Source organism: Lissotriton vulgaris, chromosome 3_2 (genome assembly GCF_964263255.1).
Source record: "Lissotriton vulgaris chromosome 3_2, aLisVul1.2, whole genome shotgun sequence".
In the NCBI taxonomy this organism is placed as follows: domain Eukaryota; kingdom Metazoa; phylum Chordata; class Amphibia; order Caudata; family Salamandridae; genus Lissotriton; species Lissotriton vulgaris.
The window spans coordinates 252,052,431-252,124,519 of NC_141690.1; positions in this window are offsets into that span (position 1 = coordinate 252,052,431).

Sequence of the window (72,089 nt, forward strand, 5' to 3'; positions counted from 1 at the left end):
CTGCTTAGAATTATGTTTACACTGTCCCATTAGAAGAGAAGCAACCCTGCTTAGAATGTACTTTACATCGTCCATTAGAAGAGCAGCAGCCCTGTTTTGAGAAGTGCTTACGTGCGAAAGAGGGAAAGCAAATGCAATGAGAAGTGCGGCTGCTAGTATGCGAGGTCTGCTGAGAAGTGCTCGTGACAGTACACAGATCTGCTGAGAAATGCAGGAGCTAGCATACCAATGAAGCTGAGAAGTGCAGGTACTAGTATGCAAGACCTGCTGAGAAGTGATGGGTCTAGTGCAGCAGATCTGCTTAGAAGTGCAGGTGCGAAGCCTTTGACCGGAAGTGCCGGGCACTGAAAGCTTGGCAGTATCGGCCCTGCCACTCCCCCTCGATGGAATGAAGGGAACTGCGGGGGGGTGAGCTGTAAAAGCTTCGCAACAAAAATTGTTTTTGTTCTTTTTTTCAAGACACAAGTTTGAGCGCAGAGATGGCCAGCAAGGCAACATCTAAAGTTGGAATGGAGAGCAGCTCTCCTTGCAGTTTGCCTTCCTTTGTGGGCTCAGCACAGCTTGCTTTCTGCTGTTCAGCCTGCATCAGGTTGCCCACATCTAGGGGTAAGTTTGGCACTGAGTGATGTCTTCTCCAGAGATGTCTGCGGGTGTAGCTGGGCATCAGTGTTTTAGGTGTGGGCAAGAAAACAGGGAAGACGACAAAGGTCATGTGCATTATTACTAACTGTAAAACAGCCATGACCCGCTACCACAGAAAAGAGGTTCTAGGTGCACCCTACTAGAGCCACTGGGCACATGGAGTGGCAGCTGGATATTCTGGTTGGCACAACGACTGATGGGCACTGGGTGGGTCATTTATCACCTCTAGCACCACTTTCCGTGAATTCTTCATTGATAAACGATGCAATTTCTGCCCAGTCATGCTTCATATGGGTAGACATCAAACAGGTTGGGCAGAGGGAGATCAGTGCCAAATGCCAGGGCAGAGGAACAGGGAACCAGCATGCCCACATAACCAGGGGTCTATGAGGGGCAACCTCTCACCAGTGACTTCATGGGGCACATACGCCATTACACACACACACTCTTCATGTTATCTATCCCCAACACGCCTATCCTATCTCACAACACTTTGTTTTTGGTTTTTGCAGTTTTATATAACGCGAACTCGACACGAAATTATTGGAGCGCTTTACACGAGCACCAGTTAAATTACAGAAGGACACATTCAGCTTTTTGGTAGGCACGAGGAGATTAAGTGATTTGCTCAGAATCACAGAATGTTGAGCCGACGCCAAGACCTGAACCTGATTCCCCTGTCACAAAGTACTACAAACACCGAGTACAGGTTCAACAAATACAAATTCAAACTGAAAGTCAGCAAACTAATGACAATGTATTCTGAAGAGACATTGTCTTATTGGTTGTTGGGGCGGGGGAGGGGGCGGGAAAAGCTGTGCAGCAGAAAATATACAAACAGGGATAGAATCACGCCTGCTTGTGTATGCGATTCCTTATATCGGGGGCTTCAAACAAACGGGCAGAATAGGGGCGCGAGGAGTCTGCTGAGGAGTCGTCGACGCTGTACATGGTGAAAGGAAATGCATACACGTATGTCGGTGTGTGCATAGTTCAGCCCTCCAGGGGCTGGAAATGGGACCCCGGCCTGTCACTCAACATCAATCATTCACCGAGCACTGCACAGGTGTGATGGGACCGCGGCCTCTTTCATACAACATCCGTTAATTCACTGAACACGGTACACGTCTGACGGAGTACAGCCTTTTACCTCCACGCCATCCATGTAGTCACTTAACACCGCAATCCACTCAGACATATACATGTGAGCATGTTCCACCTTTGCAGCGTACTTGAAGTAAACGTTGTGTCAGTGAATACGAATATCTACACTTCCATTAGCCCACACTGCACCATATGCATAAAAACATCTACAGATTACACGCCCTGTGCTGTTTCACACACTACACCTTTATACATTTACACCTAGAATGCTGATACGCACTGCAGCACTTGCACACATAGTACACGCTTAAACACAATGCACCCCCTCTTAGAAGCGCACATACCTCTGTTACTCAACCTGCACCCCTCGCATGTGCAGACCTACAGTGCCCGTGCACACAATATACCCCAGGACAGCTCGATCCCCATTACATAATCGTACCTGCACACTCCTTCACACCTGCACAATCCCTTACACAGTCACACCTATTCCATGCCCACACACCTTCGGACACATAGCAACCCCTTCACAATCACACACACAACTCCCTTAGACCAGGCACACAAATATGACACTTTTGCACACATGCGCTTCTTAAACGTGCATAGCAGCGCCCCACACACACTGGCCTCTCATGGCGCATAGCACGACACAATACACAACACAACCCTCTTACACATTAACATAGTAAACAGTCTACACACATATTTATAAATAACTATACAATACAGTAGAGTACAGTACAACAGGACACAGCGGGAGGACAACGGTGCTGTGTATACAATAAACTGCAAATCAGCCACGACCAGAGATGATGGACATGTTTGGGTACTCTCCACACCACCCGTGCATCACGCCACATAACATGCCGTATAATCGAGACTATAAACGTGTAATGTTACTGGCCGCAAACCCCCGCTCCCCACCACTGTAATGTCCACCGTACCTGGATGTGTGAGGGGACCTGCACACCTCCAGTCCTCTCTGACATGTCTACCATTTTGTCTCAAATACCCCGACCGAGGGGTTCCTAGCTTAACTAGGTGTAGCTGATGTGTCCATAGGAATAAATGTCCCACCGGCCTCAGGTTCCCTCCAAAGCAACCTTTCCCGAGCGGCCGCGCTTCCGAGGCACTGAACTAGCTGCCGCCTGTGTGCACGGGCACTAACGTGGCACGGGGGTGTCTATGAGGGCGGGGGGATTCAGGGGAAGAGCGGGACCAGGGCTCGGGACTCTTAGGATATTAGGTGGGTAGGTGGGTAGCTGGACAAGACGGAAAAGCAGGGTTTGAGAGTGAGTTACAGAGGCAGGGCACGGCAGGTGGGGACGGTGACAGGGGGGCACCGAGGGTCACACCGTGCTTGTGCGCAGAGGAATCCCTCCCGGTGCCTGCCAGTCCCCGCGCTCTTCCTGGTTGCACCGCCAGTGCCACAGCCGCCCCAGAGACTCGTACCTGCTTACCTGGAGGTCACCGCGCAGAGCAGGGGCAGAGCCCGGGGTGGGCGGCAGGGGCGTGGGCTGTCAGCACACACTCGATGCCGTGCGAGGGGAGCTTGCACCTCGGCCTTGAGCTCCTCTGGTCCTCCTCTTTCTCCTCAGCCGTGTGCGGTGCCGGAGCTCCGGGTGCACTCGCCAGGCTGTGGGCAGAGCTCCTCGGGCCCAGCGCAGGCTCTCGGCCGCCACCCAGCAGAGCGAGGGGTGACTGCAAGCCCTCAACCCAAATGCCTCCCACAGCAACAGCGCTAGATATGGAGCGTGTAACAAACAAGGAGAAGGAGGCAACAAAGAGAAAAACCGCACGCAGCAACAAAAAAAAAAAAAAGGGCCGGGAACAGCTACCGAATCCCACAGCGGCCGACCTAATCAGCGGGAGGAGGGTGGGAACAAACACGGACAGTGGGAGGGGGGCGGGAAAAAGACCACGGCAGGGAAAGAATACAACGGACGACCGATTCAGCGGGAGGAGGGCGGAAACAGAGACGGACAGCGGGAGGGGGGGCGGGAAAAAGACAGCGGGAAACGAGGACAGCAGCCTACCTCATCACAAGAAGACTTAAAATGGCGGCCACAAGCTTTTGAAATTTTTTCGGAATTGGGGGCGTATTTTGCTGTTCTGAGTGACGGACGACGTCACTGTCTAAAGAACAGCAAAAATGACGCCCCCAAATCCGAAAAAGACGGGGCTTCTTTGGAGGGATGGCTCTCTCCTCCAATGGCTGGCCTCCATTTAGGAAGCCAGCCAATGGAGAAAGAGCAAAAAGAGGGAGGGATAAATGCAGCACTCTAAGAATCATTAAATCTCCGACTTCCGGTTTCTGCCTTACGGCAGAACCGATAGTCCTCGACCTAAAAATGGACCACTACACCTGTCTGAGTAGGAACAGTTGTCATCAGGGAATAAACTGCAAACATCAGCAAATCCCTAAGGGTTCATGTGTGACATCTATTGGGTCTGCTAGTACTTGTTGATAATTTAGCCATTACAAGTCAAGTCCTTGTATTGTTGTTAATGCACATAGTGTAACCTTTTAACCAAAGATGCTACTGTGTGTTTGCAGGAAGGAACATACCGGGTGCTGCTGCCCTTGAAATCGCCACATCACCATATAGCCGAACTGCCCGTGTTAGCCAGCTGGCCTCCCCGTATCCCAGGAGGGATTGACTGCCCCGCTGCAAGGTAACAACTTGCAGCACCCGCTTCGCGGGTGCCGCTGCGCGGTGTGAGGCGTGGGGTTGAGGCCGGCTGACTGGGAACAGCTGCGGTAGGAGGAGGAGGAAACAGCGGATCTAGCAGAGGGCGCGAGCTGCAGGGACTCCCAAGACCAGGAGTCCCTGCGTTGCACAGGTGTGCATGGCCGCGCCCCCCGGCCGCAACGCTTGGCTTAATTACAACAGGGAGGCGCGTAGCGGGACGCGAGCGGGACGCCGAGCGAAGCCCGGGCAAAGGGCGGGCCCTCTGTGGCCCTCAGAGGCCAGAAGAGGCCGGGCTGGGCCACCCCCCCTAAAGTCGCACACCGCATCTTGTAAATCAGGCTATCATCTGGTCTCACTGGTAAAAGACAAATCCACTCACGCACTTGGCGTTGCAGACCATGAGGAAGACCGCCAAGAAGCCTAAGATGCCTACTCTAGGATCAAGCACAAAAGCCAAAACGGACCCGCCCCCGCCTTTACCTACTTTAACCGCCATCGACAAAATGCTCAAACAAACCACAGGGGCGGTATCTAATGCCATCGCAAATACAGAAAGAAGAATGTCCCTACCACCTGCGACAATCATTCAGGAAACCCAGGAATCTCTTATCAACTTATCTGAAGCTTCCCGAGAGCTGGTAGAGGAGCTGGATACTAGCCTGCCCCTCTCCCCTTCTTCTTTCGTTGACCTACCTTGTGCTCAGGCGCCTGCCGAAACTAGTAACGAGAGATCTGGCGCACAATCAAATAACCATAATAATAACTCTTATAGTACAGAGAAAAACTTGCACAAGGAAGGCCCCAAACGCGGGGGCAAAAAAGGATCATCAAAAACCAGAAACCACAATCTGGTAACGCCCATAAATCCATCTACTCCAGGAATACCCTGTTGGATCACCAATATGGTGGCTGACCTCAAAACGGATCTTGAGCATTCCATCACTGTGCTGCTAAAACCCCTCATAGCCAAAATAGACAGATTAACATCACTCGTAAATAACAGGGGGATTGGCTCAAAAACCCAGCTAGCGCAAGAAGGCGGCCCAACAAAACAGAATGATGTTACATCCAAAAGCTTAACTAAAGATAAGGCCCCTACAATTCCCGTCGCGGTGGCGAAGACCTCCAACAGAGTCACCCAAAAAAGTACAAAAGACACGCACAAGGCTGCTCCCACACCAAACACAGGTAAAAGCAACAAACAAATAACCACTGAAAATAATAAATCACCCCCGGGACCCTCCCAAACATTGGAAGGAAACAATGTTCAAACTCCTAAAGCGAACCTAAAGATCAACCCGACTCCCACTACAACAACTACCAAAGAAAATAAAACAGCTACTCGCTTCAGGACAATTAACCTACCACCTGAAGCACTGCCCTTTGTAGTTGTTTTAACAGGAGTCCCACCTCTAAGGGAGGGCCAACGGGAATCACAAGTAGAATTGAAAAACAAGTGTGCACAGTGGCTACAAATACATAGACCTTTGCCCCCTAATATTTATGGAGAAATTTTATCTGTAAGTAGGGGGGAGTGGATTGGCAAAGGCACCAAGACCATAGCAGGGGACATAATCACGGTAAATTTCAGAGACATGGCAGCAGTCAATTTTATCTGCAATGCCCCCCCGAGCTATACTCGCTCACAAATTCACCTGGTTCATCTATCTTACTTTTACCCCTTTGCATTTCAAAGACCCAGGCAGAGCAATAGACCATTACCAACTAGTATACCCCCCATGGGCCCTCAATATGGACCAACCCAATGGCAAAGACCAAACTTTGTCATGCCAAATTATGACTCCGCCCTAATGCAGTATGCACATTGGAATAGGTTCAGTACACTTGAAGGGGTTGATTGACATGGACGGGATAATCAATCCCCTAAGATCGCAAGGTGGAAGGAGGTAAGCCCACCATCAAAAGGAAGGAGAAAGGGGGTAGGCAACGGACCAGAACTTGTGCCCGGTAAAGGAGGCAGTATCAAACCACCAAACATAAGTCAGGGAAAAGGAGAGTGGACAAATCCCCCAAAACATAGGACAACCAACAAACAGAGTAGACCAGTTGCCCACAGCAGATTAGCTGCTCCCAGTAGTATACATCCCGTCCTTGTCAGCTCAACGGAAGCGGGAAAACACTCAATGCTCCCATTAGGAGACACGAAAGGAACCCCAAAGGAAATGACCCAAGCAAAATTACTAGTTGCATCCTGGAATATTGCAGGACTAGCGGCTAAATTTGAATCGCAGGAATGGCTTAGTTACATAAATAAATTCCACATTATATGCCTGCAAGAAACCTGGGCTACCGAACTAAACGATTACAGCTTGGAAGGTTATAAAAGTTTCTTCGTTCCAGCTAAAAAAGCAACCTCCGGGAGAGCCAGTGGGGGACTCGCCATATACGTCAATTTAGACATTAAGGGGACCTGGTCCGATATCAAATGGGCCTCACACAATCTTCAAGCACTAAGGTTCATCTCACCAAGATTAACCTTTTTCCTAGTTAACTGGTATAATGCTTCTGCAACGACGGAGAAGGGAGTAGCTGTAAATGAACTGGATGAATGTCTAAGAAATTTGAACCTTTTAAATAAGACACCAAACCTCACAAGTTTAATATTAATGGGAGATTTTAACTGCCATCTATGTGATAGATTAAAACCCTTTAACAAACACTGGTCAAGATGCACTTTAATGAAAGGCCCTCATTTTGTACATTCAAAAGAGGGATGGGACTTAGAGAGACTAACGAAAAGGCATAACTTAACTCAAACTTTAGACCTTGTGGCACTGGGAGAAAAAGGAGAACTGACCCCAACTTACAAAGGAAGAGGTTGCCACTCCTATATTGACTTTATTCTTGTCTCCCCCATTCTAAAAAGAAACATCAGTAACACCACAGTCGAGGCCAGCAGCTTTAGTGATCACAACCCGGTCATTATCACTATTGAAGGTTTTGATTTTAACTCTTGCCCAAAAAGATCTGACATCATGGAAAAAGCAGTGGACCAGGGAAGAAGAATCAAATGGGCCAAAATCGATGGGGATAGATTTTACAAAAAATTATTAACAGAGGCCTCAGTTGCAATAGACAACTGTCTGGACCCAAGTGTGTGTGGTGCTCGGGTGGTCAGGGCATTCGAAGAAATCGCGCACCACATAAATAACTCCTTAAAGACCACTGGGTCTAACAAAACGCATTCAAATCCCCGCTGGTTTGATTTAAATTGCACCAGGGCGCTCAAAAAATAGAAGGATAGCCTCCACTCCAAACCAAGGGACAAGATCATGGTGGCTCAGAACAGAGCTGAATATAAAAAAGCTCTTAAGAAACGTAAGCAAAGCCTACAAAATCAGGCCTGGGAAGATTTAAGGGATGCAGCCGAAAGGAAAGACTCCGCAAGCTTCTGGAAAGTGATTAACTCCCCATGTTTCCAGGACCAAGGGGCACCAAAAATCATGAACATCATCTTGCCGGAACAATGGCAGACTCACTTCCAGAGCCTATATAACCACTCAAGTCACCTAACCCTTGAGGATGCTCCTAGGGATCATCAGCCGGCCAAGTTGGACTTCTCCCTGAAAGAAGTCGAAATGGGAATAACTGGGCTCAGTAAAAACAAAGCTCCGGGTCCGGACGGAATTCCACCAGACCTATACCTAAGTAGACCCGACCTGTGGGCACCGTTGCTTACCAGGGTACTAAATGAGGCAGTGGTGGCAGGACTGCCTCAGTCCTGGTCAACGGCGACCATAGTTCCAATCTACAAGAAAGGGAACCGTGATGACCCCCAATGCTACCGACCCATTTCGCTCATAGACGTGACAGCAAAGGTACTAGGGCGAGTCATCCTACAGCGACTGCAAGACTGGGCCGAGGAGCATCAAGTCCTTTCGGAAACGCAATACGGCTTCAGGAAAGGTAGATCTACCACCGATCAATGCTTAAATTTATACCTCCTGATAGCCAAATACACCATCGCCGGGAAGGGGTCCATTCATATGGGGTTCATGGACCTTTCAGCGGCTTTCGACCGTGTAAACAGGAGCAAGCTTTGGGCCATGTTATTAGAATTGGGGGTGGACCAACCGCTAGTAGACACCCTGCAAAATCTCCACCGGAACACCACTGCAAGTGTGAGGTACAACCAAGAGGGTAATAAGACCGACCCCTTCACTTGCTCGAGTGGAGTAAGGCAGGGATGTATCCTCGCGCCCTTCCTTTTTTCCATTTATATCAACTCGTTGGAAAAGGACCTCCTTAAACTCAAGGTGGATTCACCCCAAATCGGTCATCGTGCGGTACCTGTACTACTCTACGCCGATGACGCGGTTTTGCTTGCCAGAACCCCCCTAGGATTGCAAAAACTGATTGATGGGTTTGTCATGTTCATGGACAAACTGGACCTGGCCACCAACCTGGAAACATCTTACATCATGTCATCAGGGCAACCAACAAAAGGGTCTTTTTCCTATCACATTGGGTCACACAAAATAGACCAGGTCAAGACCTTTTCATACCTGGGGGTATTATTTGACCATCATCTCACTTTTAAACCCCTGGTAGAAAAACATTCTTTGAAACTGGCAGCCTCTGTAGGAGCCATCATGGGCTACGGGCAAAGACTAGGAAAATGGTCCCCGGAACAAATATTGAACTTATATAGGTCAATCTGCTGTGCGAAAGTATCCTATGGTGCAGAAGTGTGGGGCTTCTTGGATAACAAAGTACAGCAGATCCAGACTGAAGAAAATAAATTCTTGAGGAGAATTCTGAAAGTCCCGCAGAGTGTATCGGCCCACATTATCCATGAAGAAGTAGGAGAAACCTTTATAGAAGACAGGATTAAAATTAAACCTCTCCTGGCATGGGTAAAAGTATAGACCAACCCAGAGGCGGCCCTGACAAGACAAATAATATGGGACTGCCTCAAAAGAGACAAAGGTGAAACTATCCCCTGGCTGAAATACGTTAAGAAATCTCTAGCAGAAATTGATTGCTCTAACTTATTTACATCCCCAGACTCCATCACACCCAGAGCAAGACCCTGGTGAAAAAACTCTTCTCCGCACAGCTCAAGTCGTCAAGGGCAGAAAAAGAAAACCATAAACCCACTAATCTTTTCTATAATGAACTCACAGTGAAGCATGGCATGGAACCTTATTTACGGGTCATGTTCAACGCCCAGGATCGCTTCGTCATGACCCGCTTCAGACTTAACATGCTCCATCACCTCCTTGCGGTTCCGGCTGGGTTCACTCACACTGTGGAGGAGAAGGGTACCTGCGGCTGCGACCACAGGTCTCCGCAGGATACCCTTCACTTTGTCCTACTGTGCCCATTGTATACTATGCCAAGACGCAAGTTCCTGGTGGGGATCCTGAAAGACCTAAAGTTTAAACATGCAAGATTGGCCCTGAGGTTCTTACAGGAAGCGGAGGACGCTTACACCCTTTTTTGTACCATAAACTTTATTCGAATAGCAATAAGACTGAGGAATACTAGAGAAATTGGCCCCTAACATCACTCGTCCCCTTGAACATTTAAATTTATGATCTCCCTGTCTTTTTAGAGTGTCAGATAATTTTAACATTATACCTTTTTATGGAAATTCATTGACGTTTTTAAACATTTTGTGTGTACTTTGTATTTGTGCTTTTATGGTGTCTTTTTAAGAACCGAATAAAGATTACAAATTGAAATTGATACTGTGTGTTAGCATCGGAACGGAGGACACAATCATGAAAACAAGCACAATATGCCAAAGCACACGTCACCAAGCTATACTTGCAATCAGCCAACCCCAACTTCCCCTTCCATTATCCAGAAGGGAAAATAAATGAGACATCAGGAAGATAGGGACACCTGATGGTTACATCAGCATGATTCGGCAGTGTCAATCGGTCTCGCCTGGGGATAAAGGAAAGGAGTGCTTTGCCCACAACATCTAGCACTGAGGAGTATCTGAGTCCAAACTCCTAATCTGGATAGCAAAACGACAGGTCCCAGAATACAGGCTCCTGTTAGCAGGACATGCAGACCACCTGGTTAAAGCAACAGAAGAAAGAAAGAAAGAAAGAAAGAAAGAAAGAAAGAAAGAAAGGAAGAAAGAAAGGAAGAAAGAAAGAAAGAAAGAAAGAATGAAAGAAAGAAAGAATGAAAGAAAGAAAGAAATAAAGAAAGAATGAAAGAAAGAAAGAATGAAAGAAAGAAAGAAAGAAAGAAAGAATGAAAGAAAGAAAGAAAGAAAGAAAGAAAGAAAGAGAGAAAGAGAGAAAGACAGAAAGAAAGAAAGAAAGAAAGAAAGAAAGAAAGAAAGAAAGAATGAAAGAAAGAAAGAAAGAATGAAAGAAAGAAAGAAAGAAAGAAAGAAAGAAAGAAAGAGAGAAAGAAAGAAAGACAGAAAGAAAGAAAGAAAGAAAGAAAGAATGAAAGAAAGAAAGAAAGAATGAAAGAAAGAAAGAAAGAAAGAGAGAAAGAAAGAAAGAAAGAAAGAAGAAAGAAAGAAAGAATGAAAGAAAGAAAGAAAGAATGAAAGAAAGAAAGAAAGAATGAAAGAAAGAAAGAAAGAAAGAAAGAAAGAAGAAAGAAAGAAAGACAGAAAGAAAGAAAGAAAGAAAGAAAGAAAGAAAGAAAGAAAGAAAGAAAGAATGAAAGAAAGAAAGAAAGAAAGAAAGAAAGAAAGAAAGAGAGAAAGAAAGAAAGACAGAAAGAAAGAAAGAAAGAAAGAAAGAAAGAAAGAAAGAAAGAAAGAAAGAAAGAAAGAAAGAAAGAAAGAAAGAAAGAAAGAAAGAAAGAAAGAAAGAGAAAGAAAGAAAGAGAGAAAGAAAGAAAGACAGAAAGAAAGAAAGAAAGAAAGAAAGAAAGAAAGAAAAGAAAGAAAGAAAGAAAAAGAATGAAAGAAAGAAAGAAAGAAAGAAAGAAAGAAAGAAAGTACATTGATCATTGGACGTCAGTCACATTGATTGAAGTAGTGATCGTATACTCATATTCAAAACCTGAATTTAGGAATTTAAGGAATTGTAAAAAAAATAAATTCAATGGAATTATAACATATTTGAAGTAGCTTAACAGTTTAAAAATCGAGAAATAAATAATGAGTACCATTGAGCTGGGTAACTATAAACATCTGTTATTCAGCACCAAGATGGAGCATTAAAAAAAAACCATGGTAAGTGAAGCTGTTTTTTTTTTTTACTGCTCACTGAAATGGAAAGAGGCACTTGTGTTTTTAAACCAGTCTGCTCTTATTGAGCCCCACAAACAGCCATGTGTGTGTGCCAGGGGGCGGGAATCAGTGACACATGCCACTGTGGAGAGGAGAGCAGACAGGGAAGCATCTCTTTGCGGACAACAAAGGTAACAGCTATCACCAGGGCAATGCCAGTATGCGATTATGGCCGCCATGTTTTTTGGGGTAATTATGCACTTGCCGCATTTGCAACATAATTCATCATCTGCTGCCTGATCTGTCTGTTTGTCCTGAAAAAAATGGTTTCTAGCTCAAACAGAAAAGGTACCAAAACATGGTGCCATGTGTTCCTGTGCATGGGAGGGCCTGGTCACCAGGGAGGGGGTGTGATTCAAAACATCTTTTAACCCTGTATTATGAAAGCAGACTTCTGGAGGTGAAAATGTGTGACGAGTAATTGTGCATATTTGTTGTATGGCATTGTCCTTCGGTGGTGAGGTGCTGTGGTAGTTTTTGTGCTGTTGTGCGTTTGTGTTGAAGTATTGCAACGTGATATTGTTTTTATTGGACTATGGGCCATATTACTAAGAAAGGGCGATACATTATCACCGCTTTTATCGGCAGGAAACTGCCGATAAAGCGGCGATAAGGGGCTTGATAATATGGCCTTGTGAATTCCCATAGAAGCCCAGGGTAACACCAGAACCTGGGCTTCTATGGGAATTCACAAGGGCATATTATCAAGCCCATTATCACCACTATATCAGCATTTTCCTGCCGATAAAAGCGGAGATAATGTATCGCCCTTTCTTGATAATATGGCCCCATATTTGTTCTGTTGTGTTGACTTTTGACTGCCCTATTGCACTTTAACTGTATTGTTACGTTGCTTTGTGTTTGTTAAACATTTACAGATGTTAACAAGTGCTACTACATCACCATCACACACACATTTCACCACCAGAATAAAGCTTCGCAAGACAAAAGTAGACAAACTGTATTAACACACTTTACCTCCTTCAGAATCCTGGGCCTCATTTACGTGGCCCTACTGGCACTTTTACGCCGCAGGAACATCACTTTTTAGGTCGAGCATTCGAGATCTCTTGTATATACTTTAGTATATACTTATATATGTATGTACTTTGTGGACTCTGGAGATCAGCGCTAGACCTTGTCTGCTTTTGCTGAGGGGCTTTTTTTGTGTTCAACTGCCTCTTTTTAACTGTCTTGATAGAAATCGGCCCGTAGAGGTCAGTAGAATACCAGCATTGCTTTCTGCTTGTTCAACTGCCTCTATCTAACTGTCTTGATATAAAACGACCAGTAGAAGTCAGTAAAATACAAGAATTGCTTTCTGCTGAGGGACTTTCTTTTTTTTTCTGGCATCTAACTTTATTTAACTTTCTTGATAGAAAACGACCAGCAGAGGTCAGTAAAATACCAGAATCACTTTAGCATTCTCCAGATTCTAGTCCATAGAAATTGTCTCGTACTCGAGGAGTCGGCGTGTGGACATAGATCGTTTGCAGATTTGCAAAGACGTGACTGAACCCTAATATTGATGACCAAGAGACCAGATCGTTGAAACTCATCCGCTATTCCTTTTCCCACGCCGGAGGATCGTGTGGGTTGGAATTATCACCACGCTAGGAAGCATTTGGAACTGGAGACAGTTAATCCTTGAAAAAGTTGCATGTACATATTAACTGAGGCGACGAAACACGCGTTGGCATAAGATCTGTTCATGAAGAATCCATGAACAGGAATTAAAGAACGAAGAAACAGCTTTGAATTCTGTATATATGTGTTTGTGACTTACAATAGCTACTGCTGTCATCTGTTTTATTGTCAATATTTAACGTCTGCTGGGAACTGGAATAATGTGCTGCATAGCCAAATACATATAATATCTCAAAGGCGAGACCGATTGCATTGCAAATGCTTGTCTGACATTCCGGTAGCGCAATGTGCCATGGCATGTTTATAAGGGCATGTAAAGCCACCTTTATTTGGCTTTTCATGGCCTGATATAAATGTGCCCCTTTTATTGAGAAAACTGCGTAGAAGGGACATTCCATGGGTGTTGCTGGGGGTGTTCTCAGCAAAATCCATGGCATTTTGACATTGCCCCAGATTTACAAGAAATCGCAAGTCCGAGGCAGTGCCAAAAATGTACTCCTCCTCAGGGGACCTGTAAGGGAGGCACAATGAGGAGACATATCTTTATTTCCTCGTTTTTCCTTTTTCTATATGTGCTGCATTCTGCAGCACATATAGAACGAGGAAAAAGCCTCTTGTGATTGTTTTTCACCAGGAAGGTTTTCCTTCCTGCTCAAAAATAATCATCCCCGCAAGGCCGGCACCCTTGCACCGTGGTGCAAAGTTGCCTGCGTTGGCGTACGGCAGCCCATTGTGCTGCGGCGAATGGGAAAAGGGCAAGAATGCGCCATATCTTATAGATACGCCCCATTCCTGCCCTTTTCTTTTGCCATAGGGCAGCGCAGCAGAAAGGCCTGCGGTGCTGCCCTACGAAAAAACCTCATAAATGAAGCCCCCTGTTTCTATAACACTGTGGTAAAAAATGTTTAAGGCAAACACTGCCTCAACTTACCAAGAAGAATCTTTCAATGCCAGAATGTTTTTTAATGCCAGAATTATTTGTTTATTTGTTGAAAATGTGTTTGTGCCACATTTCACCCTAGTCCACCAGGGATCACATACAAAATATAAGCAGTACAATTCATATTGCTGACTTCTAGCCGCTTGCCATCATTGGAAGTCAAAGCCCCCTGCTAGGCTGGCATGCCCTCATCTAGCAAAACACTTGCACTGACCAAGATCCCACCCCTGTCTCTCATAGGCCAATCATTTTAGGGCAATAATGCACCACAGCAAAGAGAGGCATGCTTTCTTTCTGCCCCAAATTGTGGTCAGATGCAGATCTGGGGTGAAGGTAGGACAACACCCCTCAAGTAGAAGAGAGACATAGGAGAGTATGTTGAGTGAGCAAAGAGATGCCCAATGGGGTCAATGCATGTAAAGATGCCCAGGGGCTCCCCACTTGGTGCAGCTAAGATCCTGCAACGCTTACAAGCCAACTAACCAAGATGCAATCTCCCTCTGGTGCCCTGGAACCAGAGCACTGGGCACGCTCCTCTGCCACACTGGGATAGCTCATCCCTGGACCATCAGAGACGTATACTCACCCCCATGCTTTGGATGGAGAATGCACCCTAGTCCCAATTTACAGAAAGGACCAGAGACAAAAAATGTTGCCATTGAACAGCAGCTGCCCTTTGGAAGGGAGAGGATACGACAGGAAGGACAAATCATATCCCCACGTCAGCAACTTAGAACAGACTCACAGAGCCCATAAACATCATCCCTGGTCACCAGGGAGGGGGTGTGGTTCAAAACAATCCAGAAAGGCATTTTAAAAAGGTGCTGAGCTGCACCTAATAAAGAACAAAACAGACTGAATAGCGAAGAAGAGACTTCCACTCAGGTCTGGGGTCCAAATTGTGCTTAATTGAAAATTTTGGAGTCGTTCTTCTATAGGGCATAATTAAAAAATCATGTTTTTATTCGTACTGGAGGATCAGTTATAGGTCACAACAAAAACGGGAGTAAGGCAACATGGCTCACAGAAGTTATAGGCCACAACAAAGCCAGGAGTAAGGCAATATGGCTCACACAAGTTATAGACCCCAACAAAGCCAGGAGTAAAGCAACATGGCTCACACAAGTTATAGGCCTCAACAAAGCCAGGAGTAAGTCAACATGGCTCACACAAGTTATAGGCCACAACAAAAATGGGAGTAAGGCAACATGGCTCTCACAAGTTGTAGGTCCCAACAAAGCCAGGAGTAAAGCAACATGGCTCTCACTAGTTATAGGTCCCAACAAAGCCAGGAGTAAAGCAACATGGCTCTCACAAGTTATAGGCCCCAACAAAGCCAGGAGTAAGGCAACATGGCTCTCACAAGTTATAGGTCCCAAAAAAAGCCAGGAGTAAAGCAACAAGGCTCTCACAAGTTATAGGTCCCAACAAAGCCAGGAGTAGGGCAACATGGCTCACACAAGTTATAGGCCCCCACAAAGCCAGGAGTAAGGCAACATGGCTCACACAAGTTATAGGCCACAACAAAAACGGGAGTAAGGCAACATGGCTCTCACAAGTTATAGGTCCCAACAAAGCTAGGAGTAAAGCAACATGGCTCACACAAGGTATAGGTCCCAACAAAGCCAGGAGTACAGCAACATGTCTCACACAAGTTATAGACCCCCAATAAAGCCAGGAGTAAGGCAACATGGCTCACACAAGTTATAGGCCTCAACAAAGCCAGGAGTAAGACAACATGACTCACACAAGTTAAAGGCCACAAGAAAAACGGGAGGAAGGCAACATGGCTCTCACAAGTTATAGGTCCTAACAAAGTCAGGAGTAAAGCAACATGGCTCTCACAAGCTATAGGTCCCAACAAAGCCAGGAGTAAAGCAACATGGCTCTCACAAGTTATAGGTCCCAACAAAGCCAGGAGTAAAGCAACATGGATTTCACAAGTTATAGGCCCCAACAAAGCCAAGAGTAAGGCAACATGGCTCTCACAAGTTATAGGTCCCAACAAAGCCAGGAGTAAAGCAACATGGCTCTCACAAGGTATAGGTCCCAAAAAAGCCAGGAGTAAGGCAACATGGCTCACACAAGTTATAGACCCCAACAAAGCCAGGAGTAAAGCAACATGGCTCACACAAGTTATAGACCCAACAAACCCAGGAGTAAAGCAGCATGGCTCTCACAAGTAATAGGTCCCAACAAAGCCAGGAGTAAAGCAACATGGCTCTCACAAGTTATAGGCCACTAAAAAAACGGGAGTAAGGCAACATGGCTCACACAAGTTATAGGCCACAACAAAAACGGGAGTAAGGCAACATGGCTCTCACAAGTTATAGGTCCCAACAAAGCCAGGAGTAAAGCAACATGGCTCCCACAAGGTATAGGTCCCAACAAAGCCAGGAGTAAGGCAACATGGCTCACACAAGTTATAGACCCCAACAAAGCCAGGAGTAAAACAACATGGCTCACACAAGTTATAGACCCCAAAAAAGCCAGGAGTAAAGCAACATGGCTCTGACAAGTAATAGGTCCCAACAAAGCCAGGAGTAAAGCAACATGGCTCTCACAAGTTATAGGCCACTACAAAAACGGGAGTAAGGCAACATGGCTCACACAAGTTATAGGCCCTAACAAAGCCAGGAGTAAAGCAACATGGCCCCCACAAGTTATAGGCCACAACAAATCCAGGAGTAAGACAACATGGCTCACACAATTTATAGTCCCCAACAAAACCATGAGTAGGGCAACATGGCTCACACAAAATATAGGACCCAACAAAGCCAGGAGTAATGCAACATGGCCCCCACAAGATGTAGGCCACAACAAATCCAGGAGTAAGACAACATGTCTCACACAATTTATAGTCCCCAACAAATCCAGGAGTAAGGCAACATGGCTCACACAAGTTATAGTCCCCAACAAATCCAGGAGTAAAGCAACATTGCTAACAAGTTATAGTCCCCAACAAAGCCAGGAGTAAGACAGCATGGCTCACACAATTTATAGTCCCCAACAAAGCCATGAGTAAGGTGACATGGCTCACACAAGTTATAGTCCCCAACAAAGCGAGGAGTAAGGCAACATGGCGCACATAAGTAATAGGCCCCAACAAAGCCAGGAGTAAAGCAACATGGCTCTCACAAGTTATAGGCCACTACAAAAACGGGAGTAAGGCAACATGGCTCACACAAGTTATAGGCCCCAACAAAGCTAGGAGTAAAGCAACATGGCCCCCACAAGTTATAGGCCACAACAAATCCAGGAGTAAGACAACATGGCTCACACAATTTATAGTCCCCAACAAATCCAGGAGTAGGGCAACATGGCTCACACAAGTTATAGGCCACAACAAAAATGGGAGTAAGGCAAGATGGCTCTCACAAGTTGTAGGTCCCAACAAAGCCAGGAGTAAAGCAACATGGCTCTCACTAGTTATAGGTCCCAACAAAGCCAGGAGTAAAGCAACATGGCTCTCACAAGTTATAGGCCCCAACAAAGCCAGGAGTAAGGCAACAAGGCTCTCACAAGTTATAGGTCCCAAAAAAGCCAGGAGTAAAGCAACAAGGCTCTCACAAGTTATAGGTCCCAACAAAGCCAGGAGTAGGGCAACATGGCTCACACAAGTTATAGGCCCCCACAAAGCCAGGAGTAAGGCAACATGGCTCACACAAGTTATAGGCCACAACATAAACGGGAGTAAGGCAACATGGCTCTCACAAGTTATAGGTCCCAACAAAGCTAGGAGTAAAGCAACATGGCTCACACAAGGTATAGGTCCCAACAAAGCCAGGAGTACAGCAACATGTCTCACACAAGTTATAGACCCCCAATAAAGCCAGGAGTAAGGCAACATGGCTCACACAAGTTATAGGCCTCAACAAAGCCAGGAGTAAGACAACATGGCTCACACAAGTTAAAGGCCACAAGAAAAACGGGAGGAAGGCAACATGGCTCTCACAAGTTATAGGTCCTAACAAAGTCAGGAGTAAAGCAACATGGCTCTCACAAGCTATAGGTCCCAACAAAGCCAGGAGTAAAGCAACATGGCTCTCACAAGTTATAGGGCCCAACAAACCAAGGAGTAAGGCAACATAGCTCTCACAAGTTATAGGTCGCCGACAAAGCCAGGAGTAAAGCAACATGGCTCTCACAAGTTATAGGTCCCAACAAAGCCAGGAGTAAAGCAACATGGATTTCACAAGTTATAGGCCCCAACAAAGCCAAGAGTAAGGCAACATGGCTCTCACAAGTTATAGGTCCCAACAAAGCCAGGAGTAAAGCAACATGGCTCTCACAAGGTATAGGTCCCAAAAAAGCCAGGAGTAAGGCAACATGGCTCACACAAGTTATAGACCCCAACAAAGCCAGGAGTAAAGCAACATGGCTCACACAAGTTATAGACCCAACAAACCCAGGAGTAAAGCAGCATGGCTCTCACAAGTAATAGGTCCCAAAAAAGCCAGAAGTAAAGCAACATGGCTCTCACAAGTTATAGGCCACTAAAAAAACGGGAGTAAGGCAACATGGCTCACACAAGTTATAGGCCACAACAAAAACGGGAGTAAGGCAACATGGCTCTCACAAGTTATAGGTCCCAACAAAGCCAGGCGTAAAGCAACATGGCTCCCACAAGGTATAGGTCCCAACAAAGCCAGGAGTAAGGCAACATGGCTCACACAAGTTATAGGCCCTAACAAAGCCAGGAGTAAAGCAACATGGCCCCCACAAGTTATAGGCCACAACAAATCCAGGAGTAAGACAACATGGCTCACACAATTTATAGTCCCCAACAAAACCATGAGTAGGGCAACATGGCTCACACAAAATATAGGACCCAACAAAGCCAGGAGTAATGCAACATGGCCCCCACAAGTTGTAGGCCACAACAAATCCAGGAGTAAGACAACATGTCTCACACAATTTATAGTCCCCAACAAATCCAGGAGTAAGGCAACATGGCTCACACAAGTTATAGTCCCCAACAAATCCAGGAGTAAAGCAACATTGCTAACACAAGTTATAGTCCCCAACAAAGCCAGGAGTAAGACAGCATGGCTCACACAATTTATAGTCCCCAACAAAGCCATGAGTAAGGTGACATGGCTCACACAAGTTGTAGTCCCCAACAAAGCGAGGAGTAAGGCAACATGGCGCACATAAGTAATAGGCCCCAAAAAAGCCAGGAGTAAAGCAACATGGCTCTCACAAGTTATAGGCCACTACAAAAACGGGAGTAAGGCAACATGACTCACACAAGTTATAGGCCCCAACAAAGCTAGGAGTAAAGCAACATGGCCCCCACAAGTTATAGGCCACAACAAATCCAGGAGTAAGACAACATGGCTCACACAATTTATAGTCCCCAACAAATCCAGGAGTAGGGCAACATGGCTCACACAAGTTATAGGCCCCAACAAAGCCAGGAGTAAAACAACATGGCCCCCACAAGTTATAGGCCACAACAAATCCAGGGGTAAGACAACATGGCTCACACAAGTTATAGGCCACAACAAAAACGGGAGTAAGGCAACATGGCTCACAGAAGTTATAGGCCACAACAAAGCCAGGAGTAGGGCAATATGGCTCACACAAGTTATAGACCCCAACAAAGCCAGGAGTAAAGCAACATGGCTCACACAAGTTATAGGCCTCAACAAAGCCAGGAGTAAGTCAACATGGCTCACACAAGTTATAGGCCACAACAAAAATGGGAGTAAGGCAAGATGGCTCTCACAAGTTGTAGGTCCCAACAAAGCCAGGAGTAAAGCAACATGGCTCTCACTAGTTATAGGTCCCAACAAAGCCAGGAGTAAAGCAACATGGCTCTCACAAGTTATAGGCCCCAACAAAGCCAGGAGTAAGGCAACATGGCTCTCACAAGTTATAGGTCCCAAAAAAGCCAGGAGTAAAGCAACAAGGCTCTCACAAGTTATAGGTCCCAACAAAGCCAGGAGTAGGGCAACATGGCTCACACAAGTTATAGGCCCCCACAAAGCCAGGAGTAAGGCAACATGGCTCACACAAGTTATAGGCCACAACAAAAACGGGAGTAAGGCAACATGGCTCTCACAAGTTATAGGTCCCAACAAAGCTAGGAGTAAAGCAACATGGCTCACACAAGGTATAGGTCCCAACAAAGCCAGGAGTACAGCAACATGTCTCACACAAGTTATAGACCCCCAATAAAGCCAGGAGTAAGGCAACATGGCTCACACAAGTTATAGGCCTCAACAAAGCCAGGAGTAAGACAACATGGCTCACACAAGTTAAAGGCCACAAGAAAAACGGGAGGAAGGCAACATGGCTCTCACAAGTTATAGGTCCTAACAAAGTCAGGAGTAAAGCAACATGGCTCTCACAAGCTATAGGTCCCAACAAAGCCAGGAGTAAAGCAACATGGCTCTCACAAGTTATAGGCCCCAACAAACCAAGGAGTAAGGCAACATAGCTCTCACAAGTTATAGGTCGCCGACAAAGCCAGGAGTAAAGCAACATGGCTCTCACAAGTTATAGGTCCCAACAAAGCCAGGAGTAAAGCAACATGGATTTCACAAGTTATAGGCCCCAACAAAGCCAAGAGTAAGGCAACATGGCTCTCACAAGTTATAGGTCCCAACAAAGCCAGGAGTAAAGCAACATGGCTCTCACAAGGTATAGGTCCCAAAAAAGCCAGGAGTAAGGCAACATGGCTCACACAAGTTATAGACCCCAACAAAGCCAGGAGTAAAGCAACATGGCTCACACAAGTTATAGACCCAACAAACCCAGGAGTAAAGCAGCATGGCTCTCACAAGTAATAGGTCCCAACAAAGCCAGGAGTAAAGCAACATGGCTCTCACAAGTTATAGGCCACTAAAAAAACGGGAGTAAGGCAACATGGCTCACACAAGTTATAGGCCACAACAAAAACGGGAGTAAGGCAACATGGCTCTCACAAGTTAGAGGTCCCAACAAAGCCAGGCGTAAAGCAACATGGCTCCCACAAGGTATAGGTCCCAACAAAGCCAGGAGTAAGGCAACATGGCTCACACAAGTTATAGACCCCAACAAAGCCCGGAGTAAAACAACATGGCTCACACAAGTTATAGACCCCAACAAAGCCAGGAGTAAAGCAACATGGCTCTGACAAGTAATAGGTCCCAACAAAGCCAGGAGTAAAGCAACATGGCTCTCACAAGTTATAGGCCACTACAAAAACGGGAGTAAGGCAACATGGCTCACACAAGTTATAGGCCCTAACAAAGCCAGGAGTAAAGCAACATGGCCCCCACAAGTTATAGGCCACAACAAATCCAGGAGTAAGACAACATGGCTCACACAATTTATAGTCCCCAACAAAACCATGAGTAGGGCAACATGGCTCACACAAAATATAGGACCCAACAAAGCCAGGAGTAATGCAACATGGCCCCCACAAGTTGTAGGCCACAACAAATCCAGGAGTAAGACAACATGTCTCACACAATTTATAGTCCCCAACAAATCCAGGAGTAAGGCAACATGGCTCACACAAGTTATAGTCCCCAACAAATCCAGGAGTAAAGCAACATTGCTAACACAAGTTATAGTCCCCAACAAAGCCAGGAGTAAGACAGCATGGCTCACACAATTTATAGTCCCCAACAAAGCCATGAGTAAGGTGACATGGCTCACACAAGTTATAGTCCCCAACAAAGCGAGGAGTAAGGCAACATGGCGCACATAAGTAATAGGCCCCAACAAAGCCAGGAGTAAAGCAACATGGCTCTCACAAGTTATAGGCCACTACAAAAACGGGAGTAAGGCAACATGGCTCACACAAGTTATAGGCCCCAACAAAGCTAGGAGTAAAGCAACATGGCCCCCACAAGTTATAGGCCACAACAAATCCAGGAGTAAGACAACATGGCTCACACAATTTATAGTCCCCAACAAATCCAGGAGTAGGGCAACATGGCTCACACAAGTTATAGGCCCCAACAAAACCAGGAGTAAAACAACATGGCCCCCACAAGTTATAGGCCACAACAAATCCAGGGGTAAGACAACATGGCTCACACAATGTATAGTCCCCAACAAATCCAGGAGTAAGGCAACATGGCTCACACAAGTTATAGTCCCCAACAAAGCCAGGAGTAAGGCAACATGGCGCACATAAGTAATAGGCCCCAACAAAGTCAGGAGTAAAGCAACATGACTCACACAAGTTATAGGCCACAACAAAGCCAGGTGCTAGACAACATGGCCCACACAGGTTGTAGGCCCCAACAAAGCCAGAAGTTAGACAACACGGCTCACACAATCTATAGGCCCAACAAAGCCAGGAGTAAGACAACATGGCTCACACAAGTTATAGTCCCCAACAAAGCGAGGAGTAAGGCAACATGGCGCACATATGTAATAGGCCCCAACAAAGCCAGGAGTAAAGCAACATGGCTCTCACAAGTTATAGGCCACTACAAAAACGGGAGTAAGGCAACATGGCTCACACAAGTTATAGGCCCCAACAAAGCCAGGAATAAAGCAACATGGCCCCCACAAGTTATAGGCCACAACAAATCCAGGAGTAAGACAACATGGCTCACACAATTTATAGTCCCCAACAAATCCAGGAGTAGGGCAACATGGCTCACACAAGTTATAGGCCCCAACAAAGCCAGGAGTAAAACAACATGCCCCCCACAAGTTATAGGCCACAACAAATCCAGGGGTAAGACAACATGGCTCACACAATGTATAGTCCCCAACAAATCCAGGAGTAAGGCAACATGGCTCACACAAGTTATAGTCCCCAACAAAGCCAGGAGTAAGGCAACATGGCTCACATAAGTAATAGGCCCCAACAAAGTCAGGAGTAAAGCAACATGACTCACACAAGTTATAGGCCACAACAAAGCCAGGTGGTAGACAACATGGCCCACACAGGTTTTAGGCCCCAACAAAGCCAGAAGTTAGACAACATGGCTCACAAAACAAAACTACGAGTAAGATAACATGGCTCACACAACAAAGCCAGAAGTAAGAGAACATGGCTTCCATAAAAAAACATTTAAGAATATCATAATTAGTTTGTGAATAACAACTAGGGCAAGCAGTTGTTGACACCTGCTACTCCTGGCTTTCCCTTTGTTTCCCCTGTCACTGTCCTTGTTACGCCTGCTTTAAAGGATTAAAAATAAAGAGGGCTCTAAAACCCTGTTTATCTTCTGTAGTTGCCATTATGTAACCTTTGCCTCAAAAGCAAATAGGAGGGGCGGCAGGTGGGCAAGGGGTGCATAATATAATCCTTGTTAGACATTTTTTGTTACTTGATGTCAGTGAACAAGGGCCTTTTGTTAACTTGACTGGACTAAGAAGGCGGACGATGCCATTTAATGGCAAGCGTCCCCTGTAAGTCGCAGAGCAGCCGCATTAGCCTTGCGTCAGGTGGAAAGTGGAACCAGAGAGTAGGGGGTACTTGGGGTGTCTTCGCACTCGGTTTCCGACTCTCTTGGGAAGGGTCACTTCTGGCTGGAAGGGTGTAGCACAGAGGGGTAGGGTAAAGGGTGTAAAGTCTTAGCTCTACTTTCTGTAAGTCGCAGAGCAGCCACATTAGCCGTACGTCAGGTGGAAAGTGGAACCAGAGAGTAGGGGGTACTTGGGGTGTCTTCACACTCGGTTTCCGACTCTCTTGGGAAGGGTCACTTCTGACTGGAAGGGTGTAGCACAGAGGGGCAGGGTAAAGGGTGTAAAGTCTTAGCTCTACTTTGCGTCCATCAAGGGCGAGTTCCGTGGGCGGTACTTTGGCATTCCCATGCTAGTACCCACAGGTTTTGATGCAAATCCCTATCTACTAACATTGATTGACAAGGATTTGTGCCAAAAACATATGCCTCCTCGAGGCAGGCGCGACTGTGGAGCAAGTTTTAAAACTCTCCAAATGTTTTAACTTTGCATGTGTGGTGCACTGAGCAGCACACTTCAAAGCTGCAAAAGTATGCAAGCAATCTTCTGCAAGGAACCCCTTTCAGTACAAAACCCATGCTTCCTAAAACGCACGCACCCTTGCACCTTAGGATGTGTGTGTTGGCGCATGACAGACTAAAGTGCACCAACAGAGGGAAGAGGAAAACACTGCAGGGCATATTTACGAGAGCCTTGCATCACGTTTGCACCATGCGTAGTGGTACATGCATGATGCAAGGCTCCATGTCAGATTTATGAAGCTACACAAAACCACTTTGCATGGCTTTGAGTGACCTCTTAAATCTGGAGTAGCGCAACGCAGTGCAAGTCGCTGCATTGCGCTACTCTGCCCTGGGTAGGAATTCCATGTGCGTTGCGGTGGGTGTTCCCACGCAACTCCTATGGATTTTGAAGCATTCTTGGATTTACAAGACTTTGTAAACTTGGGGATGCGCAAAAATCCTATGCCTCCCCAGAGGAGGGGCAACGAGGAGAAATATCTTTATTGCGCCTCGTTTTTTCCTCTTTACATGTGTTCTGCATTCTGCAGAAAGTTGCTCCTTCCTGCACAAAAACAATCTTAAGTACAACACAGGCCCCCTTGCACCATGGTGCAAGGCTGACAAAACGGTGCCAGCACAGGGGCAAAGGACACGAATGCCCAGTATTGGATAAATCTGGTGCATATATGCCCTTATTCCTATGGCACAGCGTGGCACAGCAAGATGATGTGCGCTGAGCCATAATTTCAAAAATTAATTAAAGTTAATAGATCTTCCCCAAAGGTTCTAACACCCAAATTGACAGAAGATCTGCTATTTTACCTTTCTTCCTGCTTCAGCATTTGACTTCTTCCTTACAACCCTCTTCAAAGCCCTCTCTGAATAGGCCAGCCACAAAAGCTGTGAACCTGAATACACTCCACACTTGATAAAAAATTAACATTGCAGCAGCAGGCCTGTATTGCTTTGTGAATGTCAGGGGAATGTTATCTACACTAGTGCAGGAAGATGCGGTGTTCAAGGCCTGTAATGTGTAATAACTGTACAGCTAATGTAAAAGCATTTGCTTGTGGCATTTAATAAAATATGCAAATGCCGCAAATGGCTTGAAATTGTCATACGAAGAGAGAGCGTTGTCGGAATTTTTATTCAATTTATTCCCACAGCATTCCGGCTTTAATTATAGAAGAGTAGACCGGGTTTCTTGCTTCCAGTGTGAGTGGTGTGTGTATGTGTGTGTGCGTGTGTGTGCATATATCTATGTATGTATGTATGTTATGTATAATACACAATATAGTGGCAATAGCCACTATGTAGTTATGGTTGAGATGATGTTTCCATTGAAAAGGCATTGGGGCATATTACCAACAACTAGAGATATTTATCGCTAAGTAGGCTTTGCAGCAATTTTTCTATCGCCGCGCATCGCCGGATATTATCGCTGAGATAACGTGCTATTAGCAACTTTTATCTCAAAAGCGATAATATTTCCGACGATAGCGGTGAAATCCGTAAATATCGCTGAGAATACAGCGATATTCATGCATTATCGCTAACAAGGTCTTAGCCATTATATCCACCTCCCATTGGATATAAAGGCTAAGAACTGGTCTGAGCAGGCGTTAGTTTTTGTTGATATTCGCGCTTAGCGCTAATATTTCCATCGCTACGCCTGCCTTGCTAATAGGCGATAGCGACATTAGCAACTGCTTTCAGTCGCTAACAGGTTGGGTACGCCCACTTTGCATGTCATTAGCGATAGATATCGCTGACATGCAAAGCGGGCCCCAAAACGCTCGCTATCGCCTACAAGCTGTCGCTAACTTCTGTTAGCCACAGCTTGCTAATAGGGCGATAGAATTATCGCCTCTTAGCGGCCGAAAACGGCCGCTAAAGCAGCGATAATCACATATCGCCCGCCTTGGTAATATGCCCCATTATTTGTTTGCCTTTAGCTTTTCACCTCATGGATGAATTTGTACAAAACGTGGCACTCTACGTAGTCAATTAAGTTTCGGCATGTGACGTTTTTTGAAGATCTGTCCACTGCAAAAAAAAAAAAGTAAAGGGGGAGGTGTGAAAACGTATACTATTTCATATTGTAACTTTCATTGGACATTTTGCTGAAAGAGTTAAAAGCACTGAATGGCTTCCCACCAAAATTGGCATGAATGTACAACTTTACTCAGAAAGCGTATTCTTTTTTAATTTGTTGTAAATCTGTTGGATAATTTTTGAGATATCATATTTAAAACAGGTGCTGTGTGGGATTGGAAGTCTTAACCCTTTAGTATATCTTGTGTAAAAGCATTTGCTAATTTGCCTAAAAGCTGGCACCCTTGGACATAAATGTCTGAAATTTAGCAGACGTTTAGTACGTTCAGATTACTATCAGTGTTTGCCAGTGTCTGCATATCCATAAATAGGGGGTGGGGGGACAATTAAAAAGGACAAGGGCAACAAAGTGTTCATTTGCTACTATGTTTGGCACTGTGTGCAGTGGCAACTGGTGAAATGTATAAATGGTGGGGTGTAAACGCCTGTCTGACTTTACAAGGAGCAGGCGAGCAAGGCAAGCGAGTCCAAGTGATTGAATGAATAGATACATGTAGAAAATATTGATGCTTTTGAAAGACACCATGTTAGCTCCAAAGACGCCAATAGGAAAATGCGTTGGTTTCCCCATTTTCCTGCATTCCTGAGGCCTGTCCAAGGGGGGAAACATCCTTTACAATGCAACTTTTACTCCGCACTACCATTGCGACGCAGCTATTACAACGCAAGTTGTTACAACATAGGGAATAGTTTAATTTTCTATCCAACACCTTCCCTACTATCCACGGGGACTGGAGTTGGAATAGAAAATTGAACTATTCCACTATCTAGCGCCGCCCAAATGCAAGTCGCATTGTAAAAACTGCGTTGTAATGGCATGCGGAGTAAAAGCATGCGTTGTGATGACATACATCCGTCAAAGGGATAGGATCTTCATATTGGCATCAATACTCTGGTTGTTTTCACTATGCTCCTGATTACGACTCTGGTAGACAGCTATCCCGTCCGCCACGTTACGAGTTCCATTATATCCAATGGTACCCGTAATACGGCGGCCGGGATATCGATCATGTTTGTGATGGAGTATCCCATCCACCAAACTCGTAATCAGGCCCTTTATGTTGTACATGTGTGCCATTTTTCTCTATATATCTCTCTGATAGACATATCTCATGCCTCATCCTTTTACTTTCCATCGCTTTTATTGCACTCTCTCCTGCAATGCACTCCTTCCCACCTCCTTCACTTTACCCACACCACACAACGCACTCACTCACTCACTCATCACTCACTCACTCCCCTGTAAGCCCTGCATTTTCTTTTACTTTCATCTTGCACATTTTTCGACAGCTTTATATCTTTTTCACACACATTTGCACAGAATCACAATTGCTACTGGAATGCCTGACCCTTGCTCTGTGCTGTCTGCAGAGAGGATGACAATGCACTCTGAACAGCGTTTTGACACACCACGGCACTGTGCGAAACTCCAGCAGCCTCCACCACCAAGTCCAGTGCTCCCAATAGGGGTCAGCTACAAACAACTGGAGGGGACTCACCTCAAAGTATGCACGATATAAGTGCAATAGGTTACGTAAAAAACAATAAAGAAACGCAACATTCTAGAAATAGCTAAGGGCCATATGTATCAAGCTATTTAGCATTTGCAAAGGCCGAAATTCTGCGAATTTCGGCCTTTGCGAATGCTAAATACCTAAATGGTATGTATCAAACATTTTTGCATCAAAATAAGGAATCGCAAATTTTGCTATTCCTTATTTTGCGATTGCACTTAAGGAATCGCAAATATTGCTATTCCTTAAATGCAATGTATCAAAGAAAAAAAATGCAAAAAATGCCATTAAGGATTCGCAAATTACCACCAACTTCTAGTTGGTGGTAAGTTGCGAATTCTTTTAATTATGCATTTTTGAAACAAACCAAAGGTGCCATATGACGCCCATACATGCCCTTAGGGCATGTATGTGCGCCATATGCCCCCAAATGTCTTTTCAGGGGTGCAGCAGGGTGTTCTTGAGACACCCCTGCACCCTTGCAAAAATTCCTAATTTGCGATTAGCTAATTGCTAATCGCAAATTGCCCCTTCATTCCTATGGGCCTCCTGGCCCATAGAAATGAATGGGTAATTTGCGATTAGCAATGTGCTAATCGCAAATTAGGAATGTTAAGGAATCGCTATAAAAAAGCGATTTTGCACATACATACCGTTTTGCGAATTCCAAATAGCGATTCCTTAAAATTCGCTATTTGGAATTCGCTAAACGGTACTATGATACATATGCGAATGCTAAATAGCTTGATACATATGGCCCTTAGAGAATGAAATATTAAGTAAAACATGTGAACTATAAATAGAAACTAAATAGCTGATATAAATTAACAAACATTTTTTGTGCATTCATTATTCATTAATCGATCAGTATGTTTTTGCCATTACAATTAAGGACATTAATAAAGGGCCCTATAAGTACCTGTTTCAATGTCCGTTTTAAAGCATTACCGAATATAACCAGCCCCCTTAAAGTCTGACCTCCCCTTAACCGGATCATATATGTCAAATTTGTGTTTTCACGTGTTAAGGCACTTTAGCTCCGTGATGCTTAAGAACAAAAGTGCCAAATTGAGCCTGAGCCATTTGAACAAATCTCCTGGCCTAATAAACATGATAATTGAAACAGGATGGCTCACTGCAAACCTTGGAATGATCGAACCTGTGCCCTGTAGAGGCCGTGAATGCATTGACAATGTTTGAGAAAAACAAAGGAGACATACTTGAAACTTCTCTCACTAAGGGCCATATGTATCATTGAAATTCGCATTCGCAAAGGTCGAAATTTGCAGAATTTCGGCCTTTGCGAATGCGAATTCTCAATATGGTATGTATTAAGTAAATGTGGTTCAAAATAAGGAATCGTACAATTTGCGATTCCTTATTTTGCGATTGCATTTAAAGAATCGCACAATTTGCGATTCCTTAAATGCAATGTATCATGCAATAAAATATTGCTAATTGTCCCTAAGGAATCGCAAATTACCACCAACTTCAAGTTGGTGGCAAGTTGCGAATTCCTTTCAAAAAACATTTTTTTTAAAACAAAAGGTGCCATGTGACGCTCATACATGCCCTTAGGACATGTATGTGCGCCATATGCGCACACATGTCATTTTCAGGGGTGCAGCTGGGTGTCCTTTGGACACCCCTGCACCCTTGAAAATATTCTCAATTTACGATTAGCTAATTGCTAATCGCACATTTCCCCTTCATTCCTATGGGCCTCCTGGCCCATAGAAATGAATGGGAAATTATTCCTTAATTGCGATTAGCAATTTGCTAATCGCAATTAAGGAATTTTAAGAAATCGCTAAAAAGAAGCAGATTTCTACATACATACCATTTTGCGATTTTTAAATAGCGATTCCTTAAAAATCGCTATTTAGAAATCGCAAAACGGAACTATGATACATATGGCCCCATGAGCAAGTGTTTTTCGTAGCCCAGATGCATTTGACTATCTTTGTAAGAAGGACTCAGTGATCAAAGAATTTGACAAGAATGGCAGATGACCAGTATTCCATCCTGCAGTCGGGCTGAGTCCTCCAAGAAACTTTTAAACAGCTTTATTCTCTCCTTTTCCCCTCTTTGGCACAATAACTTTACCAGAAGCAGGAGGCATAGACATATATACAACTCTATTTTTAATACCTCTGTTCGAGGTATCTTTTTAAAAAGATTTTGGACCTTGGAATTAATGACTTTACTATTTATAAAAAATGATTTGGTGAAATTTTTAATCTCGTTTACTGTGTTACATTGTATATTCCATGGTGGTATGTTCCACCCTTTTATGGTTTTATAAAATCAAATAAAACCATTTTTATACTTGTAAGATTTCAAAATCTTTTCAAATCTTGCACTATTTTATGAATATTAAGTTCTGATACATACATTAGTCTGTTCCAAAGCAGCACTTCAAAGATGGTCAACCTTTTGCGGTCAAACCATCAAATCATGATTCTAACCTTTAAGAAGCACAACGTTAGTGTTGAAGCACAAAAACCCAATAACTGTAAAGGGGGAAGGCAGTGAGTTCTTGGAGAGCGGCGCGCACTGCTGAGGCTAACTGTGATGACTCAATGCAAATATCGAATCCCTCTCTCGAACCCTGCCCTTCCACATTTCCTCACAGGGACAGATGGGATCTGTGAGTCCGATTCACAGAACTAACTTAAGACAAAATCCTAAACTTACAACTTTTGGTATTCCGGGAAGTTAGGATTTTGTCTTAAGTTTGTCTTAAGACAGCCTTAAGACAGACTTAAGACAGACTTAAGTTAGGATTTTGTCTTAAGTTAGTTCTGTGAATCGGGCCCTGTAAGTCTCGCTGATATCACCCTGCCCTGTGATGAGATGGGAAGTACTCACAAACAAAAGAGGATCCCTGAAGTAATGTAGAGAAGAATCCAGGGAAGGATACTAGCAGCAAAACCAAACATAAACTTCTCTAGGTATATCCATATAAAGGCATTTAATTGACACTATTTAGGAACCATATATCAGACCAGTTCGTTTATTTTTTTATTTTTTATTGTGATGAGATGGGAACAGGTGGTGTGCATCTTCGCTGTTTGACACACAGTCTTACGCATAACAAGCAGGCTTTAGAGGGCCAGGGCTCAAGCAAGGTAAACCCAGCCAAAAATGCACTAGCGCATGCGTCTGAAAAAAAGGGCCTGATCTCTTCAATGAGTGACAATGCTGCTAGCATTTCAGGGGAGAATAGAAAGGATTCAAAAAAGACGTCAGGAAATGAGAAGGGGCAAAACCCGTAGCCCATTTAAAGGAACCGCCACTGATTGTGTGATTACATTTGCCGGAAGCTAGGAACGATTAGTTTTCCACTGGTATGCCAAGCTTTGTGCAGATGGAGGTCGGTAACATTTTCATTGCTTATAACTTGGGTGCAGTTTAATTAGTATGTGTTAAGTTTGGCTAGTTGTTTACCAAGATACCCTGTGTTGGTATGTGTTATAATCCATGGTATTTATTTACATGTTACAGGTTGCTATATAAGTTCTATCCACAATGTATTCAGATGCTTATTATAGATTGCTAAATTCCTACTATTAAGATTGGGCTATTAGCTGACCCTACTCTGGTTCAGGTATGTGGTTTATACCTGAAGGTTATAGTGTACTTGGTATCTTCCTCCACCCCTCCCTGTCCTACCCCTTGGAACGTTCTTACCCCTGGAGGCTGCTGTAGAATGTTGACAGCGATGAGACTGTTCTTGAGGAGAGAAGGAACTGAAGTGTCCTGTTATTCTGCTGGCGCTGTGGAGGCCGTGAATAAAGAAGAAGTTTAATCAGCCTTATCTGGTTCACTTTTTAACGGTATACTAAGTTTTATAAATCCATAGGGAGAGACACAATTAAAGGGGTGATCAGAAATATTTTCGATTTACTAATAACTTTGTCACCATTTGATGGATCTGCATGAAATTTGGCTGAATTTAGCGTGTTCACCCGTGTAGTATTTTTAGGTTCGCACAGATCCACAAAGGCGGAGTTTGAGTTAAATAAAAGAGTGGAGGGGGGGTGTCAAAATCATGCACAAAATTTGGTAGAAGTTTGAAAGGTTTGGTTTTTGATTAGTACGTCAGGTTATGTGCCAATCCATTGAGATGGGGGTGAGGGGGGCAAAGTAAAGGCATTAACATTCTCAATGGCTTCTTCTACCTTTAGCAGGGTTTTGTGAAATTGTCTCAAATGTGACAGGCAGTTAGCAAGTAACACCCAGTGCAGGCATTCCAGTTATTCTGCAGAACCATTGGGGGACGGTTAAGGAGGGGGTCAATATTATTTTCATTTAATAAATTAGTTGGCACTGATTAATGGATTGAAACAGAATTTGCCTGGGACTTGACATGTTTAGCCCACACTGGGTTTTCTTAATTTCATGTAGATCCATCTAGAGGCAGGATTTTAAGGGTGGGGTGAAAGAAGTGTTTATCTGCTAATAAATTAGGTACTGTTCGGTGAACCCACACTAGATTTGGCGGACTGCTGGTCATGTCAAGTTTTGAGCATATCTGTTTCAGGGAGCAGCAAACATAAATGAGAGTGTCGTTAGAGTTTTATACACCCACAATTTTGAGACTGTTCAATTAATCTGAAGGAATTTGACAGCTAGCAAATTTGGTCTGGTGCAAGGCCAAGAAAGCCCTGTAGCAAACCTGTTAATTTCAGTTGAATGTGGTTGGACACAGAGGGGCAGCTTTACAAGCCCCCTGCGCCACCAGTATGTCACTCTTTGTGACGTACTGGTGGCACATGTTACTGCTCCATATTTACAAGGACAGGAAAAGCCACCCTGCGTGGCTTTTCCTGTCTTTGTAATATGTCCCCTTTAAGTGCAGCACTTTGCGTGAAAGGGGCGTTCCATGCGTGTTGCTGTGGGTGTTCCCAGGCAACACCCATGGACCCAGACACATTTCCAGATTTATGAGGAATGGTAAATCTGGAAATGCGTCTGAATGCTACCCCACGCCAGGGATGGCATAGCGAGGTGCAACGAGGAACATTTTTTTCATTTCTTCTTGTTTTTTCCTCTTTCAATGCGTGCTGTATTCTTCCGCACACATAGGAAGAGGAAAATGCCTGCAGTGATTGTTTTTGTCCAGGAAGGTGTCCCTTCCGGCACAAAAATAATCTTCCCATGACGCAGGCATCCTTGCACCATGGTGCAATGGTGCCCGCGACAGCGCATGGCAGCAGTTTGTGCGCCAACACTGGGGGGATCACAGGAATGCGACATAATAGTGTAAATATCTCGCATTCCTGTGCTTTGGAAGTGCCGCAACCTGGAACAGCCAAAGGGCTTGCATTGCCGCGCTGCTGCACTTCCTTTAAATCTGCCCCGGAGTCTGGGTAAAAACTACACAGCGCAGAATTGGTACGTAACAGGCCTTGCTCAGTGGGAGTTGGTAGAGCATAGTGGGTTGGACAGAGGGCCTGGCCCTGGAGGAAAACTCGCAGGGCACTGTCAAAGGTTATTCACAGCATTCGTTGGTCGACCATGTTTGGTTGGTTGGTAGTAGGGCCTGGCTGCATGCCAGGGTTGAAATTAAGTAAACTAGAAAAACCTCTATAAGTTAAATCGAAAGCTCTAACAACTAAAACCTTTGAAATTCACCAGTTATGTTTAAGACTCCACACAATACTTGACAATTCAAAGTCATCCGGCATTTGGTTCTCCAGGTAGGTTTTTTGTTCATGGTGTTCAGCCCTGACTTATGTCATGTGTTTAACTGTGTCTTTTTTCAGTGACGGAAGCTACTATGTAGTTATATTTGAGACAGAGTTTCCATTGAAAAGGCCTTTTTGATTTTCCTGTAACCTTTGAAGCCATTACAAGATTTCTACAAAACATGGTAGTCAATCATCCATGTTGGGCCATGCCTAGTTTTGGGAATATCTATTCCCAGGAAAAAAGTTAGAGGGAGGGACAAAGTGCATCATTTTCCATTTTAGCTGTCATAGGAAATTTTGCAAAAAGAGCAAAAACTACTGAATAGATTTTCACCAAGCTTGGCTTGATAGGAGAACTTTACTCAGAAAGTGTATGTGTCTCCCTCCCCCCTTTTAGTAGTAATCATTTTGTATGTTTGATATTTAATGTTTATCATTATTCGGCATATGTGTTCTCTGCTATCTCTTTTAATAAACTTTAAACTTAAAAAAAGAAAGTGTATGTGCCTTTTTTTTTATTTGGAGTGGATCTGTCCAGTAGATATTTTGATATTCATATTTTAAAAAAGTGGCTGCCTGGATTTAAAGGGTTAATACTTTTGTACATCTCTTCCGTTAAACTCGTTAGTCAATCACAATTTTATTTATTTACACAATGTGATCAGTAGTCTTAGAGCTGATATTTATTCTCTCTGCCACCTTGAAACTGGGGCTGTGTGAAATGCACATACGTTGCTTTTGCATGACTAGATTTCTGAAAAATTATGCGTACTTACATGCAATGCAGTTTGTAATGTATTGCTACATGTTGGCATGAAATGTGTCCTAATGCCAATTAATGACTAGACCTCGGCAGAATTTCATTTACACCAGAGTAATTGGAGTAATTTCGGTAATTCGATGTTACTGTTTGACTCGGAATTACAGATAATTGCGCGATTACTCCTCCTCGCGTAATTAAGAGTAATTTGAGGGAGAAAATCTTTTGCAAGAGCACATTTCATGAGCAGTCACCTACTCTTCGTGTTCTGCTGCATTTAGCGCCGTTTCTTAGTGCAAAATGCATCCTCATGTCCGTTTTAGAAGCGAGCTTGAATTTTGCAAAAATAGCACAAATGTCAGTAAGCGGCACTGCACGACCTTGCTACCCCCGTCACTGGGAGTGGGTGACGGTGCAGCACTCCAAGGTACCAGCCCTCCCCGGGAGCATTTAGTCTGAGAGCATGTCAACTCTCCCATTGTCTATGGTGGTCCCCGGTATAGTTGGGCTCCCCGGGGACAATGGAGTTTACAAAAGCAGTCTCACTCATCTTTTAATCCATTCTGAGCTGATGACGGAACCGCTCCGTCATCAACCTCGGTAGCGCTGTGCTGATGACGGAACCGTTCCGTCATGGCCCGCTCGACGCGCCTGCGCGGCGCAGATTCCGCGCTTGCGCTGGGCATTCTATTGAGCGGGCGGGGCCATGACGGACCCGCTCCGTCATAAGCACAGCACTACTGAGGCTGATGACGGAGCGGTTCCGTCTCCAGCAGGAGAGCACCACGCGTCCCCCCCTACTCCCTAGCAAAGGGGTTAATATTTGTTTGCATTGTCCCCAGGGGTGGCTGGACTCCATGGAGATAATTTAAAACTGTAAATGGAAGGTGATTTGCCCTTGCGTTAACTCCCAGGCACCTGACCCTCCGGGCAGCGGTATTGGGACCAACAGAAAGTGGGAGACCCATGCGTCGGTGCTGGGAGGACACAAGGATCCCAGAAAATATACCTAAGCACCTTTTTTTAAGAGATAAAAAAAGGAGAAAAAGAATACTTTAAGTTGCCTCGGGCAGGAGATCACACGATAAGCCACTCTGAGGCCAAGGATGAGATGCCACATAAGACCTGACGGGGTAGGCAAACAGGGCCAGACTGGCCATAGTGGGCACCGGGCAATCCCCCGGTACGCTGCACGGGCGGGGGCCGGTTCTGGGCCCTGGGTTCCGATTTTGTTACAGGGCCGTTTTTGTAGCATAGCTGCAAAATCGGCCCTGTAACAAAATTGGTCGAAAACCGGCCCCGGCAAAGAGCTCGGTGGCACCTCCATCCCCCCCCCAATCCCCCCCCCCCCGTCCCCCTGCGCCGGAACGCCTCCTTATGGTGCAGGGCTTTACAACGTAACGTATGTCGGAGATGCGTCATGTTGTAAATACCCCGCACAATGGTGCATCTTTTGCGCCACCGCTGCATCACAAAAGTGATGCAACGGCGGCATAAAAGAGGCACAAGGGGCTTGTAAATCTGCCCCCAGTGCTTAGTTGTGTGTATGTGTGTGTGTGTAATAAAGTACTTTTTGTTTTTATAAATAAACGCATTGATTGGGCAATGACTTATTGAGGTTTGTTCATTGTATTCCTAGGGATTGCAAACATCTTTTTCTTGTTTACAAATAGTCTGATACAAGACAAACACTTTTCATTTTGCTCCCAATGTTGGGCATTCTTCTTCTAAGATGAAAGGAATGTAATCGGAAGCGTTTTGCCTTGTTTCGTGAATTAAGATTGGTGTACACTAACTTTTTTTTGTTTGGTTTCACATTTATGTGTAATGTATATGCATGTTGTTGTTTGTATTTGTATTGTGTATTCACCCTTAAATGAATATGTGTTTGTCTTGTGTCAGACTATTTGAAAAAAAACTGATTTGTAAAGGAAGATATTAAAAGGTTAAATAAATAACCAGATCTATTTGGACTGACTCCAAGTGATCACTGCTTTAACTGGCAAGCAGTTAAATCAAGGGGTAGCCGGTTACTGTAGTCCAGGCCACTGGGGATAAGAACCTAGGAGAGCGATGTACAGGTGACGATAGGGAGCCAGGGAAGAATTTCAAGTGTATCCTGCAGATGCCAAAACAGGAAGCAGTGATGGCAGCCATTTGCTTGGCCATGGAAGAATTGGACTCACGAATAATTCCTGGGTTTTGGCAATGCTGGTAAACTGAGTAGTGTCACCCAGTTTAGCGGGCCACCATCTGTCTGTCCATCAGTTGGTTTTATCGGCAAGTACCATCAGCTCAGTCTTATCACTGTTGAGTTTTAGGCAGTGGGAGTGCATCCAACCGGCACCTGAAGCATACAGGAGGAAAAATTGGGTCTCAAAGGACGAGATTTCAGATAACAACAAAACTAGATAGATAGACTGTGTGTTGTCAGTGTGGGAAACAATTCCAAAGCTTTAGGATCTGATGATGCAAATCAGAAGGGTATGTACATGTTGAAAAGGGTAGGGCTTAGAGTAGCCCTATGGTACCCAACAAATAGTTTGGGATGAGTTGAAAACAAAAGGGGGCAGTAAGACGGATTGGAATCTGTCAGCAAGGGAGGGTTTGAGCCAATTGAAAACCTTAAAGCGGAAGCCGCAGCCATGCAGACAAGGATGGTGTGAGAGACTGTGTCGAAAACTGATGAGAGATTGATTGTGAAGGATCAAGATAGCAGGACTGCCCTGATCCACAGAGCAACAGATGTCATCAGGAGGGTGGTCTCCATACTATGCAAAGCTCTAAAGTCAGATTAGGAATGGCCAAGGAGCACATTTTTTCTAGGTAGGACAAGGCTTGTATGTTGACTCATTTTTCTAGTCTATTTATAGGATAAGGCAAGAGAGTGAGATAGGTCCATAGTTAAAGAGGACCTTTGAATTATCCAGTATTTGGGTGTCTTTCATAGATTCACATGCCTGAATCATTCCCCGTCGCCGAGACGGGAGCCTCCGGTACATAAAAAAGTAATGTCCTAGGGACATACATAGAGAATATCGGCCGAAGGGCCTCCCCTTTGGGGCCTTTCCACGTCCTTATGTAAAAAGGACCGAACTCTCATCGTTAGCCAATCAGCTCCGACCTCCCTCTAGAACCTTCCCGGGAGGAGCCTCAGTCCCTCAGATTTTCTACCGCACGTTGTGCTAGGGAGTCTCCAACCTGAGCTCTTCAGGGTTTCCAACATTCGAAGTCTCAAACTTCGCCGAAGTTCACTTTGTACGGAAAGGATTTTTATCCTACCATCGACTATCTTTATCCTATCATCGACTCTTCGTCCATGGCGGACTCACAGAAGAAAGCCCTTCTAAGGGCCTGTTCCTCCTGCGGCAAGCAGCGGATTCAAGCGGAGGACAAGCACGACCTGTGCTTATATTGCCTGTACCCTGACCACGTCACTGACAAGTGTAGGGTGTGTAGAGCCTTCCCAAAGAAGACTGTTAAGGAAAGGGAAACTCGCCTGCGCGAATGGCTCGACAGGCTTAAGGTCCGAGACACTCTGGAATCTTCCGAGGGTAGTGTCTCCGCGACCTCCAAAGTCTCCAAGAAGAGACCCAGGGTGCAGTCCCCTGGAGAGACAGACACTCCTCCTAAGAAGGCGCACAGGAAGCCTTCGGAGGCGCGCTCCACCACCTCCTCCGTGTCTGTTAAGGATGGCCAGAGGTTCAAGAAGCCCGCTCCATCTACTAAGCGGACCACCTCAGCCACGACCACTGTGTCGACCACTACGGCCTCATCGCCCTCCGCGACGGCCACGACGACCACCACTGCGTCCTCAGGCGCACCGGTCTCCTCGACCATTCCTCTGAAACCTTCATCCAGTACGAAGACGGCCTCTTCGTCACCTAAGAGGTCTAAATCTACAGGTACGCCTTCGCCGAAAACACCTCTTACCGAAGGCTCGTCACCTAAAACGTCGAAGTCAAGTTCGTCACCTAAAACGTCGAAGTCAAGTTCAAAGAGCACACATTCGACAAAGATATCTCAAGTCCAAGGCACTACCATCAGTGAGGCGGCGAAACTCTTATCCCCGCAAAACTTGATGCCATTGACCCTGACGGAGGTGCCCAAATCACCACCACACACGGCGGGGGCGCCATCTTCACGCACGTCGTCGGAAGAGACCCCGGCGCCATCTTGGAAAGAATCGAGATTGGTCGAAGTCTCTATTCACTCGATTCCAACGCCCTCGGATCGCCCAACGGTGGAGTTGGCACCTGAACAAGAACAGGAGACACTCCAAAGTGAGGAGTCAGACGAAGAACAGGAGGTTCACGAGGAACACCAGGACGTCCACGAGGTCCGGGACGAAGTTATGTATCAGGGCCGCTCCCTGAACGTCGACACGGTGAACACCCCGATGATCTGTTTGCCACTGTCTCTGGTCAACGATTTGAAATCCCTGGTGCAGGACTATAAACAACGGTTCCCGGACGCCGACAGCGGTACCCAGGTACCGGTCACCCAAGCGCAACCATCGGCCTCGCACCCTTCCGCTCCCCAGGCCCGTCCTCGGAGCCAACTCCGACCGCAAACCCAGGCGGAGGACTCATCGGAAAGCGAGGAGGATGAGACGGACTTAGAGGAAGGCGAGGTGCAAGACGTCGCCTCGGACCACAGAGACGGGATGCCGATGCTGCGTCATCACACCATTCGTCTACCCCGGCATCCCCGCGACCGCGCCACTCTGAAGCGGCGGACGTGGGAGGTTTCCACAAACTGGTGGACAGAGCTGCAAGGAGATTTCACATGGCAGTGGAATCCGCGGAAACGGAATGCTTCCTCCATGATTTCAAGGAGCACAGCCAGAAAACGACCAAGTCTATTCCTCTTATAGACTTTCTATGGGAACAGGGCAAGAAGCTGATGCTCACGCCTGCTTCGGTGCCTGCGGTGGTTCCGCGCCTTGACAAAAAATATAAGGCCCCGAACTCCGCACCTGCCTGCCTGACCGGCCACCCCAAACCGGACTCGGTTGTCACTCAGGCGGCCCAAAAACAATCCCGCAACCCCTCCTCGCCGCTGTCCGCGCCCCCGGACAAGGAAGGAAGGAAGCTGGACACCATAGGCAAGAGGTTCTCTACCACGTCAGCCATGTCCATCAAGGTGGCAAATTCCATCGCCCTCCTTGGCCGCTACAACCGCCAGCTCTGGGAAGACATAGCTCCCTATCTGCAAAGTCTGCCAGCCGCGGTCCAGGACGAGGTGAAAGCACTTCTAGCGGAAGGACAAAACTCTGCGGCAGAAATTATCGACTGCGCCATCGACGCAGCCATGACGGGATTCCGCCAGTTGGCCGGGGCTGCCGTGCTACGCCGCCAAGGCTGGCTCAAAGCGACGTCTTTTCGGCAGGAGGTCCAATCTAAGGTGCTAGATATGCCGTTCGATGGCCAATTCCTCTTTGGGGAGAAGATAGACGAGGCACTCCAGGCCATCAAAAAAGACACCGACACGGCGAGGGCTCTGGGCTCCCTCCAGTCCCGGAACCAATCCTTTCGGGGGGGCCGCTCCAGAGGTCAGTACTCCTACAGAGGTTCCTACCAAAATCGGTCGTCCTATTCCTACAGCAACAGGAACCAGCCCCAGCACAAACAACAGTCCCGTCAGTCATCCTATGGGAGGTCATCCTTCAGAGGCAAATCCGCCAAGAAGGGCACTGGCGGCCGCCAGTGACCATTTACTCCGGCCAGTCCCACCACCGTCTCAATCCTTTCTAATTGGGGGAAAACTGACCCACTTCTTCCACAATTGGCAAAAAATCACTACGGATCGGTGGGTACTACAAATAATTCAATTTGGACATTCCCTGGAACTGGTCAACACCCCTCCCAACACCCCTCCGCTAAAGCGTGCTCACAAACACCTGCACCTCCTTCTCAAAGAGGTCTCCGCCATGTTGGTCAAAGGAGCCATCGAAAGAGTCCCAAAGTCCCAGAAGGGGAAGGGTTTTTATTCCCACTTCTTCCTAGTCCAACAGAAAGGGGACAAGTGGAGGCCGATCCTAGACCTCCGGGCGCTCAACGCCTTCCTGCGGAGTCAATCCTTCCGGATGGTCACAATCCAGGAGATCCTGGGAGCACTGGAAAGAGGAGACTCGATGGTCTCCCTGGACTTACAGGACGCCTACTACCATATCCCCATCCTCGTAAGGCACAGGAAGTACCTACGGTTCGAAATAGCGGGCAGACATTACCAGTTCAAGGTCTTGCCATTCGGCCTCAAATCTGCGCCACGTATCTTCACGAAGTGCTTAGCGCCTGTGGCAGCCTTCCTGCGACAAAGGGGTCACCAGGTGTTCCCCTACCTGGACGACTGGCTGGTGAAGGCGCCTTCCCCGGAAGGCGCGACGGCTTCATCCAACGCCTGCAGCGCTCTTTTTCAACAGCTGGGTCTGACGATCAACCTCAAAAAATCCTGCATTACTCCATCAACGAGGATCACCTTCCTAGGGGCTACCCTGGACACGAAGCGCGCGAAGGCTTTCCCCTCAGAGGACAGGACCAACAAAATACTGTCCCTGGCCGCGGCGGTGGCCAAGAAGCCTCGCATCAAGGTACGGACATTCACCTCCTGGCTAGGGATGATGTCTTCATGCATTCTCCTCATACCTCACTGCAGGCTCCGCATGCGTCCCCTACAGGAGGCGCTGGCGAGACAATGGACACAGAGTTCCGGCTCCTTCGAGGACATTATCACGATCACACCGGCCATCACAAAGGCCCTTCTCTGGTGGAGAAACCGGACGCACCTGACGGCCGGCTTGCAGTTCCTCCTGCCACCGGCACCACTGGTCATCACGACAGACGCCTCACTGGAAGGCTGGGGCGCAGTACTGTTGGACCTTCGAGTCAGCGGAAAATGGGACGCCCAGGAGACACGACTACACATCAACCTACTGGAACTGAGAGCAGTGTATCTGGCTCTACAGGCCTTCCTGCCACGGATCGGCTCTTCCCCCGTGCTCGTCAAAACGGACAACACCACGACGATGCACTACCTGAACAAACAAGGGGGAACGCGATCTCTCTCTCTCTCACGAGAATCGCAAAAAATCTGGAACTGGTTGGTGGCGCACGGGCTCTCCCTCAAAGCGGAGTACGTTCCCGGGAAGGACAACACTATCGCGGACGCCCTCAGCAGACGGACCTCTCTCTCCCACGAATGGGAGCTGAACGGCGACACGGTGGCACACGTCTTCTCGCAATGGGGGACCCCGAGGATCGACCTCTTCGCGACGGCAGGGAACGCCAAATGCCAAAGCTACGCAAGCTGGCATCCCCAACGGGGGTCGCTGGGAAATGCTTTTTCCATCGGCTGGTTCAGCGTGTTTGCGTACGCTTTTCCTCCGTTCCCGATGATACCGAGGCTCCTCCGGAAGATGAAGTCGGAGCCGTGCACCCTGATACTGATTGCTCCGTACTGGCCGAGACAACATTGGTTCTCGGACCTGCTTCGCCTGTCCATCAGGCCCCCGATTCACCTACGACAACACCCGAACCTCTTAACGATGTCCGGAGGCCAGGTACACCACCCGAACCTCAGTTCGCTCAAATTATCGGCCTGGCTCCTGAGCACCGAGAGTTCGGAGACCTAGAGATCACGCAGGACTGCAGGGCAGTACTAGCCAAAGCGAGGGCGGGCAGCACGAACAAAACCTACTCGCTGAAGTGGAAAAGGTTCTGCCTGTGGTGTTCGGAACACGACTTACACCCCCTCCGGATCACCCCGGTACAGCTGCTACCGTACCTCCTCCACCTGGCTCAGTCGGGGCTGGCTCACGCCTCCATTAAGGTTCATCTGGCTGCGATTTCGAGATTCACCAGGACCCCATCGGGGCCCTCCCTCTGGTCCAATCGACTGATAAAACAATTTCTAAAAGGACTCTACAGATCCTTTCCGAGGCCTCGGAAAGTACCTCCAACCTGGCAGTTGAACTTGGTGCTCAACCAACTCATGAAACACCCATTCGAGCCCATACACCGGGCCTCACTCAAACATCTTTCCTGGAAAACGGCACTCCTGCTGGCCCTGACGTCAGCCAGACGGGTCAGCGAACTTCAGGCGCTGTCTATTCAGGAACCGTATCTCCAATTCAGGCACGACCGAGTGGTACTCAGGCCAAACCCTAAATTCATTCCTAAGGTGCCGTCGGACTTTCATCTGAACGAACCGATTGTCCTTAAGTCGTTCTTTGCGAACCCTTCCACGGCAGCGGAAAGGACGCTGCATTCCCTGGACCTTCAAAGGTGTCTCAAATTCTACTTGGATAGGACCAAAGACGTCAGAAAGTCTTCTCAACTTTTTGTAGCCTACAGCAACCCGCGCATGGGGTTGCCCTTGACGAAACAGAGCATCTCCCGCTGGATTTCTTCAGCGATTGCTTTCTGCCATGATCAGGCCGGACGGCCTTTGACAGACCGAGTGGCTGCCCACTCTACCAGAGCGATGTCAACGTCAGCGGCGCTCTTCGCTGGAGTGACGATCCTGGACATCTGCCGAGCGGCGACCTGGAAGTCCCCGCACACCTTTTCCAGACACTACTGCCTGGACATCGAACTGCAGAAGGACGCTGCAGTGGGGCAAGCGGTGCTACGCCATCTTTTCCAATAAGGTGAGCCTTACCTCGTCCCGCCATCCAGGTATGCACATTCTTCATGGTCTTTGTTTATCTCTGCTATATGCATGACTGTATATTACCATGTTTCTCTCACATTGTCTGTGATTTATGCAGGCCTGCCGGTTGTGGGAATGTGCTTTGCCACTATGCATGTGTAACTGCTCACTACTCTGATTCAGGCATGTGAATCTATGAAAGACACCCAAATACTGGATAAGAAATGCGTTACTTACCTGTAACAGCAGTTATCCAGTATTGGTGTCTTTCATAGATTCACATGCACCCTCCCGCCTCCCCGGTAAGGACTCACGTACCTCTATGACTACAGTGCCGACACCCTAGCTGGGTGCGTACGAAAATCTGAGGGACTGAGGCTCCTCCCGGGAAGGTTCTAGAGGGAGGTCGGAGTTGATTGGCTAACGATGAGAGTTCGGTCCTTTTTACATAAGGACGTGGAAAGGCCCCAAAGGGGAGGCCCTTCGGCCGATATTCTCTATGTATGTCCCTAGGACATTACTTTTTTATGTACCGGAGGCTCCCGTCTCGGCGACGGGGAATGATTCAGGCATGTGAATCTATGAAAGACACCAATACTGGATAACTGCTGTTACAGGTAAGTAACGCATTTCTTAGCAAGGAGCTTTTGTAGTAGGAGGGCGACGTCAGTGTGCTTCTAATTGTAGAGGACTTCAGTCAGGTCGAGAGATGGGTTGAAGATTGTGGTGAATGCTAGGCAAATAGTACTGGCACAAAGATTAAAAATGTGACGGAGGCAGGGTTCGTCAGGGGACCAGATTTAACTGCACACATGAGGCTAGTGACTGATTCGAGATCTACGTGGGCAAGGATTGGGAGAGAACACTGGCAATTGCTTTAGGCCACATTCATTTTTCACCCACCGTACCATTCTAGACAGAGGCCTGCTTTAAGCAAATCAGTAATGGTCATGCCCCAAAAGGAATAGTCCATCCTAAACTTCCAGGTCAGGTACCCTCCAAACAACAAGCAACCCAGACCAGTTTCAACCTATTTAGGTTTTGTGAGTGAGGGGTAGTTCGAGTTCCATGACCCACATCTGGTAATTCCTTTCCCATTTAGGGCCCCTACTGCAAAAGCAACAAAATTATGGAATGATATTTTGAATTAACTACCAGTGGCTGAGATTAATTCAAGCATTCCATTTATCACTGTCTAGGATCAGTCTGGCTGCGAAGTTCTGGATGGTCTGGAGCTTGCAAAGGAGATTTTTGTTGATTCCAGCATAGAGGGCATTGCCGTAGTCCAGTCTGCTAGTGATGAGGGCATGCATGATGTTTTCCTGGATTCAGTGCGGATCCATCTGACTGTTTTTCGAAGTATGCGGAGGGTGTTGAAGCAGGCCGAAGATACAGCGTTGATGTGGCAGTTCATAATGAGTGATGAGTCTAGTATGATGCTGAGGTTTCCTGACTGGTCTGTCGGGTGGGGGAGTTTCCATGGTCAGGGGCTACCAGGTGTTGTCCCATGCTGAGTGGGTGGAGCCAAGGATGAGGACTACTGTTTTCTCAGTGTTGAGTTTCAGGGAGTGGAGGAGTGTGGCTCAATGGTTAGAGTGGCAGACCCTGATGCAGAGGTCTGGCCCGGGACCAGGGTTCCATTCCCGACGCGGCAGGGTCTTGGGCTCATTTGTCTGCGGACTCGATAATTCTCGCCTCGGCACCTACTCTAATCATGGGGTCCCACGCTGCAACTCTGGGCAATAGCTTGCTTAATCTCCACAACGGCCCCTACAATACTGGGATGCCTGGCTTCACCTTGGGGATGCCCAGGAGGGGCATCTCACAGGGAGAGCCAGGAAGGGTTCCACAGCGTTATACAGCGTTATACAGCGCCGGGATGCCCCAGTGATGGGAAGCTGTGCGCTTTACAAGTATCCTACAGGCAGCTCTTCTTCATTCAGGTGGCAACGGTTTCCTCCCTTCTTGGAAGTTGAGCCTGGTGATGTTGGGTATCTTGGTGACGGAGAGGCTGAGCTGGGTGTCTTCCGTGAACGAAACAATGTTGAGTCTGTGGTTTCTGATGATGGTTGCAAGGGGGGCCAAGTAGATGTTGAAGAGGGTGGGGGGAAGGGAGGATCCCTGGGTTATTCCAAATCTACTCTCTGTTGATTCTGAGAGGCAGGGCAAGAGTCTGACTCGCTGAGTTCTGCCTGTAAGAAATGAGTGTATCCAGTCGAGAGCCTTTCCTCGGATGCCAGTGTCGTGGAGTCTGGTGGCTAATGTGCAGTGGGAGACAGTGTTGAAGGCAGCTGAGAGGTCCAGGAGGATGAAGGCTGTCATTTGGCCCTGATCGAGGAGGGCACGGTTGTCATCAGAGGTGGCTAGTAGGGCAGTCTCAGTGCTGCGTTGTTGCGGAATCCGGATTGGGAGATGTCCAGCAAGATGTTGGCTTCGATGACGTTTGCTAACTGCGTGTTGACGGCCTTTTCAATTACCTTGGGTGCAAAAGGGAGCAGTGAGATGTGCCTGAAATTCTTGAGGTCCGTCGGGTGTGCGCAGGGTATCTTCAGGAGGGGGGGGTGACTTCATTGTGTTCCTAGTCTTCAGGGAATGTGGCAGTCTCGAGGGAGTTGTTGATCGTCCGGCATAGTTCACTTGCGATGACCATGGCGGCTCTGTGGAAGATGTATGTGGGGACAGGGGTCTGAGTGTGCTCTGGAGTGGATGCCTTTCATGCTCTTTAAGGTGTCTTCTGTCATGAGCAGGGTCCAAGAGAGTAGGGTCTATTGGGTGGCGTCACTGGGGGTGGGCCTGAAGCAATCCTGAGGTCTTGGTTGTCGAAGTCGTCGTAGAGCGTCTTAATCTTGAGGTGAAAAAAGGTGCTGAGTCTATTGCAGAGGTCTTGGGAGGGTGGCAGGTGTGTTGTTTCGCTGTTGGGTTTGGCAAATTCCTGGATGATGGAGAATAGTTCTTTGGAGTTGTGGGCTTTGGTGAGGATTCTGTCTTGGAAGAAGTTCTTCTTTGTGGCTTTGAAGAGCTGGTCGTGTGCTGTGGTGGCTGTTCTGTAGGCGGTGCGTGTTTCAGGGGTTTTGCTGTTCCTCTATGTCTTTTTGAGTCATCGGCAGGAGCACTTGGATTCTTGTAGTGCAGGGGTGAACCAGCTATCTATCTTGTTGTATCGTCCTGTAACTTTCTTGAGGGGGGGCGAGTGTGTTGGCGCAGTTAGTGATCCAGGGGTGGAGGTTTCATGCTGCTGTGTTAGCGTCTGGCTTCATTGAAGGTGGAGTGCTGGTGAGGTCAGAGGTGAGCTGTTCTTTAGTGACTAGCTTCTGAGGGGAGGCGGTGCACACGCTTGTGTATGGTGGGTTTTCCGAAGGAGGAGACCTGGCCTAGCAAGTCCTTTCTTGGTTGCTTCGATTGAAGCAGGACCACGGCTGAGTCTAATTTGAGGTTGGATGGTGGGAAAAAAGACAATGGACTAGGATGCCATCCTGAGTAAATACAGGTGGCTAAGATTAATTGAAGCATTCAATCCATCACTTTTTTGTACGTTTCATAGATTATGACGGCACCAGAACCCCTTGATTGCGAAATAGTACTGTATTACACTGTTATACATTATGGATTCTCTGAATCACAGATGTACAACCTATTGCTCCGGAGCCAACTGGTGGACAACAATATATTAATGGGATTTGAAACATCTGTGTTTATTCGAAGGGCCTTGTTATAGATCAGTCAGGCAGGTGGCATGTGTTGCACTTCAAGAGCGAGTCTGTCAAGTGGAGGAAAAATGCATTATCATTTTACTCCAAGATGGGCTGGCAAGGAGCACATGCAAACTGCCTGTCTGATCACCAATACAACTTCGCCTATTTTTTATAAGAGTAACATATGGTATTTAAAGTGCTTAGAAACCACATGTAGAATTCTGTACTATACACAAGTTCTTAATTATTATTGTTACTGGCGCTAAAAATTATTGCAATTTAGAAAAGGGGGTGGTGATGAACAGAGTGTCTGAATTAAGCAGACCACTCTTACCCAGTCCAAAGATCAGGGCTTGATCCATCACCGTTATTTATCTCACTGCCCCATCCCAGCTCAGAACCTGGCTATATGCAAATCAGTCTGTCCCTGGCCCAGTGCATCATGGGAACAGGGCAGACTAAACTACCAAGCCAATTCTTCACCAGAAAGGAGACAAGCTACCGGGGACCGGTTTCTGGCATTTCAGCCGTCTTCGGCCCGGCTTGCTTGAATCCTGATGGAGCAGTGAGAAAGGGTCTCATGTCTGAGTATACCCTGCCACACCTATAGTGGCCAAAAACGATTTAGAAAAGGGGGTGGTGATGAACAGAGTGTCTGAATTAAGCAGACCACTCTTACCCAGTCCAAAGATCAGGGCTTGATCCATCACCGTTATTTATCTCACTGCCGCATCCCAGCTCAGAACCTGGCTATATGCAAATCAGTCTGTCCCTGGCCCAGTGCATCATGGGAACAGGGCAGACTAAACTACCAAGCCAATTCTTCACCAGAAAGGAGACAAGCTACCGGGGACCGGTTTCTGGCATTTCAGCCGTCTTCGGCCCGGCTTGCTTGAATCCTGATGGAGCAGTGAGAAAGGGACTCATGTCTGAGTATACCCTGCCACACCTATAGTGGCCAAAAACGATTTAGAGAAGGGGGTGGTGATGAACAGAGTGTCTGAATTAAGCAGACCACTCTTACCCAGTCCAAAGATCAGGGCTTGATCCATCACCGTTATTTATCTCACTGCCCCATCCCAGCTCAGAACCTGGCTATATGCAAATCAGTCTGTCCCTGGCCCAGTGCATCATGGGAACAGGGCAGACTAAACTACCAAGCCAATTCTTCACCAGAAAGGAGACAAGCTACCGGGGACCGGTTTCTGGCATGTCAGCCGTCTTCGGCCCGGCTTGCTTGAATCCTGATGGAGCAGTGAGAAAGGGACTCATGTCTGAGTATACCCTGCCACACCTATAGGGGCCAAAAACGATTTAGAAAAGGGGGTGGTGATGAACAGAGTGTCTGAATTAAGCAGACCACTCTTACCCAGTCCAAAGATCAGGGCTTGATCCATCACCATGCATCATGGGAACAGGGCAGACTAAACTACCAAGCCAATTCTTCACCAGAAAGGAGACAAGCTACCGATGACCCGGTAGCTTGTTTCCTTCCCAGTATAAGAATTGGCTTGGTAGTTTGGTCTGCCCTGTTCCCATGATGCACTGGGCCAGGGACAGACTAATTTGCATATAGCCAAGTTCTGAGCTGGGATGGTGCAGTGAGCTAAAAACGGTGATGGATCAAGCCCTGATCTTTGGACTGGGTAAGAGTGGTCTGCTTAATTCAGACACTCTGTTCATCACCACCCCCTTTTCTGAATCAAAAATTATTGCAGCCACACAAATGTATGCCATTTTTGGCAGATGTCTCTCACCTCCTTTCTAGCAGGTTATGCTCTGCAAGGCAGGGAGTGTAATGAGCCGCGGACACCTGACAAAGAATCTCTTATCTGCAGTTGATGATAAAGTGGGGTCCTGCGCTTGTACCCACAAATCAGTACGCACGTGAAACAAATGATATTTTATACTGTGTGGTTATTTATTATACAGTATTTGTGTACAAATCATGTGCGTCAGAATGATCACAATTATTACAAACAACTCAGCTTATATTCTGAAGATAACAGTCAATGTTAGGCAAACCCTGACCAAACTGCATCCCAAATGTGTATGATATTAAAATAGTGCGTACTTAGGGGCAAATTTATGATAGACTTGTGTCACCTTTGCACCACCAAAGTGGTACCTGCGTGACGCAAGACTAAGTCAGATTTATGAGCCACGCAAAGCCACATTGCGTGGCTTTGAATAGATTAATAAATCTGGAGTTAGGTAGCATACATTGCTGCGTTGACTTACTCTGCACCAGGGAGGCGTTCAATGGGCGTTGTGGTGGGTGTTCCAACGCAAATCCCATGATTTACGTATTCCTAGATTTACGAAACCTGGTAAACCTTGGAATGTGCCCAAAAGATACGCCTCTCCAGGTGATGTGTAACGAGGAGAAATATATTTATTTCTCCTCGTCTTTTTCTATGTATTGTTTTTGTGCAGGATGGCACCCTTATAAGATGATGAATGGTGTCTTTGTTGGCATTAGGTTTCCAAAATGGCACAAGCACAGGGGGAAAGGACAGGAATGTTCATTATTGCTTAATTCGGCACATTCATGCCCTTTCCCTGTGACACAGGGCAGCACAGCATGGTGACTTGCTGATCTGCACCACTAATCACATGAATATGCCCCTAAGTTTGAAAAAACATGGTCAGCCATCTCGCATATGTGGCTGCATTAGGTGACTAAGATGTGGATATTCTCTTTACATATCGACACCGTCATCTGGTCAGTGGTCAGAATTCAACTCTTCAGCATCTCCCCTCAGCAACTGGTGGGCGTGTCTAACCTCGCTCCTGCGCCGCTACCCTACATACCTTTATCACTAATGATGTCTTACGGGGGGAGGAGGAGTCACTTGTGCTCGGCTCATGCTTTGCTACAAAAATGTGCAAACAATTCCCCTCTACAGAAGCTGAGGCTACTTCTCTCTTCCTCCTTCCAAGACGGATCCTCACAAGGTCATCTCTTTCCTTCTCTGTACTGTTAGTTCAAACAGTGTCGAAAAACAGAGGGGCATATATATGGGAATTGTCGCTCAAGCTATCTTAGCAAGTTACCTTGCTGCCCTGCATCACTAGGAAAGGGTAGGCATGCGCTGTATTTATCCAATACTCTGCAATCCTGTCATTTCCTTCCTCTCTGGCGTCATGTCTGCAGCCTTGCTCCATGCCTTGCACCACGCACAAAAACAATCCATCGAGGCGTTTTCCTCTTTCTGAGTGTGCTGCAGAATGCACTGCAGTGTCCATGGAAGGCCTCCCTTGCACAGAGTGATGCAACACAGCGATTCGTGCTACGTCCATTACTCCCTATTTATGAAGCCTTTCAGAGCTGACAAAGTGGCTTTGCGTGACGTCATGAATATGACTTGAAACGTAGCATCATGCATGTACCACGTCGCGTGGTGCAAGCATGACGCAAGGCCCTCATAAATATGCTCCAGAGTTTCTCAACAGAAAAAAATTAAGGCTTTAAAACACACTCCATTAGCATTACCATTCAAATGATCCGTTCACTGTTCTAGGCTCTGTGCCTGTTACACACACCCCTTAATGTTACCAATAGTCAAGTTTATATACATTCAAGCCTGTCTTGCACGTAACATGCATTATTATCATATGAAAGCCTTGTCATTTGGCACTCCTACTCTGGCAGTCTGTCTCTGGGTCCATTCTGACACAAGTAGCTACAGCACAGTGACCTGTGCCTCAGGGATGCCCATTCAGGGGAGCAGTAGTAGGGACACCCACAATATTTTGCACTGTGGGGATTATGGCCAATTGTGGATTTGCAAGGCTACACTGGCTTCACTCGTGGGACATGAACTGTTGCCGACTGGATGAAGACCAGCCGTCTGAAGCTGAACTTGGACAAGATGGAGGTCCTCATCCTCGACTCCAACCCTTCAGCCTGGGACAACTCCTGGTGGCCGACGGCACTGGGGGCAGCCCGACACCCACCGACCACGCACACAAGCGCCAGGACGCCCCTTTGCTGGGGCAGCTGTGCGCTCAATAAATCAGGATAACATAACATAACATAACATAACAACCTGGGAATAATCCTCAACTCAACGCTCTCAATGACCAAGCACGTCAACGCCGTCTCCTCCTCCTGCTTCAACACCCTCTGCATGCTCCGCAAGATCTACAGATGGATCCCGACAGATACAAGAAAGACAGTCACCCAGGCCCTCGTCAGCAGCAAACTCGACTACGGAAACGCCCTCTACGCTGGAGCCCTGACCACGCTCATCAAACAACTACAACGCATCCAAAATGCCTCGGGACGACTGATCCTAGACGTACCACGCCATGGCCACAACACCCCCCACCTGAGAAACGTGCACTGGCTCCCCGTCAACAAGAGGATATCCTTGAAGCTCCTCACCCACGCACACACTGCACTTCACGAGACCGGCCCGGCCTACCTCAACAAACGGCTCTCCTTCTACATCCCCAACCGCCAGCTATGCTACGCCGACCTTTCACTTGCCACCGTCCCTGGCGCATCCGAAGAACAGCCACTGGTGGGAGATCCTTCTCCCACCTCGCCGCCAAGACATGGAACACCCTCTCACTGAGCCAACGACAGACCCAAGACCTGCTGACCTTCAGGAGGATACTCAAGACCTGGCTGTTCGATCAGTAGCGCCGCCCCACCCCCCACCGCCTTGAGACCCTCACGGGTATGTAGTGCGCTTTACAAATGATTGATTGATTGATTGACGGTAGACACCTCACCTGATGCATCATGGTGAAGCCTGGTAACTGTAGCACCTCATATAAATGAACAGAAACACTGCAGATCTGCCTACAGTGCAAGCTCAAGTTACTGGCTATTGATACTTCTACTACTTGAGCACCATTAAAAGTGGTTGCATGATGGAACCACACCCGCTATTGTATCGTATGCCTTAACAACGTGGTCTTTACCATGACCGTGTTGCAACCACGCATGCCTTTACCACACATACTTTTACAACAAATTTAGTTATAAAGGCATGATTGGTACAGGCATATGCATGGTAAAGATTACACCCAGCACACCCCCCTGCCCTAAGCACTAAAATCTGGCCCCCAGCCCCAAAAACACCCAGCCCTGAGCCCTGAAACAGAACTCCAGCCCTAAAAACAACCTCAACCCAGCCCTAAAAACACCTAAGTCCCCCATCCTGAGACCTAATACTTTCCATCAGCCGTAAAAGCGACCAGATCCCAGGCCTAAAAAACATCCCAGTCCCCTGTCCTGAGCCCTAAAACCTGTCCCCAGCCCTACAAACTACCCCGACCACCCGCCCTGAGCCCTAAATCCTGCCCCCAGCCAAAAACTACTCTAACCTCAGTCCTACTCACTAAGCTGCAGCCCGATCATTCCTGTTCCTTCCATTCTCCCCCCCCATCCATCTGCTCTGAATCTAGAGCAATGACTGCCCTTGCATATGTGTGGTAAAGGCATATGCGTGGTAAAGGCAAGCATGGTAATGCTTACGTGGTTCAATCCGCGTTGTTAATGCAGTTTTGCACCAAAAGTATTACCACTGAGTTTAAATGTGAGCCTTACATTGTGGCCTGTGATTGGCTAGCCTGATGGGAAGATATGGGCTGCAATGCACCCTGGGGCTAAGGCCGGGCAGCTTGTTTTAAAGGATGTGATTTGATTTGATTTGCCATTTATTAAAGCACAAACAAATGCCCGAAGGCGTCTTGGCTCTATGCGACAAAAGTTAGTGAACGGCTACAGCTTCTATTGAGTATGAAGCCACTTTATTCAGTTCTGTTTTCAGTTCTAAAGGGAAGAGATTCCAGTTCCGGGCAGTACAGAGAACAAAGCTTTCTACCCCCTCAAGAGGAAAGATTTTAGGAGGGAAGCGCCGCATTATTAGCTGCGCTTGAGTGAAATGTCCTACCTCGAGCATACCATCTGAACTTTTCCCTCAAGTAATCTAGGCCTGAACCATGAAGATCACTCTACGCAGTGCAAAAGGCCTTTGAAGATAGTGCGTTTCAGCACTGATGCAATACGTTTAATGGTAGAGTACCTGCATGTCTCAGCCTTGATGCAATACATTTCATGGTAAAGTACCTGCACGTCTCAGCATGGATGCAATACATTTAATGGTAGAGTACCTGCACGTCTAAGCATGGATGCAATACATTTAATGGTAGAGTACCTGCACGTCTCAGCATGGATGCAATACATTTGATGGTAGAGTACCTGCACGTCTCAGCATTGCTGCAATACATTTAATGGTAAAGTACCTGCACTTCTCAGCGCTGCTGCTGTACATTTAATGGTAAAGTACCTGCACGTCTCAGCACTGCTGCAATACATTTAATAGTAAAGTACCTGCGCGTCTCAGCATTGCTGCAATACATTTAATGGTAAAGTACCTGCATGTCTCAGCACTGCTGCAATACATTTAATGGTAAAGTACCTGCACGTCTCAGCATGGATGCAATGCATTTAATGGTAGAGTAACTGCACGTCTCAGCATGGATGCAATACATTTAATGGTGGAGTACCTGCACGTCCCAGCATGGATGCAATACATTTAATGGTAGAGTACCTGCACGTCTCAGCATTGCTGCAATACATTTAATGGTAAAGTGCCTGCACGTCTCAGCATTGCTGCAATACATTTAATGGTAAAGTGCCTGCACGTCTCAGCACTGCTGCAATACATTTAATGGTAAAGTACCTGCACGTCTCAGCATGGATGCAATACATTTAATGGCAGAATACCTGCACGTCTCAGCACTGCTGTAATACATTTAATGGTAAAGTACCTGCACGTCTCAGCACTGGTTAAATACATTTAATGGTAGAGTACCTGCACGTCTCAGCACTGGTTCAATACATTTAATGGTAAAGTACTTGCACGTCTCAGCACTGGTTCAATACATTTAATAGTAAAGTAACTGCACTTCTCAGCACTGGTTCATTACATTTAATGGTAGAGTACCTGCACGTCTCAGCACTGCTGCAACACATTTAATGGTAGAGTACCTGCACGTCTCAGCACTGCTGCAATACATTTAATGGTAAAGTACCTGCACTTCTCAGCATGGATGCAATACATTTAATGGTAGAGTACCTGCACGTCTCAGCATGGATGCAATACATTTAATGGTAGAGTACCTGCACGTCTCAGCACTGATGCAATACATTTATTGGAAGAGTACCTGCATGTCTCAGCCTTGCTGCAATACATTTCATGGTAAAGTACCTGCATGTCGCAGCATGGATGCAATACATTTAATGGTAGAGTACCTGCACGTCTCAGCATGGATGCAATACATTTAATGGTAGAGTACCTGTATGTCTCAGCATTGTGCAATACATTTATTGGTAAAGTACCTGCACTTCTCAGCGCTGCTGCAGTACATTTAATGGTAAAGTACCTGCACGTCTCAGCACTGCTGCAATACATTTAATGGTAAAGTACCTGCACGTCTCAGCATTGCTGCAATACATTTAATGGTAAAGTACCTGCACGTCTCAGCACTGCTGCAATACATTTAATGGTAAAGTACCTGCACGTCTCAGCATGGATGCAATACATTTAATGGTAGAATACCTGCACGTCTCAGCACTGCTGCAATACATTTAATGGTAAAGTACCTGCACGTCTCAGCACTGCTGCAATACATTTAATGGTAAAGTGCCTGCACGTCTCAGCATTGCTGCAATACATTTAATGGTAAAGTACCTGCACGTCTCAGCACTGCTGCAATACATTTAATGGTAAAGTACCTTCACATCTCAGCATGGATGCAATACATTTAATGTTAGAGTACCTGCACGTCTCAGCATTGCTGCAATACATTTAATGGTAAAGTACCTGCACGTCTCAGCATGGATGTAATACATTTAATGGTAGAGTACCTGCACGTCTCAGCATGGATGCAATACATTTGATGGTAGAGTACCTGCACGTCTCAGCATTGCTGCAATACATTTAATGGTAAAGTACCTGCACTTCTCAGCGCTGCTGCAGTACATTTAATGGTAAAGTACCTGCACGTCTCAGCACTGCTGCAATACATTTAATAGTAAAGTACCTGCACGTCTCAGCATTGCTGCAATACAGTTAATGGTAAAGTACCTGCACGTCTCAGCATGGATGCAATACATTTAATGGTAGAGTAACTGCATGTCTCAGCATGGATGCAATACATTTAATGGTAGAGTACCTGCACGTCCCAGCATGGATGCAATACATTTAATGGTAGAGTACCTGCACGTCTCAGCACTGCTGCAATACATTTAATGGTAAAGTAACTGCACTTCTCAGCGCTGCTGCAGTACATTTAATGGTAAAGTAACTGCACTTCTCAGCACTGGTTCATTACATTTAATGGTAAAGTACCTGCACGTCTCAGCACTGCTGCAATACATTTAATGGTAGAGTACCTGCACGTCTCAGCATGGATGCAATACATTTAATGGTAGAGTACCTGCACGTCTCAGCACTGCTGCAACACATTTAATGGTAGAGTACCTGCACGTCTCAGCATGGATGCAATACATTTAATGGTAGAGTAACTGCACGTCTCAGCATGGATGCAATACATTTAATGGTAGAGTACCTGCACGTCCCAGCATGGATGCAATACATTTAATGGTAGAGTACCTGCACGTCTCAGCATTGCTGCAATACATTTAATGGTAAAGTGCCTGCACGTCTCAGCATTGCTGCAATACATTTAATGGTAAAGTGCCTGCACGTCTCAGCACTGCTGCAATACATTTAATGGTAAAGTACCTGCACGTCTCAGCATGGATGCAATACATTTAATGGCAGAATACCTGCATGTCTCAGCACTGCTGCAATACATTTAATGGTAAAGTACCTGCACGTCTCAGCACTGGTTAAATACATTTAATGGTAGAGTACCTGCACGTCTCAGCACTGGTTCAATACATTTAATGGTAAAGTACTTGCACGTCTCAGCACTGGTTCAATACATTTAATAGTAAAGTAACTGCACTTCTCAGCACTGGTTCATTACATTTAATGGTAGAGTACCTGCACGTCTCAGCACTGCTGCAACACATTTAATGGTAGAGTACCTGCACGTCTCAGCACTGCTGCCATACATTTAATGGTAAAGTACCTACACGTCTCAGCATGGATGCAATACATTTAATGGTAGAGTACCTGCACGTCTCAGCATGGATGCAATACATTTAATGGTAGAGTACCTGCACGTCTCAGCACTGATGCAATACATTTAATGGAAGAGTACCTGCATGTCTCAGCCTTGCTGCAATACATTTCATGGTAAAGTACCTGCACGTCTCAGCATGGATGCAATACATTTAATGGTAGAGTACCTGCACGTCTCAGCATGGATGCAATACATTTAATGGTAGAGTACCTGCATGTCTCAGCATTGTGCAATACATTTATTGGTAAAGTACCTGCACTTCTCAGCGCTGCTGCAGTACATTTAATGGTAAAGTACCTGCACGTCTCAGCACTGCTGCAATACATTTAATGGTAAAGTACCTGCACGTCTCAGCATTGCTGCAATACATTTAATGGTAAAGTACCTGCACGTCTCAGCATGGATGTAATACATTTAATGGTAGAGTACCTGCACGTCTCAGCATGGATGCAATACATTTGATGGTAGAGTACCTGCACGTCTCAGCATTGCTGCAATACATTTAATGGTAAAGTACCTGCACTTCTCAGCGCTGCTGCAGTACATTTAATGGTAAAGTACCTGCACGTCTCAGCACTGCTGCAATACATTTAATAGTAAAGTACCTGCACGTCTCAGCATTGCTGCAATACATTTGATGGTAAAGTACCTGCACGTCTCAGCACTGCTGCAATACATTTAATGGTAAAGTACCTGCACGTCTCAGCATGGATGCAATACATTTAATGGTAGAGTAACTGCACGTCTCAGCATGGATGCAATACATTTAATGGTAGAGTACCTGCACGTCCCAGCATGGATGCAATACATTTAATGGTAGAGTACCTGCACGTCTCAGCATTGCTGCAATACATTTAAAGGTAGAGTACCTGCACGTCTCAGCACTGGTTCAATACATTTAATGGTAAAGTACCTGCACGTCTCAGCACTGCTGCAACACATTTAATGGTAAAGTACCTGCACGTCTCAGCACTGCTGCAATACATTTAATGGTAAAGTACCTGCACGTCTCAGCACTGCTGCAACACATTTAATGGTAGAGTACCTGCACGTCTCAGCATTGCTGCAATACATTTAATGGTAGAGTACCTGCACGTCTCAGCACTGGTTCAATACATTTAATGGTAGAGTACCTGCACATCTCAGCACTGGTTCAATACATTTAATGGTAAAGTACTTGCACGTCTCAGCACTGGTTCAATACATTTAATAGTAAAGTAACTGCATTTCTCAGCACTGGTTCATTACATTTAATGGTAGAGTACCTGCACGTCTCAGCATTGCTGCAATACATTTAATGGTAAAGTAACTGCACTTCTCAGCGCTGCTGCAGTACATTTAATGGTAAAGTAACTGCAAGTCTCAGCACTGCTGCAATACATTTAATGGTAAAGTACCTGCACGTCTCAGCATTGCTGCAATACATTTAATTGTAAAGTACCTGCACGTCTCAGCATGGATGCAATACATTTAATGGTAGAGTACCTGCATGTCTCAGCATTGTGCAATACATTTATTGGTAAAGTACCTGCACTTCTCAGCGCTGCTGCAGTACATTTAATGGTAAAGTACCTGCACGTCTCAGCACTGCTGCAATACATTTAATGGTAAAGTACCTGCACGTCTCAGCATTGCTGCAATACATTTAATGGTAAAGTACCTGCACGTCTCAGCATGGATGTAATACATTTAATGGTAGAGTACCTGCACGTCTCAGCATGGATGCAATACATTTGATGGTAGAGTACCTGCACGTCTCAGCATTGCTGCAATACATTTAATGGTAAAGTACCTGCACTTCTCAGCGCTGCTGCAGTACATTTAATGGTAAAGTACCTGCACGTCTCAGCACTGCTGCAATACATTTAATAGTAAAGTACCTGCACGTCTCAGCATTGCTGCAATACATTTGATGGTAAAGTACCTGCACGTCTCAGCACTGCTGCAATACATTTAATGGTAAAGTACCTGCACGTCTCAGCATGGATGCAATACATTTAATGGTAGAGTAACTGCACGTCTCAGCATGGATGCAATACATTTAATGGTAGAGTACCTGCACGTCCCAGCATGGATGCAATACATTTAATGGTAGAGTACCTGCACGTCTCAGCATTGCTGCAATACATTTAAAGGTAGAGTACCTGCACGTCTCAGCACTGGTTCAATACATTTAATGGTAAAGTACCTGCACGTCTCAGCACTGCTGCAACACATTTAATGGTAAAGTACCTGCACGTCTCAGCACTGCTGCAATACATTTAATGGTAAAGTACCTGCACGTCTCAGCACTGCTGCAACACATTTAATGGTAGAGTACCTGCACGTCTCAGCATTGCTGCAATACATTTAATGGTAGAGTACCTGCACGTCTCAGCACTGGTTCAATACATTTAATGGTCGAGTACCTGCACATCTCAGCACTGGTTCAATACATTTAATGGTAAAGTACTTGCACGTCTCAGCACTGGTTCAATACATTTAATAGTAAAGTAACTGCACTTCTCAGCACTGGTTCATTACATTTAATGGTAGAGTACCTGCACGTCTCAGCATTGCTGCAATACATTTAATGGTAAAGTAACTGCACTTCTCAGCGCTGCTGCAGTACATTTAATGGTAAAGTAACTGCACGTCTCAGCACTGCTGCAATACATTTAATGGTAAAGTACCTGCACGTCTCAGCATTGCTGCAATACATTTAATTGTAAAGTACCTGCACGTCTCAGCACCGCTGCAATACATTTAATGGTAAAGTACCTGCACGTCTCAGCATGGATGCAATACATTTAATGGTAGAATACCTGCACGTCTCAGCACTGCTGCAATACATTTAATGGTAAAGTTACTGCACTTCTCAGCGCTGCTGCAGTACATTTTAATGGTAAAGTAACTGCACTTCTCAGCACTGGTTCATTACATTTAATGGTAGAGTACCTGCACATCTCAGCATTGCTGCAATACATTTAATGGTAAAGTAACTGCACTTTTCAGCGCTGCTGCAGTACATTTAATGGTAAAGTAACTGCACTTCTCAGCACTGGTTCATTACATTTAATGGTAGAGTACCTGCATGTCTCAGCATTGCTGCAATACATTTAATGGTAAAGTACCTGCCCTTCTCAGCACTGGTTCAATGCATTTAATGGTAAAGTACCTGCACTTTTCAGCGCTGCTGCAATACATTTAATGGTAAAGTACCTGCACTTCTCAGCACTGGTTCAATACATTTAATGGTAAAGTACCTGCACTTCTCAGCGCTGCTGCAATACATTTAATGGTAAAGTACCTGCATGTCTCAGCATGGATGCAATACATTTAATGGCAGAATACCTGCACGTCTCAGCACTGCTGCAATACATTTAATGGTAAAGTACCTGCACTTCTCAGCACTGGTTCAATACATTTAATGGTAAAGTACCTGCACTTTTCAGCGCTGCTGCAATACATTTAATGGTAAAGTACCTGCACTTCTCAGCACAGGTTCAATACATTTAATGGTAAAGTACCTGCACTTCTCAGCACTGGTTCATTACATTTAATGGTAGAGTACCTGCACTTCTCAGCACTAGTTCAATACATTTAATGGTAAAGTACCTGCACTTCTCAGCATTGCTGCAATACATTTAATGGTAAAGTACCTGCACTTCTCAGCATTGGTTCATTACATTTAATGTTAGAGTACCTGCACTTTTCAGCGCTGCTGCAATACATTTAATGGTAAAGTACCTGCACTTCTCAGCACTGGTTCATTACATTTAATGGTAGAGTACCTGCACGTCTCAGCATTGCTGCAATACATTTAATGGTAAAGTACCTGCACTTCTCAGCACTGGTTCAATACATTTAATGGTAAAGTACCTGCACTTCTCAGCGCTGCTGCAATACATTTAATGGTAAAGTACCTGCACGTCTCAGCATGGATGCAATACATTTAATGGCAGAATACCTGCACGTCTCAGCACTGCTGCAATACATTTAATGGTAAAGTACCTGCACTTCTCAGCACTGGTTCAATACCTTTAATGGTAAAGTACCTGCACTTTTCAGCGCTGCTGCAATACATTTAATGGTAAAGTACCTGCACGTCTCAGCATTGCTGCAATACATTTAATTGTAAAGTACCTGCACGTCTCAGCACCGCTGCAATACATTTAATGGTAAAGTACCTGCACGTCTCAGCATGGATGCAATACATTTAATGGTAGAATACCTGCACGTCTCAGCACTGCTGCAATACATTTAATGGTAAAGTTACTGCACTTCTCAGCGCTGCTGCAGTACATTTTAATGGTAAAGTAACTGCACTTCTCAGCACTGGTTCATTACATTTAATGGTAGAGTACCTGCACATCTCAGCATTGCTGCAATACATTTAATGGTAAAGTAACTGCACTTTTCAGCGCTGCTGCAGTACATTTAATGGTAAAGTAACTGCACTTCTCAGCACTGGTTCATTACATTTAATGGTAGAGTACCTGCATGTCTCAGCATTGCTGCAATACATTTAATGGTAAAGTACCTGCCCTTCTCAGCACTGGTTCAATGCATTTAATGGTAAAGTACCTGCACTTTTCAGCGCTGCTGCAATACATTTAATGGTAAAGTACCTGCACTTCTCAGCACTGGTTCAATACATTTAATGGTAAAGTACCTGCACTTCTCAGCGCTGCTGCAATACATTTAATGGTAAAGTACCTGCATGTCTCAGCATGGATGCAATACATTTAATGGCAGAATACCTGCACGTCTCAGCACTGCTGCAATACATTTAATGGTAAAGTACCTGCACTTCTCAGCACTGGTTCAATACATTTAATGGTAAAGTACCTGCACTTTTCAGCGCTGCTGCAATACATTTAATGGTAAAGTACCTGCACTTCTCAGCACAGGTTCAATACATTTAATGGTAAAGTACCTGCACTTCTCAGCACTGGTTCATTACATTTAATGGTAGAGTACCTGCACTTCTCAGCACTAGTTCAATACATTTAATGGTAAAGTACCTGCACTTCTCAGCATTGCTGCAATACATTTAATGGTAAAGTACCTGCACTTCTCAGCATTGGTTCATTACATTTAATGTTAGAGTACCTGCACTTTTCAGCGCTGCTGCAATACATTTAATGGTAAAGTACCTGCACTTCTCAGCACTGGTTCATTACATTTAATGGTAGAGTACCTGCACGTCTCAGCATTGCTGCAATACATTTAATGGTAAAGTACCTGCACTTCTCAGCACTGGTTCAATACATTTAATGGTAAAGTACCTGCACTTCTCAGCGCTGCTGCAATACATTTAATGGTAAAGTACCTGCACGTCTCAGCATGGATGCAATACATTTAATGGCAGAATACCTGCACGTCTCAGCACTGCTGCAATACATTTAATGGTAAAGTACCTGCACTTCTCAGCACTGGTTCAATACCTTTAATGGTAAAGTACCTGCACTTTTCAGCGCTGCTGCAATACATTTAATGGTAAAGTACCTGCACTTCTCAGCACAGGTTCAATACATGTAATGGTAAAGTACCTGCACTTCTCAGCACTGGTTCATTACATTTAATGGTAGAGTACCTGCACTTCTCAGCACTAGTTCAATACATTTAATGTAAAGTACCTGCACTTCTCAGCATTGCTGCAATACATTTAATGGTAAAGTACCTGCACTTCTCAGCACTGGTTCATTACATTTAATGTTAGAGTACCTGCACTTTTCAGCGCTGCTGCAATACATTTAATGGTAAAGTACCTGCACTTCTCAGCACTGGTTCATTACATTTAATGGTAGAGTACCTGCACGTCTCAGCATTGCTGCAATACATTTAATGGTAAAGTACCTGCACTTCTCAGCACTGGTTCAATACATTTAATGGTAAAGTACCTGCACTTCTCAGCGCTGCTGCAATACATTTAATGGTAAAGTACCTGCACGTCTCAGCATGGATGCAATACATTTAATGGCAGAATACCTGCACGTCTCAGCACTGCTGCAATACATTTAATGGTAAAGTACCTGCACTTCTCAGCACTGGTTCAATACATTTAATGGTAAAGTACCTGCACTTTTCAGCGCTGCTGCAATACATTTAATGGTAAAGTACCTGCACTTCTCAGCACAGGTTCAATACATTTAATGGTAAAGTACCTGCACTTCTCAGCACTGGTTCATTACATTTAATGGTAGAGTACCTGCACTTCTCAGCACTAGTTCAATACATTTAATGGTAAAGTACCTGCACTTCTCAGCATTGCTGCAATACATTTAATGGTAAAGTACCTGCACTTCTCAGCACTGGTTCATTACATTTAATGTTAGAGTACCTGCACTTTTTAGCGCTGCTGCAATACATTTAATGGTAAAGTACCTGCACTTCTCAGCACTGGTTCATTACATTTAATGGTAGAGTACCTGCACGTCTCAGCATTGCTGCAATACATTTAATGGTAAAGTACCTGCACTTCTCAGCACTGGTTCAATACATTTAATGGTAAAGTACCTGCACTTCTCAGCGCTGCTGCAATACATTTAATGGTAAAGTACCTGCACGTCTCAGCATGGATGCAATACATTTAATGGCAGAATACCTGCACGTCTCAGCACTGCTGCAATACATTTAATGGTAAAGTACCTGCACTTCTCAGCACTGGTTCAATACATTTAATGGTAAAGTACCTGCACTTTTCAGCGCTGCTGCAATACATTTAATGGTAAAGTACCTGCACTTCTCAGCACAGGTTCAATACATTTAATGGTAAAGTACCTGCACTTCTCAGCACTGGTTCATTACATTTAATGGTAGAGTACCTGCACTTCTCAGCACTAGTTCAATACATTTAATGGTAAAGTACCTGCACTTCTCAGCATTGCTGCAATACATTTAATGGTAAAGTACCTGCACTTCTCAGCACTGGTTCATTACATTTAATGGTAGAGTACCTGCACGTCTGCGGGGAATGAGATTTTGATATCAATTTATGATTATGATCAATTTAATAACTTATCTCATTCGTCAATTTCGGATCGAGTTTTATCTGTCATTGAGGAAAAGACAACCCCCGCATAGATTAGACAAACCCCATTAACTGACGCCACTCTGAAGAACCACTTACAACTGATAAAGGTTAAGAGTTTTATATAAAGTTGATTTGAATGCAATACAATCCTTACAGAATAAATCTCAAAGTATACAAAATACAAAATCAGTCTCTAGATCCGCAATCAAAGCTTCAGTGTGAAGTGGTTCCTTCTGCGTCATCTGCAGTAAGATAAAATAATCAAGTTAAAACTGTCCCTACTCTATGCTATGTGACATCCCTATTTCACAAGTTTCTTCCCTAAAAAGGTGTCAGCAGTTTGACTCCCAAAGAAGTTCAAACTCTCTTAGCCTCTAAAGGAATTCTTAAATGTTAGAAGCAGTACCCTCTCTGCCTACCCATCCGCTCTCTAAGGGTCCTCGGCCTACTGCTCCCTTGCGCTCTGATCTCTCAGCGCATCTGCTCAAGGCATCTACCCTTGTCTTCGCTCTCGCCTTAGCCTAATGCTAATTACTCTGCTCTCACATTGCCCTTCTCTGATTGCTCTCTCCTCCCCGGGGTGCTGTCCCTAAAATACACAATCACAGTGTAGGTGAAACGCCCCTTGACGCCCACCACGGACTTTCCCCGATGATGTCAACTTCTTGCTTCTTCCATTGGTCCACTCCTTGCGTCGTTCGTTAAGTTGACCCTTCTCCTTAGATGTCATCTTCATCATCTCGCTGGCTACCTTCATTGACACTTTTATCGCAAAAGTCAAACGACCTTAGACAAAACTTTAACTCCATGTCGCTTAACTTGACCCTTCTAGGTCCTGTGAATGGTCTTGTCAAAACATAGTTCACATTCAAAGTGTCTCTCCTCACGTACGAGCAATAAGCTCCGTCCGGCATTGTCACCTTAAATCTAACAAGTGCTAGACTTCTTGGCTCTCACGTCCACATCAAACTATTTACGACTTTTACAAGACCATTAAATTACATACATTTGACTAAGCTCCTGCGAACTCTTGGTCAGTCGGGTTATAATCACAAATGACCTAAACTCTTCCAGCATTCCTACAAAAACCTTCTACACAGTGTAACCTTTAACATACATTTATATATTCGTACTTTTAGCAAAGTCTTAGTCATGCTTGAATACATTTTACCTAGAATATAAACTACGTAGAGTATAACTTTTATATTCTCACTGGTTACATCGTTATATAGGTTCTCTGCACATTTCTCCACGTTACATTTCCCTACGTTTTCCTCTCATGTTACTCCATTTTAAAGTTATACACGTACATGTATTCTAATGTGCACGTTCTACATTTCATAAGCATTTCTACACATTTCTATATTTACCCATTATGTATACGGGCCTTCTAAATCTAATGCATGTTTAACATGTGAATACATTTACATTTCCTATACCATGTTATCACGTTAGTTGACCTTTATGCTATTATCGTCAACTTTACATTAAGATATGCGTTTCATTCCTACGTTTATAACATATACGTCTAAATATGGCTACTATATATTTTATATTCAAATTGCGCTCTCTCAGTTCCCCCCTTTGATGACTTTTAGGAGTCATCACTAAAAGCAATTTGAATACAACCTTTTATACAGAACTAGTTACCTCATTTCCTCTTTTTATCGATTTGAGTGCTCTCAGACCTTTATACTGTTGATCTTGTAACATAGCTAATCTCCTTTCTTGATCTCTCATCGATCTTTGTAACTGGTTCGACCTATACCATTTATATAATTTTACTAATCCTAATAATGTAATTATGCAAATTAATACTATTAATACAGGCTTTAATATGTACCATATTATACTTTTGCCAAGATTAGCAAACCAACTTCCAACCTTTCCCACTCCATGACCTACTTTTTCCCAAACATTTATTTTTGATAAATCTTCGATCTCCTGATGAATCTGTGTAATGTTCCGTATGACTTTCTCAAGTGGTTTTGAATTATCAGGAATATAAGTACAACATTCCTGAACCTTCAAAGCTTTACAAACTCCGCCTTCTTTTGCTAGTATTACATCTAGAGCAAGTCTGTTCTGAAGAACCATTGCTCTGATCGACTGCATCTCACCTTCTACTAGCATTAATGACCTTGCAGTACTGGCAGACAATCTATCTACGACTGTCGCTAACCTTCTAATTTTAACATCGTTGAGGATCAAGCCTAACAATGGAAACATCGCTCCAAATACATCTCCTACTACCTCTGCATCTCCTACTTCCCTTTTCGTTCTCGTCGAAGCCTTTCCTTCTATGATCGCCAAATCCTTTGCATGATATATTTTGGGGAAGACAATTGCCAAGTAACACGAACCATACCAATTGTCTGGTAGTTTTACATAGGCATTTCTCCCACATACAAAATACACATTCGGAATAGCTTGCATCCCTTTCATAAAATCTTTCGTGTAGTACTCCAGTTTAAAAGAGTGCTCGCAACTAACTTCACCTACAAATTCGCTCTCATAATATGTCTTGCTTCGAGTTAAACATAACTTTCCTCTCTGCGTTCTATCCAATGCTATTGGACCATTGCTACCTTTCTTTTTATGTGCCTTCTCTTCTTCTGTCCAATCTGTTTTCCATTGTCCTGACATTTTTAGAATCTTCTGCCTTCTGTATCGGTCATCTACTTGTGCAATAAACCTTTTCTCTACCTCTGACACTTTGCAAGTCAGATTATTTCTACGTGCATATGATGTATCTAATGTATCCCAAGGAAGAAAGAATTTAGCCAGTCTATCCTCCTTTTTGTAATAGTCCCACTTATTCATTTGCTTATAATTCGGAACTTCAGGCAGTACCGAATCATAATTTGAAAAGTAGTACTCAAATCCTTCTCTACCATAAAATATACTAAGCAGTAAACTACATGTTATCCCATAAGTCAATGGGAGATGATGATATCTAATGCCTTCATCTACAGAAGCCGGCAATTGCATACAAACGTAGCAATCCTTGGCCTCCATGGCATCGATATATTCATATAACAGTTTAGCGTATGCGTTTGACCTAAAATTTCCCTGTGACTCGTCTACGTGCAATCTACGAGCTTCATCTGCAAGTAACGCCTTTTCACGTATAACATTGCTCTGTTCGTTCTTCCCCACAAGAGCAGGTTTCAAAGTCGTTACAGTTTTTACATTTACTATTTCTTTATCGTTCTCATGTCCTGTTATGTAAGATATTGTCACTACTGTAATTATGAGAAATATCACTACTGCTATAAGTGTACCTACTATACATCTAGCTTTTCTGTTTGGGTTGCCGTTCTCCATGTCATCAAACAGCGTACCTCGTTCTCTAGCGAAAGTTCTCCTTTCCAGTCTTTGGTTGCTTGGTTGCTTTCTCAGTCTTTAAAGTGCCTTTTTATCAACAAAGTCTCTTCTTTCACAAAAATGTCATTTCTCTTTTTAGCAGCAGACAACCCTAGCCCTTCTCCGTCCTCTAAATGTAATCCCTAATTTTATTCTTCTTTCCACTCGGCGCTAGGTTATCTTCTTCTTTACAACTTATATATAAAGTCTTTAAGTATCAACAATTATTCTCGTACCTGCAGCTCTTGCAACAAGTTCCAACAACTCAAACCGAATGACTTTATCTTCTTCCTCTGATATTTGATGACCAAATGTTGGAAATTGTAATCTGTTCAACACTAAATCTGTAATCCGACTCAAGTATGGGGGTATGGGAAGTGTGAAAGTCAGTAACCCCTCAGTCTCGAGTCCAGGCGTCAACATCCATATCTCCACTGCCACAAATGGATCGAGATCGATTACTTTCACGCTCTTCACTCTCCCAGATTTCTGTCCCCAAGACATCTGCTAGATAAGTCCACTCTGGGGTGGCGTACCTTCTGCAGGGCACACGTACCCTTCTCGATCTTCGTGGACTCTCAGTTCCTGAGTCTGTCGTTTCTTCCTCCTGATCCGATTCTTCAGCGATCGGGACAAGTGTTCTTTCTTTCTTTTCTTCCGAACTTGGCCTTTTCCTTCTCTCCGGCCAACTGGCTTCGTCACTCCTTGTTCTAGGACCTGTCTCTTGGTCACTCTCAGTCTGCTCGATATCTGTGTCGGACTCCCAATTACTTTCTTCTCCTGAGGCGACTTCGGTCCCACTAGTGTCCTGACCTTCGTCGTCCTGTTCCAACACAGTTTCAGTTTCTTCGATCACCTCCACAGCTTGGCTTTCCCCCTCTATGGCTTCTCCGCTTCCCGTCGGATTTTCATCCGAGAGAGGAGCTGTTTCTTCTGGAGGTGTTGGCACTCTTCGGGTGTGTGAGGCATGTATCCAGTTTGGCAGACCTCCACACTTCACCGCAGTGTTCGTTACAAGTATGACTTGAAACGGTCCTCGCCAACGCACGTCTAAGCAGTTCTTCCTGACATGCTTCTTCACCAGGACCCAGTCTCCCGGACTCAGGTCATGGCACAAGTCTTGTGCTGATGGAACCTCTGCAGCCTGGACCTGGAGGGACACAGAATTAACGGCATCAGATAGTCCCTTGCAGTAGTCCAAGATCAAATCGTCTGTGATGTTCACTAGCGCTGCAGTCGGAACCGATGGCAATCTCATAGCTCTCCCCATTAGCACTTCGTGTGGAGAGAGGCCTGTTCTTCTATCAGGTGTGCTACGTATGCTCATAAGAACCACTGGAAGTGCGTCTGGCCAACTCAGGGATGTCGATGAACAAACTTTAGCCAGTCTGGACTTGATGGTACTGTTAATTTGTTCTACAATCCCTGAAGCTTCTGGTCGATAGCTGCAGTGTAACTTCTGATCAATATTCAAAGCTGAACATAGCATCTTCACCACTTCGCTATTAAAATGAGTTCCTCTGTCCGATTCCAAAGAGGATGGCACCCCAAACCTCGGTATCAACTCTCTAAGCAACAATTTTGCTACTGTAAGTGTATCGCACCTACGTGTAGGGTAAGCCTCAACCCATCTAGAAAATATGCAGACAATCACTAAAACGTATCTAAGTCTGTTGCATGGAGGCATTTCTATAAAGTCAAGCTGCATCCTATTGAAAGGCCCCCCAGACCTCCCAATGTGGCTCAATGTAACTGGTGTTCTCTTACCCACATTTAGTTGCTGACAGATCGTACATCGCTGACACACAGCTTCTGCCGCTACTCTAAATTTTGGATTAAACCACGTTTGTCTGAATACTCTCACCATAGCATCTCTCCCTATGTGTGCTGATCCATGCAATTTCCTTGCCATTGGACTAACAAGTTCATTTGGTAAAACTGCCCTCCCATCGGCAGAAACCCAAAAATTCATCTCGCTCTTTACACAACCTGCTGCTTCCCAGCTCCTTTTCTCATCATCTGGTGCATTTTCCTGTACAGCTCTTAATTCATCCCACGTATCTACAGTATCTAGCAACATGGTCAATTCAGTTCTTTCCTGGATTCCCCCCACTTTTACATCAGTGTGAGAATATCCCTGCTCTGCGCAGTAACGTGCTACCTCATCCGCGTAGCGGTTTCCTTGTGACACAAAATCAAGGTTCTTTGTATGTGCCACACATTTGACCACTGCTATGGCCATAGGTTTTTGCAAAGCCTCTAACAGAAGTCTCACGAATTCTCCATTCCTAATGGGAGAACCCGAGGAGGTCATGTAACCTCTTTGAGACCATAACTGCCCGTAATCGTGAACTACCCCGAAACCATACTGGCTATCGGTGTATATGGTGACTCGAAGTTTGTCGCCTGCTAAGCAAGCACGAGTCAAAGCAACAATTTCAGCTACCTGTGCGGAGTGTACTCCTTCCAGGCAAGCGGCTTCTATAACTCTGGTAATCGTGCATACTGCATAAGCTGCTCTCAGCTGACCGACATCGTTTCTTACGCATGAACCATCAACGAAGAAAATTTCATCTGGGTCTGTTAATGGCTCATCTACGATATCAGGTCTCGGTTTGGTACATAGTTCAGTCACATCGAGGCTGTCATGATCTGTACAATTTTCATCATCCACTTCATTCGGAAGTGGCATCAAGGTTGCAGGATTCAAGACAGAGCATCTTTTTAGGGTCACATTCTCGGCAGCCAGTATGACTTGTTCGTAGCGTGTGAGCCTGCTATTCGTCAGATGCTGAGTCTTCGTCCTGGTCATTAACAGTTCCACAGAATGCGGCACATACACCACTAACTGGTGTCCCATCACCACGCTCTCGGATCTCTCGATGCTGACACCCGTTGCAGCTACGGATTTGAGACATCCGGGCAACGCTGCGGCTACTGGATCTAATGTAGCCGAAAAATACGCCACTGGCCTGCGCGCATCTCCGTGGATCTGAGCTAAAACCGCTAAAGCGCATCCCTCTCTCTCGCAGCAGTAAAGCAAAAAAGGTTTAGTGTAATCTGGCATTCCCAAAGCCGGGGCGCGACATAAGTCCTCCCTCAGCTGCAAAAATGCCATCAAACAATCTTTGTCCCATGGTACCGGATCACTTACTCCTTTGTTCAATCCTATTTCTTCCCCAGTAAAATCCCATACCTCAGCTGAGACTTTCTCCCTCAAGTCCTGTGGAAGCTCCTCCACTGTTAAGGTAGGATATAGTTCCACACACTCTTGTGAGTTTACGACTTTAAAATCAGCATCCTCGTCATTGGTCTGCACTTCTACTCCTTCTGGTGTGCAATGTATCGTGCAATTCAGTTTACACAGCAAATCTCTCCCTAATAAGCACACAGGACTGGAATCGCAGATCACAAACTGATGTTCGTCACTGTAATTCCCTATCCTTACTGACACTGGTTCGGTCAGGGGATTCGTCATCCTTTTGTTCGCGACTCCTACCACCTGAACCATTTCCCCTGATATTGGCAGACCTGGGACTACCGCGGATCTCAACGTGGATCGAGTGGCCCCCGTATCCACCAAAAAGGTTGTAGGACATCCCGCTATTTCAGCCTCTACGTATGGTCCTCTCTGATCTACTTCCAAGGCGGCTCCTAGAGTACAATCTTCCTCCCTATTTGCCCGCTGCCCTGTAAGTGGATCAACGTAGTAGCATTCCTCTCCTCCTACAAACAATGGCATCTGTCTGTAGGTTTTCCCTCCGTTTGAGATGCGAGGTGGTTGAGGAAACGGGGCTCGAGGAGTCTGAGTCCCCCCTTTGACAAACTTGCCCTTCGGGACTGTGGCTCCCTTAACCACGTTGTTCTGAACCTCTTCCTCCTCCTGCTCTAATTCCCCTGACTCAACATTGTAAGGACACTCGCGTCGCCAGTGTCCCACCTCGTTACACTGATGGCATCTCGTCGTCTTTTTCAGTGTCGCGATATCCATTCTCTGTCTCGGTCTTTCTTCCTCATCTCTGCTCTGATTATTCTGTTTCTTCGCCTGCGTTCCTGTTCCCTGCTGCCGCGGTTTATCCTTTCCAGCAGCTTGCATTTGCACTAGCATTAACTTTTCTTTAAGCTTCTTTGCCTTAGAGTCTATCTCGTCACTACAGTACCTTGCATACCTCAGAATTTCATCTAAAGGTTTGTTCTGCCAACAGATCAGATGCTGTTGGATCATTAGGCATATTTCTGGTCTCAATCCGAGGACAAACTTCGATACAAACTGTCCAATGTCCTTAGGATCCATTACATCTAACCCGCTGTACTGCTTGAATGCTTTCAGTAATCTCTCATAGAACTCATGAACTGTCTCTTTCGGTTCCTGAGTAGTTCGATCTATCTTAACCCAGTCTATGTCTTGCACCGGCACTTTCTCTTTTAGCCATGTTATTACTCTCTCGTATTTTTCCATGACTCTGACTGATGGACCATTCGTCCGGGTATCTCTCGGAGGCTCACAATTAGGCCATTCAACACTAAGCTTGCACGCCGTCCACAAATCTCCGGGTACTACGATATCGAACAGTGTGTTCAAATCGATCCACAGTACCTTCGAGATCTTCACGAATCTTTCTACCTGTTTGTACCACTCGACGGGATTATCCCTAAGCTTTGGGAAGGAATTGGTAAATGCCGCCAAATCCCCCCTACTCCAGGGCACGTGAACGTAGCTTCCATTCGCGATTTCTCGCAAAGGGAAAGCTTCCATTCGCATCAAATCTGCGTCCTGGGACTTCCCAAGTGCGCTCCGTCTGACAGAGCCCTTCTTGGACCATCTTTCCTCCCATCTATCCAGATCTTTCCATATTCTGATACTTAAGATCAATTCCCTTATGTGTACCTTCAGCGCGATCGTTCTACGCTCATCCAGATCCCGATCTGTGCAAGTTAGCCTATGGTTACTCTGTAAAGCCTTAGTTCGCGACAGGTCTACCATGTACCTGTTTGCCAAATTAGATAGGTTCTCATGAGCTGACCTCGCCCTCCGAGTAATATCTTTGGATAAGAACAATATTTCGTCTGGTGTATACAAGTCTAATCTCTCTAGTGCCACTGTGCCATCAATCATTTCATCCAAGTCTGACTTCAAACTCATTACGTCAAGCCGTTTTGCCTTTATTTCAGCTTTCAGCATTTCAGTTCTGTGTTGTTCTCTCATATCCCTCTCACCTCCACTATGCGCCCTACGCCTGAGCACAGGTGAGTTATGAGGAGCCTTGCTTCCATTTCTCTGTTCCCACCTCTCTAGATCCCAAGCCTTTCCATCTTCGCGTGGGGTATGGTGGAATAATGCTCCGTCCCCCAACCCTACATTCCGTCTTTTAGGCTCAGTTTCTCCAGATATGAGATAGGATCCACCGTTCTGTTCTAACCCACTGTAACACGCTTGTTGTCTGGTGTCACTTAATAAACGATAAGGTCCTTCACGGCCCTCCATGTTCCCGTGATCTCTTTCATGATCACCGGATGAATGGCGAGACGTTTCGCGATTCCCCATGTTCTCCTGACTCCGTCCACTATCACCGGATGCATGTCGAGACGCTTCGCGACTCTCCATGTTTCCGTGATTCCAGTGTCTCACATCCTCACCTGGGGCATGGTGTGTGCACCTAAAGGTATTCCGGTACTCCTGTGTCCTACGTTCCCCTTCACTGAAGGTGACGCGAGGCACTTCACCACACCCTGCACTCCTGTCATCGCACATTTGTCTATTGCCGCTAATGGTAGGACAAGTATCTCTTCTGCTTTCTTGACTTCCTCTCTCCCACTCGGGGCTGCTTTCGCCAGCTCCACAATGAGAGAGAATCCTGTTGTCCTCTTCTCTCCACTCAGGTCCCGTTTCTAAACTCCTACCCCGAGCCTCTTCGA